At 43.1% G+C, this 72,089-nt stretch overlaps 1 protein-coding gene and 1 non-coding gene across 2 annotated transcripts; both read left to right on the forward strand.

Moving 5' to 3' along the window:
• Positions 1-25,793: 25,793 nt before the first annotated feature.
• chst12a (carbohydrate (chondroitin 4) sulfotransferase 12a) lies at positions 25,794-55,134 on the forward strand. Its single transcript, XM_080206305.1, has 2 exons — positions 25,794-25,843; positions 45,051-55,134. Exon 2 carries the CDS (start codon positions 45,082-45,084, stop codon positions 46,429-46,431), a length of 1,350 nt encoding a protein of 449 aa, XP_080062431.1. The 5' UTR covers positions 25,794-25,843; positions 45,051-45,081; the 3' UTR covers positions 46,432-55,134.
• LOC145355209 (U2 spliceosomal RNA) lies at positions 38,989-39,172 on the forward strand. Its single transcript, XR_013888939.1, has one exon. It is a non-coding gene; the product is annotated as a U2 spliceosomal RNA (small nuclear RNA).
• Positions 55,135-72,089: the final 16,955 nt, after the last annotated feature.

The following is a 72,089-nucleotide window of genomic DNA, read 5'->3' on the forward strand; positions in this document are numbered from 1 at the left end:
ATGGTCTGACATGTTCCCTTTTCTCTCATCTCTCAGTTGTTCACAAGATGCAGCAACGCAGTAGTTAACTCTGCTTCTTCACAGCACTGGGGACCCAGGTTCAATTCCAACCTCGAGTCTCTGCCTGTGCAGAGTTTGCACATTCTCCCCGTGTCTGCGTGGGTTTCCTCCAGGTGCTCCAGTTTCCTCCCAAAGTCCAAAGATGTGTGCTTTATGTTAATTGGTCATGCTAAACTGACTCTTGTGTCAGGGGATTAGCAGGGTAAATATGTGAGGTTACAGGAATAGGCCTGGATGGGATTGTGTTCGATGCAGACTCAATGGGACAAATGCACTGTAGGGATTCTATGACTCTATTCCATGTATATTTGGGAGGGACTGTTTTCAACTCTTTGCTAACCATGAAGCAGTTGAAATTAGACGAAATCAGACGAAAAGGTAAACATTTATTGACACAACACCCATAATGCAATTGCAACAAAACACTCAAGCACACAGACATATACACAGAAGGAAAGATTAATTTTAACAATGGCAATTTCACTTAGGTAATTAATGGAAGAACAAGAAAAAGTTCAAGTGTTTAAATTATTCCTTTAAGGTGGAATTGTTGCTGGCCTGGATAAGGTATTCCCTTGTGGTTTTTTTGAAGGTGAATGAAATTTGGAAGTCTCTGAGAGTGCAAAGTTGTGGCCTTTAGAAGAGCTTACTTGTTTGCAAGTTGGAACAAATCAGTCGCTCTCTCTCACTGGTTGTTAGACAGGGTTTTTACTGAAGAATGGTCCCGCTTGTGTCTTGTTTGTCTCCAGACTGACTTGACCTTGATTGGTGCTTGGAATAATAATGTGTTAGCTTTAATCATTCGACCACATGATCAATACTCCTGCTATTTACATGGATACTACAATGGGAAATGAATGGTTGCTGTTCACACTTGCTTGTGATAAACTGGTTTCTACCCAACTCTCTTTAATAGGTTTCAAGTTCACAAAGACCATAGACTCATAGAATCCCCAAAGTCCAGAAGGAGGCCATCTGGCCTATCAAGTCTGCACCAACTACAATCCCACCCAAGCCCTATTCTCATAACCTCATATATTTACACTGCTAATCCCCTAACACTAGGGTCAATTTAGTATGGCCAATCAACCTAACCCACGCATCTTTGGACTGTGGGAGGAAACCAGAGCACCCGGAGGAAACCCAGACAGACACGGGGAGAACGTGCAAACTCCACACAGACAGTGACCCGAGGCCGGAATTGAAGCTGGGTCCTTGGCATTGTGAGACAGCAGTGCTAATCACTGTGCCACCGTGCTACCCCCATGCTGGGGTTGGTATGTTGAATTTGAGTCTCTGTAAATACCTAGACAATAGGAGCTGTAAATTCATAAGTGGTTTCATATCCAGACTGCCTACTTAAGGGAACTCACAGACATTTACATTTTAATAACTTTCCAGAGATTGGAATTATTTTTCTATCCTTGCAGAAATTACAAAAGCCACCTGACCTGGTGTTCTCTACTTTGAATCATAGAACTCTACAGTGCAGAAAGAGGCCCTTCGGCCCATCGAGTCTGCACCGAACACAATCCCACCCAGGCCCTACCCCAATATCTCTACACATTATACCCACTAATCCCTCTAACCTACACATCTCTGGATACTAAGAGGCAATTTCTTAGCATGGCCAATCAACCTAACCCGCACATCTTTGGACTGTGGGAGGAAACCGGAGCACCCGGAGGAAACCCACGCAGACACGAGGAGAATGTGCAAACTCCACACAGTGACCCGAGCCAGGAATTGAACTCGGGACCCTGAAGCTGTGAAGCAGCAGTGCTAACCACTGTGCTACCGTGCCACCCATAAGTCAAGATCAATTGTACATAAGGCGTGTTGTGTTGTTCCATTTATTACAATTAAAATTGTCTATTAGCTTCACATGCTCATGGGCCTATGAGGGTCATGACAATTCTTAAAGGTAGCTTGATCCCCTCTTAAAGAGAAGCTGCAGTGAAATACTGCTGAATGCTATTGCTGCAATGTAAACTGCAGCCCCCATTTCTTTTGCCACCTTAGTGTTAAGGGGTTTCCAAAACCTTTGCCCATTGTTGCTGGCCTGGATAGGGTAATCCCTTGTGGTTTTTTTGAAGGTGAATGAGATTTCAGACAAAGGATGCAGCAACATTTTCAGTCAAAATCCAGGAGCTCACGGCAGCATCTTTGAAAATGGTCCAGAACACTTTAGTGATAAGTAAACCTTCAAAATTACCTTGCCTGAAAATTGGACATGTGGCCCATCGTATCGTACCTGTGCTGGGCCACTCTTGAGGTTGAGCACTCGTTTTTCAGCAAGTGACAAGTAAATTCATTCAATGGCTCTTTTACGAGATAGCGGTTGACCCCTATCCCTATTGTTGCTGGCCTGGATAGGGTACTCCCTTGTGGTTTTTGAAGGTGAATGAGATTTTAGACAAAGTTGTGGCCTTTAAAAGAGTTTACTTGCTTGCAAGTTGGAACAAATTAATTGCTCTCTCATCGACTGAAGAAGTAATGCCAAAGCCCCCAAAGTGGAATACCTCGCCTCATAATATGTTAAAAGTACGTCGGAAGGGGTGGACTATCCTTCAGTGATGTTTAGTGGTTAACTAACAGAAATACCTGACACTCACTTTAAAGAAGCGCTTACCAATTTATTTATTTAAGTAACAGGGAACTTTAACTAAACAAGTGACATTCCAAATAAAGTATCATACTACTGGAATGCTGTTCAAATAAATACAATGCTCATTCATTTACGAAAAAAAAAAGAATTTAGACACACAAAAAATATCCAACTAGGTTTTGTGTCTTTCAAAACCTTCTGGAGTTTCTCGGTTGATTTCTGTATCTGTAAATTCTTTTTGATTTGGTGTCTTTGGCTGGTTAGATTGTGCTTTCTCTTAAGAGACATATAAAGCTGGCAGGGTGGAGAGCTGCTCTCTCCCTCTCAACACTTGAGAGGTGGCAGTTTCTAACTCCTGCTTTTCCTTCTTGCCCTCTCTCTCTTGGTGATGACCTACCATTTTTCCTACAATAGGATTTGTCGGACTTTTTTCAACATCATCAAATTCAAATCTTATAGGATTTTGGTAGCTGAGTGCCTTCTTTAAATTCATTGAGCAAAATTCAATCATGCAAATACTTGAAGCCTGCTACCAAAGCAACCCTGTTGTCTGGCCTTGGATACAAATGTTTCAGCTTGGATTCAGTATGTGTTTTATATTTTAAACCTCCCAGCACTGAGACCAAAACCAGCTTTTAAAGGGACCATGCAATATTTTTTCCCTCTAGCATTTTTATACTCTTTCCATCCTTACAACAGCTCTGATGGTCCATCAGCTGGTATGGGTTGAGTAATGTCACAGCTGCCTTTCACATACTTCCGGTGCGTGCAGAGGGCCCTTCTCAGCATCGTCATTGCACGGGCCATGTTCCAAGCAGACCCTGGCATTGCATGCCCTAACCCAAGGGCATCTGGTCCCTCTAGTACTAAATCTAGTGGCGTTATAGATCCAGACTTTGTCTGCAGATCAATAGATATTGTACTGTATGTGTACATTTCTGAATGTAAGATTCTAACACTGTTTTAATTGCAACTGAACTCAAGAAAATGTGATCCAGACTTGAAATTTGAGCTACTATAAATTTCCAATTATTTTGCCAGCAGATTTTTGAATTAATGTCAAGGTTGATGTTACTGTTTATCCTTGTGGCTTCCATTTGGAAGACATAGCCTAGTAGGGTGATGGAATGAAATAGTAACTTTTAGAGTGGAACTGGGTAAAATACTTGAAAGAGAAAAAATATTAGAACAGTCTGGAAATGCAAATAACTGAACTGCTTTTCAAACAATCCAGCATAGCCTTAGTAGATCTCCTGTACTATACCGATTCAATGATGCACTTCTAATCTCACAGTCAGAAATGGAAGAATTCATAACGGGGAAGAAAGAAATGGCCAAAATATTCCTGCTTCTAGTTTCTACGTTCCATTTATGTTTCCTCTTAAGTTCCACATTTTGTGTTTTGCAATACAGACATGATAATTTCCGACACCCCTAGGTTGATTGGAATTGGGGCAGCGTGGTAGCACAGTGGTTAGAACTGATGGCTCACAGCTCCAGGGACCCAGGTTCGATTCCTGGCTTGGATCACTGTCTGTGTGGAGTTTGCACGTTCTCCCCATGTCTGCATGGGATTCCTCCAGATACTCTGGTTTCCTCTCACATTCTGAAAGACATGCTGGTTAGCTGCATTGACCCGAACAGATACCGGACTGTGGCGACGAGGGGAATTTCACAGTAACTTCATTGCACTGTTAATGTAAGCCTTACTTGTGACGAACAAGTTAACTTTATTTGATTGAAAGCTGTCTCAAATAAGTGTGGGGACTGAGAAATATTAAAATGGCTTCAGAGGCTCTAGCGCTTATCATATAACTAGCATGATAGGGACACAAGAAGGCAAGCAAGCCTTTTGTTTCCATTCCATGATTTAATTAGATCATGGCTGATCTGTAACCTACATCAAACCACCAACCTTTGGTCCACAATCCTTGATGGCCTTACCCCAAACAAAAATCCACTCTTTGTGAAAACTGCAATTGACTCAGCAGACTCTCAGGACAGAGTTCCAGCGTAACATTACTCTTGATGTGAAAACGTGTCCTATTTCACTGAAATGACCTGATTCTAATTTTAAGAGTGGATCCCTATGTTTTGAGTTGCAGCACTTTCTTATTGTTCATCCCTGAGGCATTTAAGGGAACCACATTGCTGTGGATTTGGAATCACACATTGGTCAGACCAGATAAGGATGATAGATTTCCTTCTCTAAAGGACATTAGTGAACCAGATGGGTTTTTATAACAATGATCATTAGACTTTTAATTTCAGATTTTTATTGAATTCAAATTTCACCATCAGCCACGATGGGATTTGAACCCTAGATCTCTGGATTACCAATCCAGCAACAATACCACGACCCCACTGCCTCGCCCAAAATCTTGAGGAAATCCAAGAGGCACATGCCTTTAAATCTCTGGGTGGAATTTTATGGCCCTATCATGTCCATCAGACTCACCATGGTCTCCTCTCCAGAATCGGATGCATTCTTGGACACACACATCTCCTCCACCAAGGATGGTCACCTCAGCACTTCACTGTACCACAAGCCCATGGATAACCTCTTGATGCTCCACTTCTCCAGCTTTCACCTATGGACGCCATCCCCTATGGACAAGCCCTCCATATACACAGGATCTGCTCAGATGAGGATCGAAACAGACATCTACGGACTCTGAAAGACACCTTCGTAAGAACAGGATATGGCGCTGAACTCATCAGTCAACCGTTCTAAAGTGCCACGCCGAAAAACCGCACCGACCCTCTCAGAAAGCAAACATGGGATACAGTGGACAGGGTACCCTTCATCTTCCAGTACTTTCCCGGAGCGGAGAAGCTACTACGTATCCTCCAGAGCCTTCAATATGTCATCAATGAAGACGGACATCTCGCCAAGGCCATCCCCACACCCCCACTTCTTGCCTTCAAATAACCGCACAACTTCAAAAAGACCATTGTCCACAGTAAACTACCCAGCCTTCAGGACAACAGTGACCACAACACCGCACAACCCTACCACAGCAACCTTTGCAAGACATGCTGGATTATTGACACAGATGCCATCATCTCACGTGAGAACACCATCCACCAGTTACATGGTTACATTCTCTTGTGACTTGGCCAACGCTGTCTATCTGATACGCTACAGGAAAGGATGTCCCAAGGCATGGTACATTGGCGAGACCGTGCAGACGCTATGACAACAACCACCGTTCGACAATCACCAGGCAGAGTGTTCTCTTCTTGTTGGGGAACACTTCAGCAATCACGGGCCTCTGATCTTCGGGTAAGCGTTCTCCAAAGCGGCCTTCACGACACACGACAACGCAGAATCGCCGAGCAAAAACTGATAGCCAAGTTCCGCACGCATGAGGACGGTCTCAACAGGATCTTGGGTTCATGTCACACTCTCTGTAACCCTCACAACTTGCCTGGTCTTGCAAAATCTCACCAACTGTCCTGGCTGGAGACAATACACATCTCTTTAACCTGTGCTTAACCCTCTCTTCACTCACATTGTCTGTACCTGTAAAGATTTGATTCCCTGTAAAGACTCACATTCCACCCATTATTTTGTAAATTGAGTCTGTGTCTATGCATGCCCTGTTTGTGGAACTCAACACTTCACTCACCTGAGGAAGGAACAAAACGCCGAAAGCTTGTCCTACAAAATAAATCTGTTGGACTTTAACTTGTCGTTGTGAGACATTTTATTGTGCTTACCCCAATCCAACACCGGCATCTCCACATCACGCTTATTGTGTTGAGCAGGGCAGGAAAATGTGGCGAGCCGCTCCAAAATCCACTGTCTTTGGGGGATTGGAAAAACCCATCAGCAAGAGGGGCCATAACATGCACCTTCTGACTGTCTTTCTTGTCCAAGAAGCCTCCAACAGTTCACCTCACCAATCTGTGATGGACAGCTCACCAAAACACTCCCTTCCCCAGCATCGGCAGACATACCTGTTGACCAAGCTTCTGAGCGGGTGACTGATCGGTGTCATCGCAGTCACACTGTAGGCTAAAACCTCCACAGAGGGTAGTGGAACTTGCTGAAGCTTTTGGGCTACCCAACTCTCACTGGGTCAGGTTAAGTAAAAAATTCAGCCCCAAGTTTCTGCAAGTTCTCCTTATAACTTAACCCTCGAAGCCTTTGCATTGTTCTGGTGAATCTGTGTTCCACCCATTCTGTGTGCATTTCATCATTCATAGAATCATAGAATCGTACAGTGCAGAAAGAGGCCCTTCAGCCCTTCGAGTGTGCACCGAACACAATCCCACCCCCGTATCCCTACATATTTTACCCACGAATCTACACATCTCAGGATTCTAAGGCCAATTTTTAGCATGGCCAATCAACCTAACCTGCAGATCTTTGGACTGTGGGAGGAAACCGGAGCCCCCGGAGGAAACCCACGCAAACACGAAAAGAATGTACAAACTCCACACAGACAGTGACCCAAGCTGGGAACCGAACCCAGGTCCCTGGAGCTGTGAAGCAGCAGTGCTGACTACTGTGCTACCGTGCCATCCTAGGTTCACACATTGAAATTAAATAAGTATCCAGATAGGTCTGACTGAGCCTCTGTGCAACATAGGCATCATTTCCCCATACTTGCATTCAAAACTGATCAGGCAGCATGATGGCACAGCAGTTAGCACTGCTGCCTCACAGCGTTAGGATCCCCGGTTCAATTCCAACCTCAGGTCATTGTCTGTGTGGAGTCTGCATGTCCTCCCCATGTCTGCTTGGGTTTCCTCTCGGTGCTCCGGTTTCCTCCGATGATCCACGGATGTGCAGGTTAGGTTGATTGACCGTGCTAAATTGACCCGAGTGTCAAGGGGATTAGTAGGGTAAATGCAGAGGTTGTGGAAATGGGGCCTGGCTGGGATTGTAGTCAGCACAGACTTGATGGGCCGAATAGCCTCCTTCTGCACTGCAGGGATTCTATGATTTGTAATTATATAATTATATTTGTGTTCGACCTTACAGGGTAAACAGAAGGCTCACCATTTCAATGTAGGATACAAAACTAAGCTGGTTATTTTGACAGAACTTTCACAATATTACTGTTTATGTCGAATTACAGATGATTGGGACTATTACAAAGCTGCGATTGTTCCCTGGAGTCATATGACATCCACAAATCATTTAAGATTTCCTCTTGTGGTTTAGATATATCATCTGAATCCCTCAATTAAATAACAACTTTATTATTCATCCTCAACAAACCATAATTCTCTGCAGAAGTATTTGTTCAGTGCCAAGATACTCGCAGTAATAATCATGTTTCCAGACTTTTTATGGTCAGAAAATAACATGCAGTTCGTGATAAATTTCTAAGCTGATTTTTTTTCATTAAACTATATTTTGATGCATGTGTGTGGGACAGACAAAAGGCAGCAAAAATGTAATTGAGACAATTACTAGGTTTTGGAAACATGGGAATGTCACAAATAAGCTCATATGGTGCTTGTTCCACCATTCAATTAGATCAAGTACTTCAATTCCATTTACCTGCTGCTGCTCTACATCACTTAATAACTTTACCCAACAACAACTTGAACTGATATTCAGGTTTGATTTAATTTATTATTGTCACATGTACACTTGAAAGTATTGTTTCTTGCATGCTATACAAAGTATACCGAGAGGGTGCAGAATGTAGTGTTACAGTCATGGCTAGGGTGGAGAGAAAGATCAGCTTGGTGCGAGGTAGGTCCATTCAAAGTCTGATGGCAGCAGGGAAGAAGCTGTTGTTCAGTCGGTTGGTAAGTGACCTCAGACTTTTGTATCTTTCTCCTGATGGAAGATGGAAGAGCGTATGTCCAGAGTGCAAGAGGTCCTTGATTATGCTTAATTACATAGCACCTGTAACATAGTAAACATTTCAAGGTGCTTCGCAGCAAGCTTTATGAAACAAAATGTGACACTGAATCACCTGAGGAGACATTTGAGCAGACAACCAAAAGCTTCACAATAGATGTAGATTTTAAGCAGCATCTTAAAGAAGTCTTAGAAACTCATAGAAGTTCCAAATTTCTGCTACCCTATGTGTGAAAAATGCCCCCTGTCATTACTACTAAATACCTAGTTTAATTACAATGTTATGCTCCCTTTTCTATGATTTCTCCATCATTATCTATCCTACAGAATGTGAAAGGGAGTGTGTCCGGGACGCGTGGGGCCCTTGATTATGTTGGCTGCTCTTCTGAGGCAGTGGGAAATGTAGATAGAGTCAATGGCTGGGAGATTGATTTGCGTGATGGACTGGGCTCTGTTCATAACCCTTTGTAGTTTTGTGCGGTCTTGGTCAGAGCAGGAACTATACCAAGCTGTGATACATCTGAAAAGGGTGCTTTCTATGGTGCATCTGTAGAAATTGGTGAAACTCACAGCAGACATGCCAAATTTGGTAATAAGATGCTCCCTTACTGTTGGATAAATGCTGTCGTTACTCAATATAAAATCAGGTATGGCATGTTAATATTGTGTTTAATTCTACGCAGATTATGACGACTAACCGAACATTCATTTGAGTCCACCGTAAAGAGGCATAGACTAAAACTATGATAGTGGGTCAGGGGTGTATGCTTGTATGTGTAATTCTGTAAAGAAATATAAAGGTATGTAAAGATTGGCTCTTGTTCCATTCTGCATCAATGACTTCAGGGTGGCACTGTGGCTCAGTGTTTAGCACTAATGCCTCAAAGTACCAGGGACCTGGGTTCAATTCTGGTCTCAGGTCACTGTCTATGTGGAGTTTACACATTCTCCCCATGTCTATATGGGTTTCCTCTAGGTGCTCCAGTTTCCTCCCACAGTCCAAAGATATGTGAGTTAGGTTGATTGGCCATGCTACATTGACCCTAGTGTCAGAAGGATTAGCATGATAAGTATGTGTGGTTGTTGGAATAGGGCCTGGATGGGATTACGGTTAGTACAGAACGGTCTCCTTGTGCACTGTAGGGATTCTAAGACGTTATGATAAGTCATGATGTAGAGATGCTGGCGTTGTCACACAAGAAGTCTCACAACACCAGGTTAGAGTCCAACCAGTTTATTTGATAGTAATCTCACAAGCTTTCAGAAATGGTGTTCCTTCATCAGGTGTGTGGGAAAAAAAAATAACTGCCTGCATGAATGAGACTTCAGAGTTTCAATTGACCCTTTTCTGTGCTTTGGAGGTTGCACAAGATGGCAGGAAAGTAAATCTTGATAGTCAAAAGGGTTCTTATGTCATGGATAATCAATCCTAAATTTTTGCAGTGAGTTTAATTTGTTTTAACAGTACAAATGAAGCCCATTGATATATTAATGTCAAGTTTGTGTTCTGGTTTTTGTGACAGGTAACTCAGTCTTTAACTTCTCACACTCCACAAATTATCCAGTAATTTGAGATCCACAAGGTATGTCGTTGTCGTTAAAAATTACTGAGCCAGTGCTTGTTATTTTCCAAGCAAATTTTGCACTCTTGTCACAGAAAATTGTCCTGGATATTCTCTTAGAAATGAGAACAGAAACTACCGGGGGCTCTGGTAAGTAAAGTGCCCAAGAGGGAGGAGGTTCATGCCCAGGCAGTACCTAGGGCACTGTAGTGGCACAGTGGTTAGCACTGCTGCCTCACAGGGCCAGGAATCCAGGTTCAATTCCCAATTTAGGTCACTGTCTGTGTGAAGTCTGCATGTTCTCTCCGTGTTTATGTGGGCTTCCTTCAGGTGCTCTGGTTTCCTCTCACAGTCCATAAGATGTGCTGATTAGGTGCATTGGTCATGCTAAATTCTCCCTCAGTGTACCCAAACTGACACCAGAGTGTGGCAGCTAGGGGATTTTCACAGTAACTTCATTGCAGTGTTAATGTAAGCTTATTGTGACACTAATGAAATAAACTTTAAAAACTTAAAGAGCACAGCCAGGCAGGACTTCCACTGTGAAGATTTGAGGTGGAGGGGGTTCCCTGGGGAGGGGTGGGTGGGGGAGGGGGGGGGGGTCCTTGGGGAAGAAATGGTCCCATGACCATGGTGGTTGGGGGTGGGGGTGGGGGAATGAACAATCAGACTGCAGAAGTCCTTTAGAAACAGTGCCTCAACCTGTTAGGAAGCATAGCATTGTGGGACCCACCTCCATGATCTTTATTCAAGAAGTTTAAAAATGCAGCTGGCAAACATCGGGTTGCCCTTCATTTCTCCTGCTGTAAATTTTGAAGAAAAATTAAAATTGTGCATAGTCTTGTAAAAATATTGTTACTCATCTCCTTATTCTTTCTGAAGATCTTCTAATCTGGTATATTTTTGATTCATTTACAGGATGTGGGCATCACTGTCTGGGTCAGGATTTCACAGGGCATTTAAGAGCCAACCACATCACTGTGGATCTGAAGTCACATCTAGGCCAGACAGGTAAGGAAGGCCAGTTTCCTTCCCTAAAGGACATTAGTGAACCAGATGGGCTTTTATGGCAATGGTTTCACAGTCACAGTAAGCTTTTAATTTCAGTTATTTATGGAATTCACATTTCATTATCTCCCACAGTGGGATTTGAACCTGGGTCCCCAGGTCTTACCCTGGGTTTCTGGATTACTAATCCAAATCAATACCACTGCAGCACTGCCTTCTCTCATGTCTGGCTTGTAGCAAGCTTTCTGTAATGCTATTACATTACACATCTTGAGCTAAATCTGTGCCAAATATCAGGTACATCATTAATTCTCATAGTACAATCTGAACTTGTGTAGTGAAGTTTAAAGTTCTCGTAATCAGTGTCTTGTGAGTCAGGAACAACAAGCTGTCCATTGTATTTAAAAATAACTCAAAATGACATTGTTATAAAGCTGTAGGAGGTTATACAAATCGTTGCACGCTTCTTAGGGTGCCGTAGTGGCACAGTTGTCAGCACCATGGACCCATGTCTGATTCCAGCCTATGATAACTGTAGAGTTTGCATGTTTTCCCTGTGTCTGTGGGTTTCCTCCAGGTACTCCTATTTCCTCTAACATTCCAAAAATGTGCAGGATTTGATGTTTCTATGGTTCTTCGTCAATTTTCGCAGTCACTTGGGCAATAGGTGAATCTGCTGGCTTCAGAAGTCAGATTGAACTTGAAATGTTAACTCTCTTTCTCTCTCCAGATATTGTGAGGCCTGCTGCTGTTTCCAGCACTTTCTGTTTGTATTTGAGATTTATATATCTTTTTGTACTTTGCTTTTAGCTCTCACCTTTTTTACACATCTTTAGCGATGAACTATACCATTATTTCGAAGCAAACACTTCATTGCACCACCATCCACCCTTACTGGTTTAAAATCCTTGGTATAGCTTTATTTCTTCTTCCAGCTGGTACTCTTGTCCCAGATTGGTTCAGATACAGCCTATCCCAGCTTCTTTCCATCCCAATATCCTATGAAAGGTAATTTACCTTTCCTACCTCAGTCCTACAGCCGCATATTCACTTCCTCGATGTGTTTGTTCCTATGGTATTTAACAAATGGCTTGGGTGATAATCCAATGATTGAGATACTCGAGACACTCCTTTTAATGCAGTTCCTAAAATGCCCTTGCTGGACCTCCCCACTGCATCTTCCGATCTCACTGGCTCCCCCAAAAATAAGTCAACCTATTAGAACTGGATGTCATTCTCCCAAAAAAATTCAAAGTGCCAAATTCGTGTAAAAACTGGAGTAAGTCCCACTGTTTTTTCTCAGTGGGATTTTCAAAATGAATTTAAAAAAGAGTGCACTGGCGTGAATATCATTAAAAGCTGTAGGCGGGGCCTATTCCAATCCAAGAGGCCAGCATCATAACGCTGAGCAGGCCACTGCACATACACCGATCTGTCATGGCGGAGATTGGCACATGCAGATTAGCCCACATTGCTGCCAGCCACGTGATCACTGGTCAGCCCCGTGATTCCCCCCATTGCTGGCTTTGCAGCACCCCCCACCGTCTGATCGCTGGCCAGCCCCGGACACGTCCGAGTCTTGGCCCCCCTCGCCTCGCTCCCCCACCGCCCCCAGCCCTGCAGTCCTGATTTCGCACCCCCACCCACTGGCAGTCCCGACCTTCCTTCCAGTCCTGGCTCCCCCCAGCCCCAACACCCCCGTGCAGGCCTCCCACTTTCCTGATGGCCAGACCCAATGGCTGGCTTCCCTTCCTCTGTCACTAACAAGCAGAGTGGCAGTGGAACTCCCCACCATTAATGGGGGCAGGGCCCCGAGGCCCAGAAAGCCCCACGCTCATTAGGCGATGCCCCTTGGCTCTGCCCAATACCCAATGCACAATGCCAAGATGGCCCCTGGGCATTGCCACTTTGCCCCTTGCACAGTGCTTGGGGGCCAGGCCCATCTATTACTACCTTAACCTCAGAGCTAATTCACCCCAAACAACATCCTATAGTGTTTTAAAAACTAGTGACAGTTATTCCACCAGGCACTTATCTCTTTCCAGTTGCTTCTGGCTTTGTGTGGAAAAACTGACCGTTCAAGCTGGCTTTCCTACAAACACAGCTTGCTGGGAGTTCAAACAGCTTCTCCTGTTGTGAGCTGTGGTCTCAAAACAGCTAACTGGCAGAGGTTGAAACTGCTCGTTTTCCTGTTTAATCTTTCCTTATCTAACCTCTTCAGAAGATAACTTAATCACCTTTATTTCGTGAGTCCACCTTTTGGAATATAATTGCATATTCAAACTTCGTCCCGTTCTTTGAACCTTGAAGCCAGGCATCTTTGAGATGTTTGTTCATGACTTCTTGTCAGGGATGTTCATTTTTCCAAGCTTCTTCAGGATTAGAATTACATTGCCTGAGGATCTGTGTATGGGTCCACAGGTGCTTCAAGTGGAGTTGAGGGATGTTGGTGAGATTTAGGTCAACGGGGAGGTGTTTGTTTTCTTTGATTCACCGAGCTTCAGAACATCATGACATCACGGCGGATTGTGGAGGAAGCGGGGTCGATGATGGTCAGCATTGAATAGCCGGGATAGAGGTAGTTGATTCATGCCGGGGGGATTTTTTTGATTTGATTTGATTTATTGTTGTCACATATAATGGGATACAATGAAAAGTATTATTTCTTGCATGCTATAGACAGAACATGCCATTCATAGAGTACATAGAGGAAAAGGAGAGGTTGGAGAATGTAAAATTACAGTCACAGTTGGGGTGAGAGCAGCATAATATATGTTAAGTCCAGTAAAACATCTGATGGCAGCACGGAAGAAGCCGTTCTGCTTTCAAAAGTGGTTTTGGGGCATAATGACATTTTAATGCTTCGGACAGCTCTGCTAGGGGACGCTCTACAGGTTTCTCTGGTTGTGTGGGGCTTCTTAACTCCCGACAGTACTGAAGAACACTGCTACTGCTAGTTCATCCGTTACCCTATTTGTCTTTAAATAAGTGTTGAAACACTCCGTGTCCAGCTCACCATATCGTTGTTGAAAGGCTCCATTGATGCTGGCATTTGGCTGCTAGTCCACAGGATAATTCACCCTGTGTTTGCATGCCCAGAATGTGCATCACTTGTTGTGATTCCTATGCAGGTGCTTGGACTGCCTTTCATAATTACATTTATGATGTTAGGTCTTTTGGCTGCATATGTGCGTGCACTTTCCATGTATTCATCTCAGTTATTTCCTTGCACATCATTAGTTCGCACAAGATGGGTATTTGATATACTCGAGTCAGAGGAGAGAAAAAATGAAGTAACATAGGTTATCACCCTCAGATACTGGGAGCCCAGAGTTCCCTCATTGGTTTGTACGATTGTTTCAGCAGCTTCATCAAACTTCAATCTTTACACCTCACCATTTTGCATTGTGATCTTGGGTACGTATGTGCCACTCCATAGCCAATTGGCATTGATGTTTGCACCCTCCCTCCCTAACTTGGCACCAGGTAGGCAACCCACCATCTGCTCTGGATTGCTTCTGAACAGCAGGAATCATTCATCGAGCAATAGGACAAACCAGCTTCCCTTCTCACCTCAGATTCCTGTTTGGGTTTAGTTGTCATGGAACAGTTCTGCTTCTTTAATCTTCAGACTTGGCTAGAGTGCAAGTGAGTGGAAGTTCTTTTGAAGCAGGTGCCCCAAACACCATCACCACACATCCAATCCACCTCCCACCTCTTTTCTTTATCAAGTGTGGGCAACTGGATTTTTCTTAATTAATTGGTGGGACATGGCCGTCACTGGTCAGTATTTATTGCCCATTCCTAGTTGCCTGAGAACAGTTAAGAGTCAACCACATTGCTGTGGCTCTGGAGTCACATGTAGGCCATACCAGGTTAGGATGACAAATTTCCTTCCCTAAAGGACATTAGTGAACCGGATGGGTTTTTTCTGACAATTGACAATGGTTTCATGGTCACTAGTAGATTCTTAATTCCAGATATTTTTCATTGAATTCAAATTTCATCATCTGCTGTGGCAGGCTTCAAACCCGGGTCCCCAGAACATTACCTGAGTACCTGGATTTAATAGTTTAATGATAATACCACTAGGCCGTTGCCTCCCTTAAGTCTTCAGATTCAGATTCTTCACATCTTCAGTTCACTAGAACCAAATCCTGGGACCTGGGCCATTTTGAGATTTAAAGCTAGTTTCCCCTGCCTCTCCTCCTCGCTCCGCGTACCTTGCCAGTTTTGATGATAACTGATGTCAGGTTGGGTGGCATTTGGGCCAAAGGGCAGCTCAACGTTACCAGTTTTGGCTACGAATGAAATACGAGTCTGTTTTCAACATCCTTCCAGTAAAGTGGAGCAAAAGGTGATAAATTGAAATAATCAATGAGAGCTTTTCCTACTTGGACGTATTGTCCTTGTGTGCTGGCTATTTCAGCAAGTCTCTTACCAGGTGTCTAATGACAATTTAATTTGGCACAGAATTTACTGCAGATATTTTGCATGCAATGGAAGGTCAAGGCTGTTGACATATCTACAGAGAAACTGAGTAGAATTTCAATACTGTACAGAATAATCAACAGGCTTTGGATAAAAGACTACACGTGCAAATGTGAAGCCTAGGTATCAGGGCGCTGTTGCAATCCATTAACAGTTACAAAAGGTTGCCATCATTATTCAAAAATGCGGTAAAAGCTCTCGGAATTATTTGGGAGGTTGTTTTTCAGGACAGAAATGAAACCGAACGTGTAAAGGATGTGCGATTCAACACAAAGTGCCTCACCTCTCCAGCCCTTCTTAACCCTTCTCCCTCAATGTCGAGTAGATCCTGCCCCGATGCCAAGCCCTTCCCAACGCCCTCCAATCACTACGATTAGTGTTAATATGCAGTTTCAATGCATTGCTGATCCTGTGACAGAATTGTTTCAGCTCCATCTCATCAACATAATGGGGCAGATTCTCCATAAATAATTTATGACTGTCTGGTTTTTGGATTGCGCACTGTGTTTTTGTATCCACCAGGTTATTTTCATTGCACTATGGCCTGGGGTCCTGTGAAGGCGATCACAATTCATTGATCATGAGGCCTTGGGGGTGGAATCAGAATTTCTAATTCTGTCTCTGGTCAGAGGCCGTGATGTTGGGACATGTTTGAGGTGTGATACTGAGACCAATGAAAGACCACAAGGTCAGTGGTAGTAACCTAAGTGGAACAGTTTGTTAACACATCTATTCTCCCGCACAAGATGGGCTAGGCAAGCTCAACCTCTGGGTGGAGCCTGAATCCCAGAACACCTGATCCATTCTCTTAAAGGGGCATTCTCCAACATGCATAACACGCCTCCCCTCTTTCTTCAACCCTCCCCTGCCAAGTAACATATACACATTTTTAACACAATTCTACAAATATACAATTCAACTATATACAAAAACATGAATATCACGCCCATTAAATGTCGACACGGACTGATTAAGCCTATCTAGAGAACAATGGTCCAAAAATGTACAGGTTAGGTTGATTGGCCGTGCTAAGAAATTGCCCTTTAGTGTCCAGGGATGCGTAGGTTAGAGGGATTAGTGAGTATAATATGTAGGGATATGGGGGTAGGGCCTGGGTGAGATTGTGTTCGGTGCAGACTCGATGGGCTGAAGGGCCTCTTTCTGCACTGTAGTGTTCTACGGTTCCTGCATGACCGTCTCGTTACCCTTGGCTCCTCTTGCGTGTTCCTCCCAACATTTCCGGAAGCTCTCAAGCTTCCTCTTCTGCCTGGCTACTGTCATCAGTAGTTTCTCCTGACAGTCTGCTCTCTGGTCAGAACTCCCTCAGTTTCAGCTCCTCTTGCAACAAATTCAGTATCAGGGAGGACTTCCTTGCTTAGGTGTGGAGAAGCCACCAGCTGATCAGTGCGTCTTGTCCAGACCTGTTTGTCCTGGTTCTGAAAAGCGTGTGTGACACTGGCCCTATCCGGGCCACCATTATTCGCAGGAATCTATTATTCCAACACTGTGTTCCTCACCAACAACATGGTTTCTCCCTTCCTGAACATCGTTATTGTTACCTCTCTTCAGGCCATCTTCCCTTCTTGGTTATTTGTTACCACTTGTTGCGTCTCCTCTGGCTGCATCAGGTCAGAAGAGGTCCTCAATCTGCGGCCAAATATCAACGATACAGGGAAAACGTGTCATTGCATGAGCAGTGCTGCAATATATGTTTTAAAATTGAGTCACTCACCTTACAAAGGACCCCTTCCCTTGGGAAAACCTCAGTGCCTGATTCAAGGTTTGGACAAACAGCTCAGCCTGGCCATTTGTCACAGGGTGATATGAAGCCAAGCTAGTCTACAAATTTGTCACAAATTGTGGCCCGTTGTCGCTCGCTATTTGATCAGGGCTTCCAAAACAACTCATCGATTTGCTCCATAGTCACCTTAGCAGATGCCAATTTCATAATTGCTACTTTTGGCCATTTTGAGTGGACATTGACCACTACCAATAGCATTTTATCTTCCATCAGGTCTGTGAACTCTACATGGATTCTGTACCATTCCCATGAGTGGAGGGGTGACAAAGGCGGTATTTTCCACACCACCGCACAGGATTCACAAGCACTTGCCTTCTCGATCAGGGAGTCAATGCATAGCCACCAAAAATAGCTCCTGGGAATCTCTTTCATCCGTACCACCCATGGGTGTCCTTGATCTAGCACCTTCTTACATCACGTGGAAGGAATGACCACTCATACCCCACAAGAGACATTTATCCGTTACGGACAATTCCCACTTTCTTGACAGATAGGGATTCAAATCAGGCTGATTCTTATGAATAATCTTCCCTCATAAAACTAAATCCATTATTTGACCTAAGACTGGGTGATTTTGAACCTGGTTCACTAATACTTTATCATCTAGATGAAAAATACATAATTTTCAAATGCCAATCGGTAACATCCGTTCCTCCAGGGAGATACAAACTCAAAAGTTCATCAACATTACCATGCTGTTCAGGTTGTCTATACCTGTGTGTTGTTGGAGTATGCTGCCAAGAGTAGTGCCCATCATTATATCTGTGCAGCTTCCATGGATAGTATTCCTATGTATGGCCCAAAGTTGCTGATCAGAGACCTGCGATCAGTTAACAGCACAAAACGCTGACCATATAGAAAATGGGAGACCTTTCTCACTCCAAATACGATCCTCAACCCCCTCCTCTCGACCTCGGCACATTGTCCTATTTTTGTCAAGGTCCTTGACAAGAAAACGACGGGCCTTTCTTCTCCATTGGATAATATGTTTCACAATACAGCACCAAATCCATAAAGCGAGATATCGCAGGCTAATTTCGATGACAACTTTGGATTGAAGTGTACCAGCAATTATGGCCTTCGTAAGGCATGTTATACTGCTCCGTAAGCATCTTCACAACCCTGGGCCCATCTCTATGTTTGGCCTTTACCCAGCAGCTGATGTAAAGGTTTCAGTATGGTGGCCAAATCTGGCACATTTGGGGTGGCTCATTCACTGGTTGAGGCTGATTCCAGCACCCCTATACTCAACAGACATCTAATTTGGCTGCTACCTTCAGTCTAATCATGCTTTCGGGCTCCTTGAATGACAGCCTGACTTAATTTGAATGTTTATCTCGAACCCCTTCATTTCCCCTAGTGTCCTTTTGAATACATCCTGATATCTCTCTCAGACATCCTGTAGCCTTGTCTTTGAATGCGCCAGTCTGTTTACCATGCTCCAGTTTAATTTTAATTTCTGCAGCCAGGAGCAGCCAAACAAGGCAGGGTAGTCACCTTGACCACAAACAACGGTAACTTTGCACAATATCCCTCAGTTGCACCTTTACCAGCAAATATCCCCTCAGTGATACCTCTTGCTCCATAAGTCCGTAAGGTGATTTTTGAAGACTTCGATGGCAGTGTTTTCAACTTGGTCTTGTTTCCTGAGTCCAGGATCAGTGATACTGCTGCTCCCCTGTATCCACTTCCATTTCCATTTTGATTACCTTCGCTTTCACCTTTGGAAGGACGCAGAATCTATTGGCTGCTCCTCTGTTGCCTGCCGCACAGTCTGTTTCGACCCTTACACGGTGGATAAATAACTACGAGTAGACGTCTTGTTAGTGCAACCAATATTTATTTAAACCCACACAATCAATAATCACCCACCCGACCAATAAGTTATCTTGTAGGAACATACTAGAATTCAAGTACAATACAGACCTTGACTTAACTTTGCGTGACAGGCAAGTAGCCAAGCAGATACTGGCCTTTATCTGTGTGTTGGTCTCGGTAGTCATCTGTGTAGTCTGGTCCTTTGGTCTGGTCTGGCATTCTGGCTCTTGTCTTTCTTCCTTCCTTCTCGGGTGTGGTGGCTCTCCTCTTGCTAGCAATGTTCACCATTGCTGTAGCTTGTTCGGGGGAGTCAGAGACAGAGAGAGACAGATTCCTGGTTGTGCAGCACCCTTTATACCCCATTTGGTTTCACGCCCCTTTTGGCCATCGCCAATCAACTGATCAGAACTTGATGACCCTGATCGATAAGAGTCCAATCAGGTGCAACCACACCGATCTCTGGGCGTGTCCCCAGCGGCCATGTCTGTAGGTGTCGGAGGCACATAGGTCACATACCTCCCTGCCAAATAAGTGTTCACGGTGCCCTTATCTCCGGTACACAATCCAGTGTGACCAGAAAGTCTCTTTAATCCTGGAGATGAAACAAGCCAGTGCGACCGTAAAGTCCCTTTCATCCTGGAGATGATCCATATCCTGTTTATTCACTCGTCAGAGTTGCAGCCTGTTTGTCTCTATCTCTAAACTGCAGCCTGTCATTTTAGTTTCTTGCCCAATTGTCCCAGAATGCTTTACAAAACGCCATTTTAGATGGCCCGTTTGGCTACACCTCCAACCGATAAAATATTCATCCAAAGTTCTGTCGCTTTGGGTTCTTCTGCCTCCTTGGCAGATCCAGTCTCTCTGGCCCCTTTGTAGCTGGCTTATTTTGTGCTTAGTTTCAGGTTCATCTCTCCCCGAATCCCCTTTTGCTCTTTTAATTGCACCTTACGCTTACACCGGTGGCATTGAGCTTTGCAAGTCCAGTATGTGGACTCCTTGTGGCCGGACTTGCCACAGCGGCAGCATTCTATGGCTGACACCACAATCTAATGCTCTTCGGCTATTTTGTGTACTTGGCTCCCGACACCCAACTATATTGCTTCATTTGCAGCCAGTTCAAGAGGTTGCTATCTCAAAAGCCACTTTAAAATCTCGACTTTTTTTTGTTAGCTGTTTCCGTTGTATTGCTTCATTGTGAAGTACACACACCAAATAATCCCTCAAGGCATCCTTCAGGAGGTTGCCAAACTCACAGTGTTCAGATTGTCTCTTCAACACAGTCACAAATTGTGCAATGGATTCACCCGCCAATTGCATTCTCTGATAAAATGGGAACTGTTCTGTTATCATAAGTGGTTTCAGGTCATAATGATTTCTTAGTGCTTCACACAGCTCTGCTAGGGAACACTCTCCAGGTCTCTCCGGTTGTCTGAGGCTTCTTAACATCATCAACATTTTACTCCCTATAGTACTCAAGACTACTACTGCTAATTCATCTTTGACCTCATTTGTCTTCAAATAAGAGTTGAAACGTTCAACATATAGCGTTCAGCTCTCCATATCTTGGTTCAAAGGCCCCATTTCCCTGAACTAGCCCACCATTTTCTGTTTCCGTTGGTGGAAGCTTTCTTGCCTTCACGTTCCATCGTCGATTTTCCCACGCTCCTGTGGGAAATCAGATCCTGTGTTAGTTGATCTGGGTTCGTAGGCATAGACAAAGCCTGAGAATCTATGCCTGAATGTTCCGCATTACGCTCCCACAGTAGAGTCTTGTGCAACAGGAACCACATTTCCTTGCTAACGTCTACGACAGCATTACCTTCTGTTATCTGAAACTGCTGCTGACTCTGAAACTTTGCTGACTCAAGTCATATCGTAAACAAACATGATCTTGGCGTCTGCGAACAACTCTTCTTGTCATGCAGCTTTATTACCCAAGATACTGGATCGCTTTTGGTTTAGGATTAATCCTGACAACCATTTCTGGTTACTACAATGTTCCTGATGTATCTAGGATCATCCACGTTCAACTGTCTATCCTTCAAATTGTAGTCAACTCTGTCCTGCTTCTCTCATTTCCTGCCCACTCTTTTCTGAGACCTGGATGAAGCAGATCCAGGTGAGACTTTATTCTTCTACCAAACAATAATTCAGCTAGACAGAACCCTGTTTTTGACTATGGCTTGGTACAATACTGGACCAAGAACCTTGAGAACCTGGTTCCCAAAGTATCACCTGCCATTCTCTTCAACCCCTCTTTCAAAGTTTGAACGGCTCACTCAGCTAACCATTTGAAGCTGGATGAAACAGCACAGTACACGCACGACGTTTACATTCTTAAGCATAAATTCTTGACAAAATTACTTGTAATCATGGTGCTGTTATGCAAAATAGGAGGAACTGGTAATCCACATGTTGCAAAAACTTGACGGAGCTTCTCCATTGTAACAGGAGCTGCAATGTTATTCATATGTGCTTCCAACCACTCGAATGTGCATCTAAGATGACAAAAAACATACGATTCATGGAAGGTCCGCAAAGTCCATGTGACATCTGGACCACGGCCGGTAAAGCTACTCCCAAGGACGAAGTGGTGCTGTCGGCACCGTCTTCTGGTTTATCTAACACGCGCGACAGGTTTTCACCCTATTCTCCAGGCCCTGATCCAAATCAGGCCACTAAACATGTGGTCTGGCCCGACTTCTCATTTGAGAGGCGCCTGGATGAGCCTCATGAATTTCATCCATGACTTGCTCGTGACAAAGGGGCAGAACGACCACCCTCAATCCCCACGGTATGCGACCATTCTGTGCACTTAACTCATGGGTGCACTTCATGTAAGGTCTCAACCCATCATCTCCTATAACAGTAGGGCATCCTTGCATCAGAAAACTCTTGAGATAGAATAGGATCTCTGCCCATCCACTGCTTTCTTTGCTTAGTATTCATTGGAGAATGTGCAAGACTCTTGAGTAAGAAAATTGGCTTGGTGGGAAACAGAACCCTCGTTGGCATATCCAGTAAAGTGAGGTGACTCAACACATCATCGCTGTTCGCACTGTTCTTCCTCGCCCTGTACACAGTACTGTATTGATAAGCTGACAATGTAAGGGCCCAATGCTGTAATCTCACTGAGGCCATGGGAGGAATACGTTTTGACTCACTGAAAAGACTCATCAACAGTTTGCGGTCAGTACACATTGTGAAGGAATGACCGTCATTGTACTGACGGAATCTTTTTACACCTAAGACGATAGCTAGACCTTCTTCGTCTCACTGTGAATACCCCTTTTCAGCCTATCAGCATCTGGGATGCAAAACCAATGGGTTTTTCTGACCCGTCCTCCATTAAATGTGAGAGTAGCAGCCCCATACTGTAGGACGAGGCATTACAAGACAGAATGAGTTCCCTGTTTTGATCAAATTAACTGATTACAGCAGCACTTTCACATCCTTGAAAGCTTTCTTTTGTGCTTACTCCCACTTTGGTTTCTTTGGGAAGGAGTATATACAGTGGCACCAACATAGTTGAAAGATCTGGCAAAAATGCTCCATAATAGTATACCAAGCCCAAAAACGATCTGAGCTCTGAAACATTCTTTCGATCTGGAGCTTCCATAATAACCCTAATCTTCATTTCCACAAGAGGTAAGCCTCGCGCCAAGATTTTATAACCTAGATACTTTTCATGCCTGGAAAATGCACTTGCTCCACTTCAGATGCAATCCCGTTTCTGAAAAACTTTTTAATGCTCGATCCAGAGGCTGAGGTGTTCGTCCTCAGTCTTCCCCATAATCAAGATGTCGACCAAGTAGACTGCTGCATGAGGAAGGCCGAGGTTGTCTGTTATTCGTTGAAAAATCCCCAGACTGGAGGATACCCCGAAAACCAAACAACTGTACTTGAGCAGACCTAAATGCGTGTTAATTGTAACATACTGCTTAGAGTCCTCCTCTAGCAAGAACCATGGAATTCCTACAGTGCAGAAAGAGGGCATTTGGCCCATTGAGTCTGCACTGACTATCTGAAAAAGCATCCCATTTAGGCCCTCCCCTCTCTCCCATCGACATAACCCTGCATATTCCACCTAACCTGCACATATTTTGATTGCAGGCAGAAACTGCAGCATCCAGAAGAAACCCATGCAGACACGAGGGGAACATACAAACTCCATACAGGCAGTCACCCGAGGTCAGAATCAAACCTGGGTTCCTGACGTTGAGGCAGCAATGCTAACCACTATACCGCCATTGTTGATAGGCATGGCTCATGTCACGTTTTGAGAACATCTTGCCTCCAGCAAGAGTTGAAAACAAATCACCCACCCTAGGTAACAAATAAGCAATAAATTTGGAAACCTGATTCATGGTGAGCTTATAGTGTCCACATAGGCACACCATTTTTAAGGACAGGAACAATTGGTGCTGCCCAGCTAGAAAACCGAATGGGCTCAACGATTCCAAGCCTTTGCAGTTGTTCCGACACCTTCTCCACTTTACTTTTCATGGCACACGGCACTGTCGTGGGCTTGAAACAGTCAGCTGTAGCCTGAGGATCCACGGATAACTTCACTGTAGTATCACGCAACATATCCAGTTCATCCCTGAAGACTTCAGGATACTTCTTAACAAGATCCTCGGTCACCCTCGAGTGCTTGATCTCATCTCGCTTGAATGGAATTTTGCAGAGCCAGTCACACCCTAATAAACTAGACCCCTTCCTTTTTACCAAAGGAGGCGTGCCCTTGTTTCTTGTCTGTTATACGTAATAGGCACTTCCAACGCCTAAAGGAATGGTATGGACTCTTTGGTGTACGTTTGAAGTTTAATCTCTTCCACATTAAGGGCTGATTCTCGGTTAGAGTCCCAAGTCAACTTGTAGGTTTCATCACTAATTATGGAGGCTCCTGTGTTCACCTCCATCTTAATTTCCTTACTATTGAGCACCAGTACAAATAGGCTCCATTCAAGCTAATTCGCATTAAACATGTAAGCTTGCTTCTCTGCCTGCTCTAAGCTACCTAGGTGACGCGTAGCTAATTAAGGCTTCTTTGAGTTTAGATTTTCTTGTTCAGCCTTTGTTTTGCTTTTTGCACCACTGCATTGCACCAACGACAAACAGCATCCATAAATTTGCAATGATTCACATAGTGTTGCACTCCACACCAAGACATTCCACGGCTTTCCCTTGCAAGTTAATTCTTCATTTGATGCAGTGCCCTTGCCTGGGTGCCAACATTAGCCTTCTGAGTAATTTAATATTATTGACAGACATTTCCACACCCTGCAGAATTTCTAGAGCCTTCTAAAAAGTCAGTGCGGCTTCACCCAACAGTCAACATTGAATGCTGTCTTCATTAATGTCACAGACTTACGCTCAGCAATTGATATCTTCCAATAATGTTCTAAACTCACAATGTTCCGAGAGCTGGTGTAATTCTGCCACAAAGTTATCTACTGACTGACCTGCCTTCTGAAAATGACTACGAAACTTGAATCTTTGAACAATCACCAAGAGCTTCAGACTATGGTAATTTTGCACAAGTGCAATCAAATCTGCAAACAGAATGTCTCCTGCCTTTTGAGGTGTGGCCAGATTTCTCAACAACTTTTAGATCTTTGCCCTGCATACTCAGCAGAATTGAGCGCTGCGTCGCCTCATCTGCTATTCATTTGCTAAAAAATGTTGCAACCACTCCACTTATTTAGCCTAGTCTATCATTAAAATTGCCGACGGCCCTAAACATTGCCATGGTGCTGTTAACTTGATATCCCATCGAATAAAACTCACAGTCCTACTAATCCTAGCCCTCGACTGCTGCTCATGACGCAGACTAGATACTTATTGTGCACAACCTCGTGTCGCCACATTGAACACGGAAAAACTTTTGTTTTATTTCTCCCACAATCCGAAAGACATGCTGGTTAGAGTGCATCCACCATGCTAAATTCCCTCTCAGTGTACCCGAACAGGTGCCGGAGTGTGGCGACTAGGGGATTTTCACAGTAACTTCATTGTACTGTAAATGTAAGCCTACTTGTGACGCAAATAAATAAATTTTTAAACTTAAACAGAATAAATTCGGTGCTAGGAAACAGCAGGGCCCATGATTTCTCCCCCTGACTTGATCCTAATTCCAGATTTGGGTTTCCACAGTTGGGCGAAAGCCACGGATTGTTCCTGAGGATGTTATCCCAGCTCAGATGTTTTCCACTCATCGTTCCAGATTTTTCCAAGCGGCGTGGTTATCGATGTCAATAAATGTGGAGCTGTTGCCGTGTATCCTCTGAACTGGGTTGCAACTATAACCTACCTATTAGCCCAGACGGAAGAGCCGGCACTGACAGCCTGTTGCACGCAACACCGCGCCTCGCGCCAACCGCATCGCGCAACCGCCTAGGTCTCCAGCCCGACGGCACTGCGCAGGCGCCTGGGCGACTCACTCCCAGCCCGACGGCACTGCGCAGGCGCCTGGTCGACTCGCTCCCAGCCCGACGGCACTGCGCAAGTCCCCGGGCGGCTCGCTCGCTCGCTCGCTCCCAGCCCGACGGCACCGCGCGTGACCTGCGCTCGCGAGAAGAGGCAGGGGCGCGGGCGCGGGCGGGGGGCCCGCGATGTGGCAGCGTTGCCTGGTAACAGCAGCTCGAGCCGGAGAGCGGCGGCGGCGGGTAAGAGACTCTTGTGAAAGGGGACCGAGCCGGCGCTGAGAGACACCCGGCCACGGTAGGGGCGAAGAATGAGTGGGAGAACCGGTGTGACTGAGAGACAGTCGCCGGGACGGGAATGAAGCCCGGGCGGGGAGCCGCGTGTGTGCGGCGAGAGAGAGAGAGCGAGTGGCTGGCGGGCGGGCAGACGGAGATGGGGAAGGAAAGGGTCCCACCCCATCCCCCCTGTGGCAGTCAGGTGAAGGGGAAATTCCTGCCGGGATAAAGAGGACATTGTCAGAGTGACTCTCCCCAGGGATGAACATAACCCATGTTGCCGTTTCCTCGCCATGTAAAAGGCGCAGGGCAGCAGACACTCTTTCCCAACTGTACGTCCTACGTTCTGTGCCCCTGCTCCAGACCAAAGCCCACCCTTGTCTCCCTGCCTGACGTTGAAACAGAGCTCTGGAAATACTCTGTAAGGACTGGCAAGCATCTGTGTGCTGAGAGGAAATATGAGTTAATGTTTCCTGACCAATGTGACTTCTACTCCAAACGTTAACCCTGTTTCTTTGTATATCTCCACCGATACTCGCCGAAAAAGCAAATAAAAACAGTAAAACTTGGGGAAAGAAGTGATACACGAACAGAAAATGCTGGTAAATCCTCGCAGGTCTCTTCTCCTCCTCCCCCCCCCCCCCCCTGTGGAGAGAGAATAAAGCCAACGTTTTGAGTCCGTAATCCACAGTTGAAACATTGGCTCTATTCTCTCTCCACCGATGCGATCAGACCTGCTGAAATGATCCAGCATTTTTCTGTTTCTGGTTCCAGAATCCGCAGTAATTTGCCTTTATCTTTGCAGACCTTTAAAACACTTCTTCATTTTTACTGTTTTAATTCCCCTGCTGGCGGGTCTACTTAGTTTTTTTTCCCATCAGCAATTTTTTTTCTCTTTCTTACCCCTCTTTCAACATTACCCCGCCCACCCGAAGGAGACCAGGACTGCCCATAGTACTCTAGGAGTGGTCTCGCTAATGCCTTGTACGATTGCAGCAGGACTTTCCAACTTTCGTACTCCATCCCTCTTGCAATGAAGGCCAGCATTCTATTTGCTGTATTAATTAGTCACTATTTGTATGTTGATTTATTTCAGTTTATGTACAAGGACACTCGGATCCCTCTGTATTGCAGCATTTTGTAGTCTCTCTCCATTTAAATAATATCCTTTTCGATTCTTCACACTGAATTGGCTTATCTCACATTTTCCCGTACTGTACTCATTCTGCCATGTTTTTGCTCACTCTTTTGCCAATCTTTCTGTTGAGTACATCCGCCGGGAATAAATCTTGCCAGCCTCCTCTCCGTTCCATTGATTCATAACAGGGCTGACCCTGTGTTTTTTTTTTCTGGCCGATAATATTGCTGCTGCTCTCTGCATCTGCTTCCAGAATGTTTTTCATCCATGAACAAAAACTTCTCCAACCAAGGCTTCTGCCCTGCCTCAGCACAGAAATAGCCTTTATTAAAATCATGGAATTCTGTGTGACTGTCTTTTACTATCCTACATCACTTAACGAACCTCTCTGCAGCCTTTGTCATGGTTGACTACACTCTTTCTGTACCTGTTCAGCTGAGTGAGGCTACCTCACCTTGCTCCATTCCTATCTACCCAGACATAGCTGGAGCATCTCTTTACTGTCCCACACAATTATCTCTAGAATCTCGCAGGATTCTTGTCCCCTCCTATTTCTCACCTACAAGCTGTCGCTTGTCAACACATCTGAAAATGGATTCCAAGTACATTCCTAATTCACACCAAAAGACCCGTTCTTTCATTTCTCTCATTCTCCTGCTTCTATTCAAATCCCTCTTGAGAGTCTCCTTTTTATCTCTCTGGTCTCCTGCAGGAATTCTACACTCCCCCAATTTCCCTTCCTTTACCGCCTTCAATTGTCCAGACCTTGAGCTCTGGAATCCCCTTGCCAGCGATGCAAGAGATTGAAAGGACGGAAATTGAGGTGCTATTCTTCAGAAGGGCAGTGATTATTATTAGTGTTATTCAACCATATAAGCTTAGTGGTAGACTGATTCACCTGTAAACCTTATTTCCAGGAGTACAAAATTCAAACCCCGGGGAATCATGTTAAACTTGTGTGGAGTCTTGGCCAAGCCCCACACGGTTGTGGTTGGCGCAATGTAAAAAAAGTACAAAAATGATTTGCAAGGATAGATCAGGACTGAGATTGCAACTACTGAGAGATTGCACAGATTGGGACATTTTTCTTCAAAAAACAAATACTTAAAGAACCTTCTGATATCTTGATATTTATGAATGGATTGGACTGCAGACATGTGGAAACCATGTTGCTACTTCTGGGATAATCTAAAACTAGAGACCATGAATACAAAATAATCACTCCTAAACCCAAGAGGCTAAATTTCTTTGTTCAGAGTGGTTAAAACATGGAAAAAGTCACTACCACAGGAAGTGGTTTGGGGCTGGTAGTTTCGATGCTTTCAAAAGGAAATGAGCAGAGCCCATGAGAGAATTGAACAGAAGTATATGCTGAAAGGACAAAACAAGCTGCTGAAAAGCTGAGGAAAAACTAGATTGAATGGGAGAAGATTTGTATGGTGTAGAAATATTCAGTACAGGCTCGTTGGACTGAATGACCTTTACAGTCAATAGCTGGATTTCGGGTAGTGATAACTGCTCCCCATTAACATAAATGTTGCCACAGTCCCAGAGGCTGCTCTCCCTTTTGAGAGCTGATTGGCGATTTAACCTGAGGCTCGCTGCCCCTTGCCTGAGGTGCAAAGTTAAGAAGGCAGGACCTTCATGAATAATCACAGTTGGCATGGGAGTTGAACACTGTTGACATTGCTTCCATCAAAAACTTGCCATCCGATCAACTGAGCTAACTGACCTCTAACCATTGATATAGTGTAAATCAGGTAGCAGTGTTGCAATCAGAGACACCCTGTTCCTCAAAGTGCATTATAACAGTCAGTGGACATGGCGTTGAAATCAGTACAACAATAAGGCTACTTTCTCATTATAAAGGGCGGTGAACTTTAGGATTAATGCATTCAGGAGTAAGTCAATTTGGAATATGATGATTACTTACAAATCTCTGGCTCTGAAACTTTATAAGTGAAGATTCTTGTTCCTTCAGACTTTGTGCGTATATTTAGTAAAAACAATATTATTTTAATGCTTTCTATTCATCACAACTATCTTTTGCAGTTTTATTTAGTTTCCTGTAAATAATTTAAATCTAGTACACTTTATGCTTTCTACATTCCAGTTTAGAATTTGTGCATCTGTTTGCTTGAAGAGCCTTGCTGTTCCTTACCCTTCACCACATACACTTCACAAGTGTGTTGTAGAGGCTGCCCTGTTAGATCAGTTGCTGGATTAAAGGTGGCCTCTGCTCATTAGCTCATAGAAGCTTTGTGAGAAGCCATCATCGTAGTGAACAGCAAGCATTGCTTTGTTTTTGCAGTTAACCTCAAAACCCAGGTGTATGTAATTCTATATTAGAAAAGTCGTTTATAAAGAGAAAACATTAGCCCAAAATGCTATTCGTTAAAGAAACAGGCACAGATGTGTTACACTTGCTTTTAGTGGTTGTAGAAAAATGATCATTGATCTATTTTCTATTTATACTACACATTTAATTTTTTTAATTTTGTAAGAATAAAATATTACTGGAAGTACTTTTGATTTTCCCAACGCAACATTTGAGCGATACTAGATTTTAACATATCTGTAATGGTCAGAGATGTTCATATCGTTAAAGCTATCTCCTTGCAGCTTTCACCCGTCCTAAAACCAGCTCTGTTACGAAGTTCCTTGGAATTGGTCCCATGGAAAAAGAATGTATACAATGGGTGCAGTCCAACAATTCAAACAGTAGAGCCATGGTATTAAAAGCAAGTTATATTCCATGTGGTATTGTAGATTTATGATGGAATCATTTCTTTAATGGTTTCACATTACAAGCTCTTTTTATTACAGGGCATTTGCCAAAAACCAAACTTTCAGGTACTTGAATATTGAGCTTGAGTGTTCATATAAAGCTTTGGGACATTTTCACTTTGACTAGTGAACAGGTTAACAGTGCAATGAGGTTAAAGTTTTATTTTGTTGAAGATTGTATTTTACCTTTAACCTCTGAACATATTTTTGCCTTTTACAGTTTATTTACTTGAAGATTACATCACACATTCCTCCAATGTAGGCTTTAAATATCTAGTCGTGAGTTAGGTAGAGGGATTAATCTATGCCCGGACGGCTGTGTACAGTTTTATTTTCCAAACACAAGGAAGACTCTTCTTGTCTTGGAGAGAGAGAGAGGGAGACTAATTTGACTCCTAGGACGAGGGGGCTTTGCTGTGAGGAGAGATTGAATAAAATGAGTCTAAATCCTCTAGTGTTTACAGTACAGAAGGGAAGTGTTTGGTCTGTTGTTTCTGTGTATATCTTTTAAACTCTAAAACTAATTCCATTCTCCTGCATCATATTCAGTGCTATGTTCACCTCAGTTTCTCTTTAAAGGAGGTATGTCGAACTCGTTTATACTGCAGGTCCGATCTGAAATCCCTTGGTACTCGCTTTGGCAACATTCAGAAAGTTACTTGGGCAAGGCTGCTGCAGTATGGTCCTTGCCGTTTTTGGTAGCTCTCCCTGCCTGTCTGAAACCAGATTAATTTAAATATACAAAAAAGGGACTGTTCTTCTGGCAGCTGTAACTTTATTTGTCTAGCATCAAAGTTCTGCAGACAGAAATTGAGTGCTCAGATAATCTACTTTGCTGCTGGCACAATGGTTTGTATTGCTGCCTCACAGTGCCTGGGACCCGGATTCAGTTCCGGTCTTGGGTGACTGTGTGGACTTCACAGTTCCTCCCTGTGTCTGTGTGGGTTTCCTGCAGGTGTTCCGGTTTCCTCCCACATTCCAAAGATGTGCATGTTAGGTGGATTGGCCATGGTAAAATTTCCCCTCAGTGTCCAAAGATGCATAGGTGAGGGATTAGCTATGGTAAATGTGTGGGGTTTCGGGAATAGAGCAGCAGGGGAAGGCAGTGGACCTTGCTAAGGTGTTCTATTGGAGAGTTGGTGCAGGTTTGAGAGTCTAATGGCCACCTTTTGCATTGCAGGGATTCTGTGGTTCTATGGTTCTGGAGCGTTTGGGAGATAAATGTGGGGCCTGGTGGCTGGAGGAATAGTTTTTCAGTGGTGTGGTGCGAATGTCACCAGACTAGCACGGTCCTCTGGATTACTAATGTTCTGGAGTAACATGCATTCAAATCCCACCAAGGATGTCGGTGGAATTTTAAGTTGAATAAATTTGAAAAAACAAATGGAGTTGAAAGTTAGTCTAATGGAAGAAACTTATCTCTGTTGGAAAAACCCATCTGTCTCACTAATCATAGAATCATAATGTTTTTTGGGGAAGGAAATCTGCTGTCTTTACCTGGTCTGGTCGACATGTGACTCCAGATTCACAGCAACGTGGTTGACTCCTAACTGACCTCTGAAGTGGCCTGGCAAACCGTGCAATTCAAGGACAATTTGAGAGGTGCAATAAATGCTGGCCTCTTTTTTTTAAAGAGGCCATGAGATTTTTAGCCATTTGAGTAGGTAGATGGAGCCTTGGTTTAGCATTTCATCTGAAAGCATCTCTGGCACTGCAATACAATATCCAGGGTAGATTATCTAGCTATTAAATTGGGAACCAAATTAATGACCTTCAGCCCTGGAGTAAACTACTGCCGTTGACCTAAAACTGAACGGAGCGTTTAGTTAATGCTATGTGATCTTATCAAAAATATACACGTTCAAGCTGCTCGGTCTTGTAGCACATATATATTTGTCTTCTGTCATAAAGGAGTATCATTAAGTGACTTATAATTTAGAAAAGAACTAAAATCCTCCTTACAATTGACTCTAGTTTTAAAGGAAAGAGTAGTTAAAAGTTGCAGGTTTTTGTGTTTAGTGTGTTGTTCCTTTTCATTTAAGTGATGAGATTCCCTAACGTTGAAGTCTGCATAAACATAATCTCCACCGTAGACTTATTAGCTAATGCAGTCTCACTTGTTTTTGGTATTGAGCAAAGCTGCCTTTTGGGTTTCTAGTCAATTTTTTTTCAGGAAACTTTTGTAGGCAGTGCACCGACTGACCTCACAGTTGCATCTGCTCATTTTACCCACCCTGTTACGCTGGTGCTTCAGTTAAGTGTTAAAAGATGTGTGGGACATATTTAATTGTACATGCTGGATATCTTGTATTGCAGCATACATGTGTTATATGCAGCTGTTTTGTTAGGAGACAGCTCAGCTCTTTTTATTGGCTCTCGCAATGTGGGTGACAGCAGATCTGCACTATTTCTTACCCCTAGTTCTGCCAAAATTGCTAAACCTCTTTAAAGTCATTAAGTTAAACCACCATAGTGTGGTATGACTGGAGTCACACGCAGGCTGGATAAGGTATGGGGTGGTTGATTTTATTCCTTAGTGAATATTGATGAACTATTTGCGTTTGAAGCCTTCCATTGTTTGCTGGAGCAGAGAGAGAGCTAAGATTTTACCTGTTAAAAACCTGTTTAAAATAAGTTTGAAGCACTTTGTTCTTTGTAGAACTGTTTGAAGCATTTATTTATTGTATTTACTGCTTTAAGAATTCTGAGGGAGTGGTTAGAGGGAGTTGTGGGCCAGATAGCTTTAACTCAGCGCCAGGTTTAAAAGGAGGCCTGGTGTGGGCAGCGGAGTGAGTGGGAAGCAGAGTGAGCTATTAGGGCTTAATATCAAAAAGGGCTTGAGGGGAAAAAGGCCAGGTGAGTTCGTTTGAAAAAACAAGGGAAAAAAAATTTTTCTTTTCAAAACTGCGACAGTGAATAATGGAGGGGCATGTGATGTGTGGTTTCTGTATGATGTGGGAACTGGTGGACCCCAGGGTCCATCCCAGTGACCATGTCTGTAGTAAGTGCAGGTTGCTGGAGGAGCTCCAACTCAAGGTAGATGAGCTGGCCTCTGAGCTACAGACACTGAGGCTCATCGGGGGAGAGAGGGAGCCATTGTCAATGGGGTGCAAGTGACATCCATCCCCCCTACACTGGCTAACTCTAAGGGTCAGGGACAAGAGGGGGCTGCTGGGAGGAGGAAGGGGGGGTGAGGAGAGGAGGCCTCAGCCTCTCAAGCTGCATAACAGGTTTGAGGTTCTTGCTTCCAGTCTGGACGAGAACGAGGGAGGTGAGGTCGGTGAGCAAACTGCACACGGTACAGTGATGCAGCAGGACATAGGCAAAGAGAAGGGGAAAAGGAACGTAGTAGTGATTGGGGATAGTGGGGTGAAGGGTATTGCCACTGTCCTTTGTCACAATGACAAAGTGCACAGAAGGGTGTGTTGTCTGCCTGGTGCTCGGGTACAGGATGTCGCAGCTGGGCTGCAGAGGAACCTGGAGTGGGAGGGTGAGAATCCGGTCGTTGTGGTACATGTGGGTGCCGACGACGTAAGCAAAATGCGAACTGAGGATCTGGGGAGGGAGTATGAAAAGCTGGGAATGAAATTAAAAAGTAGAACCGACAAGGTGGTCGTCTCTGGGCTACTGCCTGAACCGAATGCAGACGGGCGTAGGGTTGACAGGATTAAGGAAGTGAATGGGTGGCTCAGGGACTGGTGTGGGAGGAATGGGTTTGAATTTATGGGGCATTGGCACCAGTATTGGGGTAGGTGGGACCTGTTCGGGCGGGATGGGGTCGGTCTGAACTGTGCTGGGACCAGAGTGCTGGCGAATCGAGTAAAGAGGACTGTAGACAGGGCTTTAAACTAATTGGGGGGGGGAGGGTGCGAGGGTAGGTGACGTTACGAGGTCTAAAGTTAAGGATAGGGTACAGGTAAGGGAAGAGGCCGAGGATGTCCCAATAATAGAGGGAGTAGGGGGCGTGAGTATGGTTGGTGGCGTTACGGCAAATAGAGTCCAGGTGAAGGCTGGGATGAAAGCGCTTTATCTGAATGCACAAAGCATTCGGAATAAAGTGGATGAGCTGGTGGCGCAGATCAACAGAAATGGATACGATCTGGTGGCCATTACAGAGACGTGGCTGCAAGGTGACGGGGACTGGGAGCTGAATGTACAGGGCTATCAAGTGTTTAGGAAGGATAGGCAGGAGGGAAAAGGGGAGTGCGTAGCTCTGCTGATTAAGGATAGCATCAAGGTGGTAGCAAGGGATGATATTGGAGCCAAGGAGCAGAACGTGGAATCGTTGTGGGTGGAGATTAGGAACAGCAAAGGGAGGAAGACGCTGGTGGGTGTCGTCTATAGGCCCCCAAATAATGATCTGGAAGTGGGGCGGGCTGTTAACGCGCAAATAAGTGCGGCGTGCAGGAATGGGACGGCCGTAGTTATGGGGGATTTCAATCTGCATATTGATTGGTCGATCCATGTTGGACACGGTGGGCTCGAGGAGGAGTTCTTGGAATGCTGCCGGGATAGTTTCCTGGAACAGTGTGTGTTGGAGCCGACGAGGGAGCGAGCTATCTTGGATCTGGTGCTATGTAATGAGGCGGGTAGAATTAGGGACCTTGTGGTGAAGGATCCTCTTGGGGAGAGTGATCATTGTATGGTGGAGTTTGTGGTGCAGGTGGAGGAGGAGAAAGTGGGTTCCCGGACACGCGTCCTTTGTTTGAATAGAGGCGAGTACGGTAGGATGAGAGAAGAATTGGCGAATGTGGACTGGGGGAGCGCGTTGGAGGGAGGGTCTGCTGAGGAGCAGTGGAGGATCTTTAAGGAGATCTTTCTTGGTGCTCAGCGGAAATTTATTCCGCTGGTCAAAAAGGACCGTAGGAGGAGAGGTAATAACCCGTGGATAACGAAGGAGGTGAAGAAAAGTGTTAAATTAAAAGCGGAGGAATTTAGAGTAGCTAAGAGTAGTGGGCGAGAAGAGGATTGGGAGAGGTTTAAATATATAAAAAGGCTGGCTAGGGTGAACGTTGGTCCTTTAGAGGATGAGAAAGGGGACCTAGTGGTAGGGGATGGGGATATGGCTAAGGTATTGAGTAACTTTTTTGCGTCTGTCTTCACGGAGGAGGACGTGAATAATTTGCCGGGTGTTAGCGATGGAAAGGTGGTAGGACTGGAGGGTCTTAATGACATTACTGTTACTAGAGAGGCGGTGCTCGACAGACTGGAGGGGCTGATTGTGGACAAGTCCCCAGGACCGGATGGATTGCATCCGAGGGTGCTGAAAGAAATGGCGGAGGTGATAGTGGATGCCTTGGTGGTTATTTTCCAGACGTCGCTGGATTCCGGGGAAGTGCCGGAAGATTGGAAAACGGCTAATGTTACGCCGTTGTTTAAGAAGGGTGCCAGGCAAAAGGCGGGGAATTATAGGCCGGTTAGTTGAACGTCTGTGGTAGGTAAAATGTTAGAATCCGTCATTAAGGAGGAAATTGCGAGGCATCTTGAAGGGAATTGCTTGATAGAGCAGACGCAGCACGGTTTCATTCAAGGGAAGTCGTGTCTGACAAATTTACTGGAGTTCTATGAGGATGTGTCAAGGGCGGTGGATAGAGGAGAGCCGGTGGATGTGGTCTTTCTGGATTTTCAGAAGGCGTTTGACGAAGTACCTCACAAGAGGTTATTGCAGAAGGTTGAGGGACATGGAGTTGGGGGTAGAGTGTTAGCATGGGTAGAGGATTGGTTGTCAAATAGGAGGCAGAGAGTGGGGGTCAACGGGTGCTATTCGGATTGGCGGATGGTGACTAGTGGAGTGCCCCAGGGGTCGGTGCTGGGGCCTCAGCTTTTTACCATTTATATAGATGATCTGGAGGAAGGAACCGAGTGTAGGGTGTCGAAATTTGCTGATGACACCAAGATTGGGGGAACGGCAAATTGTGCGGAGGGTGTGGAGAGTCTGCAGAAGGATCTAGATAGGCTGGGCGAATGGGCCAGGAAATGGCAAATGGCATTTAATGTTGGCAAGTGTGAGGTGGTCCACTTTGGTAGGAAGAATGGTAGGAAGGACTATTACTTACGTGGCGAAAAACTGCAGCAGGCGACGGTGCAGAGGGACCTCGGGGTCCTTGTGCACGAGTCGCAAAAACCTAGCTTGCAGGTGCAGCAGGTGGTCAGGAAGGCGAATGGGACGCTGGCCTTCATAGCGAGGGGGATTGAATATAAAAGTAGGGAGGTCTTGCTGCAGCTGTATAGGGCATTGGTGAGGCCGCAGCTGGAGTACTGTGTGCAGTTTTGGGTGCCGCACCTGCGCAAAGATATTTTGGCCTCGGAGGGAGTGCAGAGGAGGTTTACTAGGCTGATACCGGAGTTGAGGGGGTTGAGCTATGAGGAGAGGCTGAATAAACTAGGCTTGTACTCGTTAGAATTTAGAAGAATGAGGGGAGATCTCATTGAGACGTATAAGATGATGAATGGGATGGATAGGATAGAGGTGGAGAGACTGTTCCCGCTCAAAAAAGACAGTAGGACTAGGGGGCACAGCCTCAAGATAAAGGGGGGGCAGTTTAGAACGGAGTTGAGGAGGAACTTCTTCACTCAAAGGGTGGTGAATCTCTGGAATTCTCTGCCCGTTGAAGTGGTGGAGGCTGCCTCGCTAAATATTTTTAAGACGCGGGTTGATGTGTTTTTTGATAAGAGAGGGGATTAAGGGTTATGGGGAGAGGGCGGGAAAGTGGAACTGAGCCATGACAGATCAGCCGTGATCTTATTGAATGGCGGGGCAGGCTCGAAGGGCTAGATGGCCTACTCCTGCTCCTATTTCTTATGTTCTTATGACATTTGAGTAATTTTCGTGGTTAATCTGTTCACTTTTGCAAACTGCTTTTGCAGACTTGAGCTCGTGGTCTGTAGGTACTCTAACACCATAACTTCTGCACCGAGGTATCTGCTCAGGTTATTTTGCAGACTGCGGTTGCGTAAACCACTGGGATATTGCTTGTAAGTATTATGTAGAGAAAATGTTTCCCTAGAGTTAATTTCTCTTTATTTGTTAGCTCACTACACCTTTTGAGTCATTGGAATAAAAATGGGAAACTGTATGTACAAGGGGGAGAAGACAAAGCAATAAAATATCATTAGAACAAAATAATAGATGACAATGTGAGAGTTGAAACTGGATCATAACAAAAATAAGAGATTTTGTAAGTTTTTACTTGTATTGGCAAGGTCTACAAAGTAGATATTGCAGTTGTCTTACTGGCCATTTGCTTCTGTTTTGCGTTCATCAAAGTATTGGATATTGGTGCAAGTGAATAGATTGCATTTCTTTTCCTTTTTGTCACCATTTTGTCAGCATTGTTGTTGGCTGCCCTCGATTCAAGGAAGCCATCAGCTCACGGTCACGGGCTTCTGCAGTTGGTCTTCATGTAACTGAACAGGCTGATTCTTGATCCACTGATCTTTGGGCATATGGGGCTTCAGTGGGATCTGCAGTGCAGAATTTGCTTTTTCTTCTCTGCCACTACTCTACCAAATCATTAAGAGGTGTGACTCAGCATGATATAACTTGGTGGGCAAATTGTCCTCAGTTTGAATGATTGATAACAAGCTTCTTCTGGTCATGAATGGCAGTGTTGTCATGCTTCATGAAGAGCTTCAGTGTGTCTTTGAAACATTTTCTTTGTCCTCCGTAGAACGTTGGCTGTTTAGAGTTGAGAAAATAGGACTGGCAGGGGAGTTGCTTTTCAGCCACCTGGACACTGTCCAGTTCAATAAAGTTGATTTTATACTGGAATACTTGTGGAATTAACTTCACATTTTCTAGGTTGCACCAAGTTAACACAGTACCGACTGAAGCTTCCTATAATTAGCCTAAATAATCATTTTCACCATAGTTTCAGAATACTGTAACAGTATGAATCTGTTTGCATCTAAAACCAGCTTTCCTCATGTCTTTACAAAGTGGAATTGCCAATTTGTGTTGAATTGTTCGCAGTTTTGATGTGGCTTTGATCACTGGGAATTAGACTGGGACCAACCAAACCTAAAATGCATTTCAGTTTCTATCCTCATGGGCAGCAAGGAGGGGGAAAATCTCTGCAAAATGTAGTTCCTTACCAAAGAAATATGTGGGATATTTTTAAGACCAGTGTCCACAAAATGTGCCCATAATTTTCTTTCAATCTCTTCTCAAATATCCACCCAGCTGTCTTAAATTTACCAACCCAGTGTATTCCATTTATTTATTATGAGTGCAATTCTGTTCCACACAATTTTGAAATCCATACATAGAAGCTGTACTATATTGGCTTTATTGATAAATGAGCTTCTTTTTGGCATCATAATCTGCGCAAATTAATTATTCAAATTTAGGCAGAAGTGAACAAGATTCCACCTTGGGTTGCATTCATGTCCCCGTCCTCCCCTGGCCTGCCCTGGTGAAAGAATTGAGAGCCAGGAGGTGCCTTTTCGAAATAAGGAGTGTCCCGTTTTAAGATAGAAATGAGGAGGAATTTCTCCTCTTGAGGGTGTTAATCTTTTTCCCACTGGATATTGTAGGCTAAATTATTGAATATATTCAAGACTGAGTTAAACAAATTTTTGATCAACAGGGGAGATAGGAAAATGGAGTTGCGATTACAATTAGATTAGCCATTATCTTAGTGACTAGAAGAGTTGGCTGAATGGCCTTGTTGCCAGATTAAGCTGATCAGAGACCTGAATGCAAATTGCCTCATCAGTTTTTATGTCCTTTCTTTGTACTTTTTCTTTGATTTTGGTCCAATTCAGAGTCTCAAGTTGGGACATCCCTGATCTCAGCTGACAAGACAGGGCTCTCACCTCACGTCTTGGGCTTGATCTACATGATCCAAGCCGATTGGAGTAGACATAGCTCCTCCTCCAAGGCTTGATCTCATTTGCATCTTAGCCAAAAGACTGAGATGCCTCTTAAAAATTGCTTCAAATGAATCTTAAATGTAATCTAATGACTTCAATCAAGTGCAGCATGATAATACTACACTTATCTTCCTCCATTTCGTTATCAGGGCTGGCGATCCAGCTACCCCGAGAACAATACTGTCACTCTTGGCGGTAAACCAAGCAAGACTCGTGTCATTTGGGATAAAGCGCAAAGAAACAGTGGCCTGGTGCGTGCCAAGTTCAGCAGTAACTGTCACTTATCAGCACAGAGTGTTGATACACTTGATCCATCGCTTCTTGGCCTTTTGGCTAAGATCAAGTGTGGTATCGACATGCTGTGCTTGGTTGAAGTCATTAGGTGACATTTTTAGCTTCATTTGAAGCGATTTTTTTTTTTAAGCGGCATTTCGGCCTTTTGGCTAAGATGCAAATGAGATGAAGCCTTGGAGGAGCTCTGCCTACTCCAATCAGCTTGGATCGTGTAGATCAAGCCCAAGACAGGTGGTGAGAGCCCTGTCGTGTCAGCTTGGATCGGGAATGTCTCAACTTGTTGAGACTCTGAACTGGACTTGATTTGATTGAATTGGAACAAAAACAAAATAAAACCTACCCACTAAAGCTGTTGGGCACAAGATTCATGTGATGCTGTATCCATCAAGGATTTAAATCACAGATGTACGTAAATTGACAATAAATGACAAAATGAATAAAAAGGCTGAGAACTTTTCACGAAGTTGAATCTGGACTTTGGTAAGGTGTGTTCTCTTGATAATGCATTACTTTGTGAATTAAAAATAAGGACACTTCAGTGTGCCATTAGTGAATTATGATCACGCCGTGTACTTTCACTGAGCTTGAATTTAAAATGATTCTATAAATGAAATGTTGCCATTTGGACTTTCCCAATGTGCAATCGTTACAGTGCTAGTGTGTAACATGCTCGTTTTTCACAGTGTAATTATTCAATGTGATCAAAGAAGGATTTGCACTTGTCAAAGCCCCCCATTCCGCTTGCACCATTTGCTGAGATAGCAAATGAGGCTAATTTTAAAATGCTTGCGTGCGCCAAATCATTATAACCATTCCACGTGCTCATTTCTCTAGTTGCTCCCATTTCTTTTTAAAATTTTGCTAGACAGCTGGAGTAAAAGGTATATTTTGCCAAAGGACAAGCACATTCAAGAGATGGGTCTTTCTCATGAATGATGACCATTATTCATTGCTCCCACATGTCATATCCTGTATTTATGATGTGGGAATGTTAGAATGCCATATGTGGCTGCCAACTAACCAATCCCTTACTTTATTTGCATTTATTTTTACCCTTGGCCAAAAGTTGATGCAAGCTAAAAATCTTCATCCCGCTGATTAACGTATCTCAAAAAAAAATCCAGTTTGTAGTAATTTTCAACCCAAAAAGACAGATTCAAAATTTACCATTTTTTTCCAGATTATGCACTTAAAACAAATGATCCAAATTGTCCATTGTTTATACTGTCAAAATCGGGACTTGAGTTGGGGGATGTGCATTAGGATCTGCACATGAGCTGAAATTGCTGGGGAAGTTTAAATTCCAATAGGCAGATTCCGCTGACCAGGACTGTCAGCAAGATCAGATAACTGGGCGAGGTAGATAGCTTACCCAGGAAACGTTGCAATAGTTAACACCTAGTCTCTTGGTGATTAGCCAGCATAACTGAATTGAGCCTCCTCCCACGCCATCATCCCCAGACCAAACTGCTCCTCGATCGTTCTACCCCTCCCCTCCCCAACTGGATTACTTCCTCACTCGCCTACCTCCTAACTCACCCATTGAAAGACTTGTGGTCTTATTTTTAAAATAATTACCTGAATACAGCACCTAATGTTATAAAAATATGCACTTCGTCCATCTATTGTCATCAGTCTTTCACAGGGATTGCTGCCGAGTCTTATCGATGCTGACGTCCTGACTGAAAGTTGGGACACAGAAATTTTTGCGGGTGTAGTATTAACACCGTCCAGAAGATCCAGGCAGTTATTTTGAAAGCCTTAAAACAAATTCTAATTGTCACGAGCGTCCCTTATCTTTTAAGAGATTTATAGTGTAGTATAAAGAGTTAATGGCGACATGCTAGCAATGATGTTGATGTACTGCGGAGCCAGTCAATCGTGGATTAGATGCTGAAGACTCAAACCCATGACACACGAGTGTTGTTATGTCATCTTTACACTGCATATAGAAGTTTACAGCACGGCGTGCTATTTGCCCCATTGTGTTTTTGCTAGAGTAATCTCACATGAATCTGCTGTTAATTATCATAGATTCCCCACAGTGCAGAAGGAGGCATTTGGCCCATGAAGTCTGCATCATGTCTAGGTCCTATTCCTTATCCACTATTTACCTCGCTAATCCCCATAACCTCCACACCAAGGGACAATTTAGAATAACCAGTCTACCTAATCTGCATTCTTTGGACTGTGGGGGAAATTGGAGCACCTGGAGGAAACTCACGCAGACACAGGGAGAACATGAAAACTCCATGCAGACGGTCACCCGAGGCTGGAATCGAACCCGGGTCCCTGAAGCTGACAGGCAACAGTGCTAACCACTGTGCCACCCTGCTGCTCCATAATTTCCGTCCTGAATAATGCCTGATTCTATATTCTATAGATAAGATCTTGCAGCTCTGAAACTGTGCCAGTCACAGTATTTAATTTATACGAGATTACAAAGTCACTCAGCGTAGCACTTTTGAAGAAAGGTGAAATGGATATTTTGAAAATAATTCCGGGGGCAGCGGTATCTATGAGGTGATGTAATGCCCAAATTTTTTTTTTGCATTGAGCGCATATTTCTTCCACCTAGTCCATCTGAATATGATTTGAAGTATTTGGCTCACTTGAGTGTGACACATTTGTTAATAAAACACCTACCATGTTTGGCAATGGAATGTGTCTATGCTTGCTGACAACAGTCTGCCAATTCCATTGCTTCAGCTGAAGTCCAGTATAAACTGTTTAAGTAGGACCTTAGTACTTTTCTCATACGAGTTCACATTAATGATTATCAAAAATGTATTCCTTAATTGATTGCTATGTAATTTCAATGATAAGTACTGATTTTATCTTACGTGCTAGATATTTATTATTTATAAAATAATATCTACCTTGTCTCTCTTTTGATAAATACTAGTTCTTAAATAAGCTCAGCTAAATCTCACTTGTTTGCCAACCTTGTCAGCCATAGATCAAAAGTTTTTTTGCTTTTGGTGATGAGTGCTTTTTACCAATTTGTGAGTAATAGCTTTTGCTGCACAATCAGAGTGGCAAAATGCAGTCATGTTGCCGGTTCAATGACTAAACAGCTAGGATAGAGAATGTTTTCTGACTCAGTGCCAGCAGCTTGCCACATGTGGAACTTTGTCTTTCGGATCTCTTCGTACAACGGCCTTAACCTGTAATTAAGCTTTGCGACATCTACAATGGTTTCTTTTAGCTTTGGCCAACCTTGCTTAATAATATAGCCAATCAGATACTGAAGTACTACGTGGCATGCATTTTCTTTCAGAAAAAACTGTGTTTAGACATGTTCAGCTCAGCGCTACAGCCGTAACAATAGCAGCTTGCAATTTTGTGTTTCACAAGTAAACAATGAAAATTTCTTAACACTTCAGCATGTACAGGTAAAAGAATGTGGATACAAAGTGCGACAGAACAGAGGTGGAGGGAGCTTTGTTGGAAACAAAGAATAATGTTCCTTTCTAGAGAACCTTTTAAATTCGAGATTGATGTAGCCAAGCAAAGGAACATAGGGGAGTTGGGAGTGGGGATATGCAGGTAACCACTGAGGCCATCAAACGACCACTTAAGGTCTTTTAGCAGATTGATGTGGGGGATGCAGTGCTCCAGGCAGAACCTGAGGCCCTTTTCACCTCCTTGGTTTCCATTCCACAATGGAGGCCTGACCGCTAAGACCATCTTTTTAATTTACATTGGAAAATATTGGCTAGCAGGCACCTCCGTCTTGTGCGCTCTCTCGTATGCTTGAAAAGGCACGCAGACTCACCAAATAGAGGCAGATTGCAAAATGTTGCAGTACAGAGGGAACTGGGGATCTGAATATATGAATCTCAAGTCAGCAAGTCATTTAGAAATGGAATATTGGTCTTTATTTCAAGGTTGGTGGAGTATAAATGTAAGGGTGTATTGTTACCAGTGTACAGGATGTTGAAACCACACCTAGACTACTGTGTAAAGTTTTGGTCTCCTTATTTAAGAAGGGATTGGAGGCACTTCAGAGAAGGTTCGCTAGGCTAATTCCTGGAAATGACAAAAGGTTGAACAGATTGGGCGAATATTCATTCAGAGTTTAGAATCTAAATTTAAATCTAATTTAGAAGTGATCTAACTGAAGGAGCAGTGTGCTGAGGGGGCTTTACAGGGCAAATGCTTAGAGGATGTTTCCTTCGGGGAATCTGGAATTAGAGACCACAGTTTCAGTGTAAGGGGATTTGGGTGAGGAAGAATTTCTTCTGGGGGTCATTTAATATTTGATATTTTCTAACCCAGGGAGCAGTGGAAAGTGGGTCATTGATTATATTCAAGGCTAATTTAGACAGGATATTTATCTATTGGGGAGTGAAGAGTTAAAGGGAGTAGACAGGAAAGGGGAGCTGAGGCTACAGGAGCAGATCAGCCAAAATATTGAAAGGTAGAGCAGGCTTGAAGGGTTGAATCAGAACACATTTCCCCAACTTAAAATTCTGCCTACAGAGTCTTTGGAGCTTGACAAAGACGGGGGAATATTGGGGTGTGGGGAAAGAGCTGGATAAAGTAATTTATGATTTGCAGACAATTGAAGGAGGGAAGATATTGGAGCACTGAGCCTCAGTGATAAAAATGTGCATTCAGCTCAGTACTTTAATTGGAGTAGTTTTCTTATCTCACCTTGACCTGCGATAAGAGAAAAACACAAAGGAAACGTGAAAGAAAAGACAAAACTAAATAAAAGACAGATAACCCGAAAAGCATTAGATTTTCATTTGAGGGTTAAAAAAAGACTTGTAACAAAAGTCTGTATGTACTAAAGTGGAGCAACATATTTCAGAAAAAAAAAGTGTCTTTCTTAGCTAGACATTAACCAGAGTTTACTGTATGCTACAGTCTAATTGTCTCCTTCATTTTAATGGATAGTAAATTGCAAAATGAATGGGGCATAAGCAAAAAAACTCTAGTTTTAAATTGTTAAACCTGCAGCCAGAAGGAATATCAGTCCAAGCGTTTGTTCTTGTGAATGCAACATTCCTACTTGGAAAAACGTCCGTCAAAAACGGAGTGGGAATTTTGACTTGGACCAGCTGCCACTCCTGAAAGATTAGGTATTACAGTCGGGTGAGAAATTAATCTATTACCAGTTCTTTATCTATTATTATACATTGTCCTTCATTACTCTCGTGCCTCTTTCAAAATGATACTACTTTTCCTCATCTATTCCTTGTGCCTGGAGATTGCTCACCTTTAGCAATTTCTACCTCTCAATCTCCTGTTGCCCTATAACGACAGCTGATTATTTACCTAGTTTACTTCCCTCAGTCACATCCCTGATGTTGCTGTCAGCACTCCACTCACGTGCAAAGTCCTTTGACCTTGAGACCTCTGAGCTTCCCATCTCGAGACTCATCAGTGCTGTATTTGTCATCTCCCGTTCATAATCACTTCCTCGTCAGTTGCCCTCAAAACATAACTCTTCATTTTGCTGTACGCTTCAGTTGAGTGGTTTACCAGTTTACGAGGGCTATTAAGAGTCGTCAACGGCATGGAATGAAATCACGTGTATGTCTGACCGAGTAAGGATAGTAGGATGAATCCCTTCAAGTTGTAAGCATGTTGGATTTTTACAGCAGCTTCATAGTCACTTTTGCTAGTTTTGTTTCTTTATCTTCCAGATTGTTTTAAAAACTGAATTTAAATTCTCAAATTGCCAACGAAGTTTGAATTTGATTTAAACTGTTTTCAGATTATTATTCCATACCTCTGGATTAAATAGACACAATGCCATTGTAAGCAGCTAGCAGTACACAAAGTTGAAACTAGCTGTTTTGCTTCTTCCATATTGTTAATATTTGATAAAATCCTACAACTTTATTAGACAGTTCTAATGAAGTAATATTTGGATAAACTTTTACCCACCAACAAAAGTTTAGAAATGATCGTAAGTTTTCGGTATTTCTGATCTTAAATGATTCTACCTGAAACAGATCAAAAACACCATTTTTCAATAATTATAAAATGGTTTAATAATGTCACTAGTATTATTGCATTGAGCAAGTTACAAATGAACGATTCTGAAATCTTTCTCTGTTGCTCCAGAGTCCGCTTGCTCCGAGATGATTCGTCGTAGATGAGCAACCGGCAGAGGCCCGGTGACGGAGGCAGGGCCAGTATGCATTTACTCAAAATGAGTAAGTCTCGGATCTTCCAGATCGGTGGCATCATGGCCTCTGTATTTATGATTCTACTGATAATATTTTATTGGGATGACGTTGGAACAGCACATTTCTACTTGCACACAGCAATCACGAGAATTCAGGTCACACGCCTTCCACCAATGATGGACCTGAACCACGACCGGCTAAATTCCAAAACGTCAGCGGAAGAAAGAACGCCCAGTTCCGAAGCTGATATTATTCAGGATGATCTTGACTTAACGTATGCGGAAAACTCAAAGGGATATCCAAAGGGAGGAAACGCCCTTGACACGGAACAAACTTTCGATGCGATATCTGTACCGAGCCTTGAGGAAAAGCTCCCAGGCTTTGACTTGGGAATCGATTATGTAAAAACCAAGACTGACTTTGAATGGGTACAGAATGAGAGGAAACAGAAAATTAGAGATGCTTGCACAGACTCCAGTATCACATTCTCAGGGAAAAATAGGAATTTTGAAGATATTCCGAACAAGGAATTGGACCATCTAATCGTGGATGACCGGCATGGGATTATTTACTGTTACGTTCCAAAAGTAGCCTGCACGAACTGGAAGCGAATCATGATTCTATTAAGCGGAAGTCTTTTAAACCAAGGCACTCCGTACCACGATCCACTTGAAATCCCCAGGGATCTTGTACATAACTCCACCAGCCATTTCACCTTCAACAAGTTCTGGAAGCGTTATGGCAAATTCTCAAAACACCTCATGAAGGTCAAACTGAAAAAGTACACCAAATTTCTCTTTGTACGTGATCCTTTTGTAAGACTAATTTCGGCATTCCGCAGCAAGTTTGGAATTAAAAATGAGGATTTTTATAGTCGCTTTGCCATCCCCATGCTTCAGTTGTATGCAAATTATTCTGACCCGCCATCATCTGTCAACGAGGCTTTCTTTGCAGGAATCAAGCCCACCTTTGTTAACTTTATTCAGTATTTGTTGGACCCGAGGACTGAGGAAGATATGCCTTTTAACGAACACTGGCGACAGGTATATCGGCTTTGCCACCCATGTCAAATAAATTATGACTTTATTGGAAAACTTGAAAGTTTGGACGAGGATGCTAGTTATTTACTGAAGTTGCTGAACGTGGAAAAATTTGTTCAGTTTCCACCCAGTTTGCGAAATCGGACAGTTAGTAGCTGGGAAGAGGACTGGTTTTCAAAAATTCCAGTAGCTTGGAGGAGAAAGCTGTATGAACTTTACCAACCTGACTTTGTCGTCTTTGGTTATCCCAAACCGACAAGTTTATTATTTGGCTGATCTCAAAGGTGCACTAAAAGCCTTAAAGAAAATGGGTCCGCCTCACGTGCGACTCTGGTAGATTTCCATCTTGCCAGAAAAATGTTGGAAGTGTTGTGAAAAATGTCAAAATTTTGAAACGTGTTGATCAGGTTACAGTATGTAAAATTCTTCCTCGCATCCTAACAGTTTTATTTTGGCCAGTAAAACAAAGCCAGGTTGCTTTGTCAATGGGTAAACTTGATAACCGGCTGAAAATCTAATGTGATAACCCAGTCTCGTGAGTTTTATATTCCATCTACGCTAAACTGATAGACGGTATTCCACCACCTATGGGATTTGTCAATGAGATGTTCCTTATTCTGATGCAATTGGTATTTTGAATGAATGTTGATCATTGATAGCAAGATGAAAAATCAGAAGCAATTTTACTTACGCTGTTTGAAGTTAAAAGAACTACGTAGTACTGATTATTAGAATCCATATCAGGCTTAATGCTGGGAAAAAGGGATTGGCTTTTGAATGCCTGCTAACTGCTGTGATATTGATTTTTAACTATAATTTCCTCCTTTTTAATACTTCCTGGCTTTAGGTCCAGACTTGGATTTATCTATTTGCTTGATGTACCTTGTTTCTCTTTGTAATCTTTCTTCAACTTTGAAGGTATCCTGTATAACAGGTCTTTACCCATCAATTGGATTTCTCGTTCTTTAAAAAAAAATGTAGCCTAGCCTAATTACTGTGCACACCTTCTGATTCTCATAATTCAATTTGGTATTGCAATTTCCAAGTAATCCCTCACGGGAAAATGATAAATTCTTACTTGAATTAAATACCGGTTGAGCAGTCTGCTGGAGTGCAATATTGAGTATAATTGCAAATGTAGCTCTATTATTACAGGCAAGTTTTAACTTTGATTTAATTTTATTTCTACCAAGCAAATGGGCAATTGGCATACGGGCAATGCCACTTGCAAAGATTATGCTTGGAGAAGTGTCAAAGCAAAGTCATGTGCCTTGTCTTTCCCCATTGCAGGAAATATGTTTTGCACATAATCCAGAATGTGCCAAATTTCAGTTGGTAAGTTGAGCTACTGACCCTAGTCAATTAAGCCACATGGAAATGTTATAATATTGACTAATGGTAAATATACAGATTATATATTTTATACATTTATGGGGTAAAGCAATAGATTCTGGTTGAATTACAGATATCTTGTTTATAATTTTAGGGATGTTTGCACATTTTGTTGTCGTATAGCCGAAGAGATATTAGTTGTAAAGGGAAGACTGAATGATTGTTTTCTGTACCAAATAATCAGCTTTTTTGTCAAAAAAAAACTTTGTTCTTTCAAGACAGGTTCTAATGTTTGCCTTTTTGGAAATCTGATATTTTCGATCTGTTTCACTCATTACCAAATTATAACTGTTTTAATTTTAATGGGGACTGACTGGTTCTTTGGCACAGACTGAAGAAAACTGGAAATGTTCATCCATAGGAAGCTTGTTGCTGATGTTAAAGTATCCACTGCCATTAAATCAGTGGAACTCTTCCAGAACGTACATATTAAAATTCAGGCTTTCTGCAACACTCCTTATTTTGCTTTACTGCTAAAAGGCAGGTTCTATAAGTAAAACTTTTCGCATGATTTCTAACTACATATGCAACATGTTAGTGTGTTGCACTAATATCTAATTTTTTGAATTAAACAAAATGTCTTGTGCCCAGTGAAATGTAGTCACAGTTGTTTTGGAGGCAAAATAGCACACTACAGTGTCTCTCAACCAGCAGCAGGTCAACGAACGATCAATTAATCTGCTTACTCGTACTAACAAATCCCTATCCCGAAGGACGTTAGCTTGACAATGTAACATTCCCTCAGATTATATATTGATGCCCTAATTTGGGGTACGAGACCATCACTGAATTAAAACAGAAGGTGAAAGCTAAATCAAACTTGTACTTCAAGCACTGGAGACCTCGATGGCTTTTCACCACATGCCCTCCTTGCCCTGAAAGGTAGGAATCTCATTGTCAGAATGTTGAATAAAACCAGTAACCTAATATACCTGGGATTGAAAGAATTACAATTGAGTATAGCCAGTTAAATTTCACATAAAACAACCCATTTGACTTGGTTCTCAAGCATTTATAGAAAAATTCGAGTGCATTTCCCTCAGCCTGATTTACAAGACTTTTAAATAAGTGAGAGATTTTTTTCAACTTTCTGAAGTGATATTTGTACACTGATGAGGTGACACACTCTACCTATTCCATCTGAACGTAATATTTTTTGAAAATCACTGAAGAAAATCTGGTTTCTAAATTTAAACATTGAGTGCTGCAGTGCCTTTGTACAAAAAGAAGGTTTTACTCAATCCTGTTTGTAAATTTGTACTCTTTGATGCCAGTCAGCAAAATAAAACCAGCCCTCTGTCTGACTGGAATTCACAATTAAATGATCCATTGATTTGCTTTTAAAAGAACCAGTAATTTCAATTTGAACTATTGGGACAAACCTAAATATTCCATAGAACCATAGAAAACCATGTTCACCCAGAGACTGCACATTTTGTATCTGCCTACGTCCCAGAGAAGCGAGAAACTTTAGGATGTAATTGATTCATGGTGTCAAATACTGAAAATCTTTTTCTGTCAGATGGCCTCCTATAGAAAAACAAACGTGTCCACATTTCCTTTCTTACCTACCAGACTGGAGAACCATTTTATGAATACGGCACAAGCTAACTAAAGGCCTTTGTAAATTAACAATATATTGGTCGGACACTTAATATTCAGATTTTATAGTTTGCGGCAAGGTGACCCCTGCTTCTACCACAGAATGCAATCTGCTGCCAAATTCCAGTTGGGCCATGTAAGGATATCCATATTAATGGGTATTTGTGATGAAATATATAGAACACGATACCTAAAAAATTATTTTCTTTTGGGGGAAAAAGTGAAATACTTTGTACAGAAATTAACCCCATTCCTCCTTCCCTTTATAACCATTATTTCAAACTGTTCAATATTTTTCTCAAGGTATTCCTTAAATTGAAAATATCCACTCATTGATCACTGATTCTATTAACTGACAATGGTGATAGTGATTATGTGAGAGAATCTCCTCCAAATGCATTTTGCCCCAAACAAGCAATTAAAGGGGCTCCAAACCTACAATTAAATATGCTGGAAACGTCGAAGACAGATGGGCACGTGTGCCTTATTTTCCGGTGGGGGTGGGGGGGTGTGAGTGCAGCAAACATTTTTTTTCTGCCGTTTGTTCTCGTTGTGCCTCTCCAACTTAGACTTAGCTTCAGTCTTTTCCAAAAAGAACTTGACAGGGTTAACAAATAAAGGGACAGTGACTGTACGGTTCCAATGTTAGCAAGGGACAGAAATGGAGTAGTGGAGCAGTTGTTTATTAGACTGCTTGTGTACACTGTTCTTTTAATGGATATTAATCCCCTATGTACTCGCTTGGTAGTACAGAGAATCGCTGAAAGAAGCGACGTTTTGGTCGAAGCTTTTTGCCTTGCTTGCATCAGGACAGACACGATGCTAAATTTCAATTTATACTTGGTGAGAAAAAGGTGCCGGTTGGCTGGCAAGTGGACTGTGATTGTTTGCCATAGAGAATGTACCAGCAAAGCATTATTTCCCAAGTTTTTGTTTCGATTCAAAAATGGCAAGTTGACTGTAGCTGAGGCATTGTCACGGGGGGTACACGAGGGAACAATCCTCCTTGCTTTTGCTTTTAATCGGAAAAGGCATTGTCCAGGCATTGCAATGCCTTTTCCAATTGACCAGAAGCAAATTAAGGTTTTTTTTGGTAATGCAACAAGTTATGATTTTGAATAAACTGCAAGGTGGTGAGGGCAGATTCATTTGTAATAGTTGAAAAGGAATTGGTTAAGTCCTTGAAGAGGAAACATTTTCAGTGCTATTGCAGGGAGTAGGACTTTCAAAGAGCAATCGCTGGCACAATGAGCCAAAAGGCTCCTTAGATTTCACTATCTATGCAAGTTTCAGATCTTTTCTTTCAGGAAACAATTACAAGTTTGTTTTCATTCTAAGATCATGTAAGCCGTCTTGTGTGATCTTTTCTTGGGCTTTCTGCCTATTTGAATCATTTCCACAACTTCTTATTTTTGGGGGGTGTGTAATTTGAGTCTACTTATTTTTCTAGATTGCAATAGAATATTTAAGATTTTAAAACCCTATTTTCAACAGTTTTTAATTATCCAGGGGGTTATGATAAAATGCATATAGCCCAACGTGGTCCAAAACATAGGTCAGTTTGTCTACTGCACAATATCTCACCACCGTGAAAAAGAAGTGTAAGAAACCTGGCAGACAGTTTTAGAAGGCAAAATCTAAAAGCAAAATCTTGCTGTTTCTGGAATCTGAAACAAAAATAGAAAATGCTGGAAAATCTCATCAGGTCTGACAGCATCTGTGGAAAGGGAATCGAGCCAATGTTTCAAGTCTGGATGACCCTTTGTCAGAGCTCTGAAGGGTTATCCAGACCCAGACTCGAAACGTCGACTCTGTACTCTCTCCACAGATGCTGTCAGACCTGCTCAGATTTTCCAACATTTTCTGTTCTTGTTTCAAACTACAAAGTAACGTCGTCTTCTGCATATTTAATCAGTGATCAAACCTGCTTATATTTAGGGGTGTCCTTTTTTTTATGACAAGTGAGCAAAGTTATTGTTGACTGTGTTCTGGTAAACAGAAGGAACGTTTTATCAAAGGTTTGGTAAATTGAATGTTTTCGGGAAAATGTCCAGATAATTGGTATTTAATGTAAGTGCGATTTTGTGATGTGTTAATGCCATTCCATGCAACCGTACAAAAGTAAAAATCTGAGTTCAGTGTTAAGTTGCACATACATGGTATTACATTTCACACGACGAAGTATTGATTCTAATTGATACGTGCACATTAGGGTAAATATTTTGTAATTGGTTCCGAGGCCCAATTTTTTTTCACTGTTTTTATTAATGAATGAAGTGTTTGAGAATTTGTGTACTTTGGGCGTGAGCAGGCACATCCTTGCTGCCAGCTTAGCGTACCTGCTTTGCATGCACAGTCGTGCTGCTTTCATCGGTGTTCCTGCTTGAGAACATCTAAAGGAGGGACGTGTTTTCTGCAAATTGAAATGCATTTAAACTTGTTCATATCGTGAAGTTGTTATTGTGGGACTTCCCTTCATTGTTCTCAAGATGTGTACCATACGCTATTTATTAATTTCCAATCTCCAAAGTAATGTGGTCACATTGAGGTGAGTGACTGCAAATGTACTGAACAAAATAGCTAAAGTGGAGCTTTGAAACAAGAAAATGGGTTATGTTTAGCCTGTAGCTGCTTAAACTGGTATTTATAACTTTTTTGTCGATCAAATAGAGTAGATGAGGGATTGACAATTACGTCTTTCGGCTTTTACTCAAGATGCCAGAACTGCTGAAAAGTCTTTTGTTTCAAGGGCTTTCCATTTATAATAAAGAAAGTGAAGAACTTGCTTTTCTTGAATGTGTAGGAAAAGTTTTTTTTTGGGGGGAGGGGAATAAGGCTTGTTTCTTTTGTAGTAACTTGTGCAATAAAACTCCTCAGGCTTAATTAAATAAAAACCAGCTTCTTTGTGTTTGGCTGAGGTTGGCTGCATCCTGCTAAGGTGTGAGGTGGTGGGCATGGTGAAACTACAACATTAAATCTAACTGGACATTTTTAGAGCTTCTGTTACAAGTTGCACTGTTTTAAATCAGATAATCTGACATGAACATTATTCAAAGAAGATCCTCGTTCTTTCACTAAAAAACAATTCTATTGGCTATCTATTTCTATTAAGAACATTGTTCTTTTGACATGATCAACATTAGTTGATCATTTAATCACTGATAGTTAACAAACTCTTGGGATATTGTGAGTGCATCCATCCAATGCCACATGGACGGAACTATACCAAAATCCTGTTCTGATTATTACAAATTACTAAAAGTACGAACCAATGTGCAAAAGTTTTTTTTCAACTTGTTTGAAACCCTATCATTTCTTTTAGGTAACTGAAGTGTGGAGAACATTTCAGAGTTAAAATTTTTATTTCTCTACCCCTTCCTATCATATTTATGAATGAGAAGAACATCCCTGTTGTGCCTATAGAAAGATTCTTGTAAAAGGTTACAGCTATTTTTCAAATTTAAAAGTAGAAAATTAATTAAATTGACGCAAGGAAGAAACAACTTGCGTTTATGTTTATGGGCAGCACAGTGGTTAGCACTGCTACCTCTCAGCACCAGGGATTCAGGTTCAGTTCCGGCCTTGGGTCACCGTCTGTGCGGACTTTACACATTCTTCCTGTGTCAGCGTGAGTTTCCTTCAGGTGCTCCAGTTTCCTCCCTCAGTCCAAAGACGTGCTGGTTAGGATTGGCCATGTTAAATTGACCCTTAGTATCAGGGGGACTAGGTAGGGTAAATGCATGGGATTACAGGGATAGGGCCTGGGTGGTTTTATTGGTGCAGACTCCGTGGGCTGAATGGCCTCCTTCTGCACTGTAGGGATTCTATGATAATAGCACCTTTTCACATTTAAACTTGTAGATGTCCCCAAGTGCTTATCAAAGACATTTGAACGCCCATCACTCTTGTAATTAACATGGTTGCCAAATTATATACAGCAAGCTCTCACCAAACATTAGTGGCAAAACAACCCAAAATAATCAAGTTTGTCGTATTGGTCAGGTGGATAAACGTAGGCCAGGATACCAGGAGAAAGTTCTGTGAGAACTTGCCAATTCTTTGAATACGTTATTTGTTTGTATCCGTTTCTGAGTGCAAACAGGGCCTCGGTAAACATCCCAACTGTCGAAGGAGGTTTCAAGCGACACCGTGCGAGTTGCATGGTATTTGACGACCTTATTAAAAACAGGTGGATTGTCGGTTTTAAAAAAAACCTTTAGTTGCAGGGTGTATTTTGTGAGTGGCACTATGCAAGAGGTATTTCTAAAACAGAAGAATGAGATCAAATCAATTCTGATATCTGTAATAATCATTTCTAATACAACAGCTGTACTTAAGTCATTAATGTCAAACATCACAAAGTTCTCCACAGGCAAAATGCATCAGTAGGAAAAATACCTCGTTCAAAATGTTGAGATTTTTAAAGTCCTTTAAAAGTCCTTCAAAGATGAGAAGATAAGTAGCAAGGGGATGGAGTTTTGGAGACTAGGGCTGATATCCCCAAAAGTTCTGTCACCGAGGTTGGGATGAAAAAAGGAATGTAAAGGAAGCTTTGTTTGTGATATAGGGTTAGAGGAGGTTGCAGAGCTAAGATTGCCAAGCCCATGGGGAGATTGTAAACAGTGATGAGTCCTCCTATCACAGTAGCAAAGGAGGCAGAAGGAGGCTATTCTGCCAGTCGGTCTTTTTTGCACTTTGTTAGTGTAATTAACCTGGCACTAGTTGCTAGCTTCCACCTCTCCCACATAGATATCCTTATGCTTTATTGACCCGTCTTGCAACCCACCCTGCCACCTTGAATGATTTGTACACATATCCGTTCCTGCTCTTGCACCTTTTTTGAATTGTGCCCTTTTTATTTTCATAGGATCCCTACAGCGCAGAGGAGCCATTTGGCCCATCGAGGCTGCACTGACAACAATCCCACCCAGGCCCTAGCCCCCTACCGCACTTATTTTATCGGGGTACTAGTCACCACAGTCAGCTAGACAACTAATGTGAGGATTAGATTAAAGCAACAACTTTCCCATTCCTGTGAGGCAGACTCGTGGGGGCCACCTCTTTACTCCGTTTCAGGTAAATAATCGTCAAGGACCTGCCCTTCCAGGATCTGCCTACATTAGGGGGATATGATGGCATGATGCTAATGTCACTGGGCTCGTGATCCAAAGGCCCACGCTCGTGCTCTGGGGGAATGGATTCAAATCCCACCATGGCAGCTGGAATTGTAATCTAAAATATAAAGCTAGTTTCAGTAATGGGATCCATGAAATTATTCTTGTAAAACCCCATCTGGTTCACTGATGTTCTTTGGAGAAGGAAATCTGACACCTTACTTGTCTGGCTGACGTGTGACTCCAGATCTACAGAAATAAGGTTGACTCTCAAATTGTCCAGCAAGCTACTCGGTTCTGGGGCAATTAGGGTTGGGCAACAAATACTGGCCTTACCAGCAACACCCACATCCCATGAAATACTAAAAAATGCATTAAGCGAAGCAGGATACTTAATTGTGATCCCTGCATACTATAAAGCTTCCTTCAGTCTGAGTAATGCCATTCACCATTATTCTGTTCTCTGTCACAGCCAATTCTGTATCTATGCTGCTGCTGTCCCTTTCATTCCCTGAGCGCTAACTTTGCTTACATGTCTGTTGTTTGTAACTTTATCAGGATACCACACTATCAACAGCTTTGCCCCCTGTCTATCCTCCCTGATTTTAATCGAAAACTTCAAACAAGTTAGTTGAACACATTTTGCCCTGAATGAATACATGCTGGTTTTCCTTAAGTCGTCACTTTGTCCCAAATAATTTTCTTAATTCCCTGCCACAAGAGATCCGAGCTTGGCTTTGTACCTTCTTTTAAACAAGGATATAACATTGGCAATTCTCCAGTCTTCTGGCACTACCTCTGTATCTAAGGAGAATTGAGAATGAATGATGAATGCCTCTGTAATTTCCACTCTTTGCTTACTATCTGTGGATGAGACTCTTCCCGCTCAAAAAAGACAGTAGGACTAGGGGGCACAGCCTTAAGATAAAGGGGGGGCGGTTTAGAACGGAGTTGAGGAGGAACTTCTTCACTCAAAGGGTGGTGAATCTCTGGAATTCTCTGCCCGTTGAAGTGGTGGAGGCTGCCTCGCTAAATATTTTTAAGACGCGGGTTGATGGGTTTTTGATAAGAGAGGGGATTAAGGGTTATGGGGAGAGGGCGGGAAAGTGGAACTGAGCCACGACAGATCAGCCATGATCTTATTGAATGGCGGGGCGGGCTCGAAGGGCTAGATGGCCTACTCCTGCTCCTATTTCTTATGTTCTTATGTAAAACTGTGAATTTATCAAATTTAAATGCAGCCATCCGACCCTAACACTTCCCAGTTTAGACCATCAAGTGTCTTAATTGTCCTCTTGTTACTCAAATGAGTAACGTCTTCCTTGGTAAAAATAAATGGCAAATACCTCAGCCGTACCCCCCCTCCCCTCAATGCTTAAATCCCCTGTTAGCTTCCTCAAGGCCCCACTACCTTCACCACTCTCTTTTACTATTTGTATACACACAAGACTTTTGGATTCCCTTCTATGTTAGATGCCAGTCTCTTCTACTTTGCTTATTGTCTTTTTTTCCCAATTGCTGTCTCAGCCTTCTATATTCAGGCTGATTTTCAGTAGCATTATCCACCTGACATTGCATCTTTTTCTGTTTCATCTTACTCTCTGCCTCTTTTGCCAGTGAGCTCTGGATTTGTTTGCCCACCTTGCTTCATTGGAATGTGACTCCCTCCTCTTCAAAGCTGGTCTATTGTTCAGTCACAGTTTTGCTTCTTGAGTTCAATTTATCTATTTTCACTCCATTGAATCTGCCCTCCCCTAATTTATTCTTACACTGGATTGTTCGTCCTTTTTAACCCTCAACCTAAACTTCATAATGCAGTAATTACTGTCCTGTAAATGTTCCCCTACTGATACTTGATTCACTTGACCCATCCCGGTCCCATCAACCAGATTCAGCAATGCCTCCTTTCTTGTTCAACTGGAGGCATACTAAAAACATAAGAAATAGGAGCAGGAGTAGGCCATCTAACCCTTTGAGCCTGCCCCGCCATTCAGTAAGATGGCTGATCTGAAGTGGATCCACTTTCCCGCTTTCTCCTCATAACCCTTAATTCCCTTGTCTATCAAAAACCTATCTACCCGTGACTTAAATATATTTAGCGAGGTAGCCTCCACCACTTCAACGGGCAGAGAATTCCAGAGATTCACCACCCTTTGAGTGAAGAAGTTCCTCCTCGATTCTGATCTGAACTGCATACCCCCCCCCCCCACCCCCTCCTTACCTTGAGGCTGTGCCCTCTAGTCCTGCTGTCCTTTCTAAGCGGGAAGAATCTCTCTACCTCTATCCTGTCCATCCCTTTCATTATCTTGAACGTCTCTATAAGAATCCCCCCTCATCCTTCTAAACTCCGAGTACAGACCCAGTCTATTTAGTCTGTCTTCGTAGTCCAACCCCCTACTTTTAAAAAGTCTCTTGAATACACTCTCGAAACTATTTTCCCTATCTGCCCTTTTGCACTATTACTATCCCTGCCTATTTTGGGATAATTACAGTCTTCCATGACAATTACGATGGCACAGTGGTTATCGATCTTCCCTCACAGCACCTGGGACCCAGGTTCAATTCCGGCCTTGGGTCACTGTCTGTGCAGTTTGCACGTTCTCCCTGCGTCTCCATGGGTTTCCACCGGGTGCTCCGTTTCCCTCCCACAGTCCAAAAATATGCGGGTTAGCTTGATTGGCCGTGCTAAATTGACTCTAGTGGCAAGGGATTAGCAGGATAAATATGTGGGGTTACGGGAATAGGACCCGTGTGGGATTACGATTGGTGTAAACTCAGTGGGCCAAACGGCCGCCTCCTGCACAGTAGGGATTCTATGATTATTAATCTACTCCAGAATTCCTGAACTGCTCTAATTTCCTTGCAAATTGTTCCTCTATATCTTTCCCACTAATCAGTAGCCTTTTGGATATACTAATTTTTTTAAAATTTGGTTTAGTATTAGAAGTAAAGAGAGTAGGAGAGAGAAAATGGAGGAGGCCAGCGAAGAAGAGGCTGATGGAAATAGGCCATGGATCAACTGATAGCTTTGACACCTTTTGAAGATTGTGGGTTCAAGTCTCACCCATAGCTTTGAACACACGAATCGAAACTCCTCATGCAGTCCTGGAAGTGCTGCAGTGTTGGAGTGCCATCTCTCAGATGAGTTGTTAAACTGATGACCTTTCTGAACCCACAGGTAAAAGAACATACTTTGAAAAAAATAGTTATCCTTTGTCAATATTTATACCTCAAATAACATCACAAACTGATTATCTGGCCATTATGACATGGTTGTTTGAATTTGCTGTGTGTGCAATTTGGTTGCCCATTTTTCTGCATTGGAATAGTGATTAGACTTTAACAGTGTGTCATTGGCTATGAAGTATTTCAAGAGATCCTGAGGTCATGAAAGACACCATATAGATGCAAGTTTTTTTACATGTAGGTATGATTGTTGATACCTACGTACAGCTTTTTGCTGTATTTTTTTAAATCTGTCTTTTCTGTTTGGAGACCACAATGAGCCACAATTATGGGAGCATGTTATGAGCAACATGCAAATTACGCTTCTCGACTGATGAGAGAAAAAAATTTTAAGCAAATGATAGTTAACGGTTGCACTAAAAGTCAATGACACGAGGACCTGCTGAGGAGTCTGATAACCTGTAAATATGACTTGATTCTGCCTTAAGACCATTGATTCTGTTTATTTGCATATTTTAACTTGCCCCTAGTTCCAAGCGTGAACGTTCTATCTGCCTCTCTACCGCAGCTACATTCATGGCCTGGTGTCCCTGGAGAAGGAGCATGTGGTATCCACGGGCGCAGTTGACGCCTTCTGTGCCCGTTGGGCACCGCAGGGGCTGGGGTGCGTTATTGACCCTAATAATCACACTTTAATTTGACGTTTAAGTTTCCTTTTGTACTTTGATTTTGTTCAGGTTGTTCCCCTTCCTTTTGGGGAGCTGCCCCTTTTTACTTTGTCCTGATTTAACTTGAGTTTGTTTATTTGGTTTGACCTTTAAAAGAGGCCAAGTGCGAATGTTAGAAAAGGGTAGTAACCCCATTTCTTCCTTAACCTGACTTTGTCAAAGCAGTGCATCAGATACATAGGGACATGCTGTTCGAGGGATTGTAACCCAGAATTATTTTGCCTACTTTCATTTACAAACATGTGCTCCATATTGCTATCACCGCAGTCTGTATTCTAAATACAGTTCAAGTTTCATGCAGGTCTGTTGGGTCATTGCGTTCTTTTAATCTGCACGCTGGTTCAAAATAGACTCGTGGCATTCATACACTTGTTCTTTGTTTTATTATTTATATGTAAATTAATATTTAACCGACTAATATGTTTATTTCACAAATCGAAGTAGCAAAAAATGCGTTTGTTAACGGAATGGGACTGAATGATCGTAAAATGGCTGACATCTTGTTTTCTTATCACATTTATGTCTCTCATGAGATCTGTGAGTTTTATGCCAGCGTTATCATTAACAAAATAAAGTTACACTTTCACACTCCTGACCGGACATTCTTGTTTCATAAGGAGTCTCCTAAATGATGAAAATGCTGCCGTGACGTGACTAAATTCTAATCCAAAGCCTAAAACCAGGAATGTACTATAGTCGCATAACACATGCACTCCCAACTCAAGCCCTGTGTGCCATCCCAGAAAACCAACATTTCAGAGAAGGGCCAGTTACCTCGATTTCAAGTTAATCTTTTGTGATCATGTCAGTCCTGGCTAAGATTTTTAAAAATTAGAAATTCTAAAATAATTGATTAGACAGTTGGATGGCTGTAATGGTATCAAGTAGCTCGCATTACTTGTTGCATACTATGTGGTATGATTGAATATTAACTTAATGCCGTGGTCAACTTAATGGAGCTAAGGATGGCACAGTGGTTAACGCTGCTGCCTCAGCGCCAGAGACCCAGGTTCAATTCCAGCCTTGGGAGACTGGAGTTTGCACGTTCTTCCCCCATGTCTGTGTGAGTTTCCTCTGGGTGCTCTGGTTTCCTCCCACAGTTCAAAAGATGTGCAGGATTGGTTGATTGACCATTCTAAATTGCCCTTTGGTGTCAGGGAGATTAGCAGTAAATACATTGGGATACTCAGATCAGGCCTGGATGGGATTGTTGCCCGTGCAAATTCAATGGGCTAAATGGCTGTCTTCTGCACTGTAAGGATACTATGATTAAATTGCTGACGTTGAAGTTTGCCAGGAATGTGGTTTTGTTAGCAATAGAATGGCAGCTCTGAATTTTTCCAAGGAGTAGTAGCAGCAGCATGTGAATCATTAAAATAAGAGCTACCATTTTGATGCCCTTTTAAATTCTGCTGTCTACTTTTCTTGCCTGATAAAAACCTATTGGCATAACTGTCACCTTTTGCATAGAACTGAGGGGTGATGTGTCCAGGTTCAGTAACTTCAATGAATGCATCATAAACCATCTTGCATTCTCCAACTCTCCAGTGTAATAATGTACTGACGAATCACACCCATAAAACCCGAATCTGGTTTATTAAGAAATAATTAGAAGAAGCAATGTAAACAATGAAGCTAACAATTGTTTTGTTTAATTACAGAACCAATATCAAAAGTATCAAAATTTTGTTATAACTTAATCCTATGGTTGCCAATTCTGTTGGACACATTCTTGGACCAAGGTGTCAGGATGTCTCACTGTCCTAGCCAACCAAAGGGCCTTCTATCACAATCCCCATATTCTATAACAAATGTTTTTTTAACGCTCTTGCATTTTTTTCACTCTCAGCAGCGTCCAAGAGATTAATCTTTCATTCCTGGTGGCAACCCTAAAACCTCTGTGAGATGAAGCTCATCTGTGAATTTAATGGTTTACATAACAATTGTACCAATGGCAGCTCTCTCAACTGTCCAGCGAGTGGAGATCAACTCGAGTGACTTAACGGCATGTACGCTATTCCAATGCATTGAAGGTAAAATTGAGATGAGGAAATGTCAACGTGTATTTCACCATTGAATATGGATATCTCTCACAGGAGGGTCCACAAGTAGAAGGCTGCATCAGCTGAAGCTGACTTCCAGACACTGCTCATAAGCCTGAAACGTTTACACTGTCTGTCTCCATTTCCTGTTTTTATTTCACACTTCCAACAACCGCAATGTTTTCATTTTGTATTACTGCTACTTGGCTTCCCCATTTCAAATGACATTCTTGGAAACAAGGGGTGGAATTTTCCCGTCCCACCCGCAATGGAAATCGTAGGGAGCGCGGACGGACCACGCAAAGGTGCACTAACCTTGGGCAGAAATATCTGGCCCTGGGTTGAGTGCAGCTGGAAAATCCTGTCCAAGGTCTTTGTGGGGGAGAGAGGGTCATGTGATGTGCATGGGAATGGCAGCGTTTTTTGCCTGCTGTGGTGCTACTCATTTTTTTAAACCCCTTTTATCCTGATGTACGGCCCATAACAAGTTGATCCTTGTGTGTGTGTATATATAATCTGTGCACTGATTGTGAAATATCCTGGTTAGCCAGATTAATCCTTGTTCGTGTGATGCGGTCAGAGCTGACTTAGGTGGGGCCTGGTTTGCCATGGCGGCATCGTTGGTGAGCAGGCCAATGCCCAGGTGGTGCTGTCGGTGTCAAGATGAAGACCACTCCTTTCATGAGAATGCGGAAGATGCATTCTGCTCCCCGGCGCACGTTAGCAATGCTCACCAGCATGAACTGAGAGATACCGTACAAAGAATGAACAGCGCAGAAATGATGGTCGAGGGGAAGGTTTCCTCAGTGAAGGGCCACCTTGGATCCTTGGAAATCTTGCTTCATGGTTTGTCAAACGTCCTACTTAGGTCAAGAGGACGTGGTGTCCTTTTTTGGTCTCCAGTCCTGGTCTCCTTTTCTGAGGAAGGATGTTCTTGCTCTTGAGGGAGTGCAGTGAAGGTTGACCAAGCTGATTCCAGGGATGGTAGGACTGATGTATGAGGAAATAATTGACTACGTTAGGATTGTTTTCACTGGAGTTCTGATGATAAGGACTGAACAGGGTGAACGTAGGGAGGATGTTCCCAATTGTGGGGGAGTGCAGAACCAGGGGTCACAGTCTGAGGATTCAGGGTAGACCATTTAGGATGGAGATGAGGAGATATTTCTTTACCCAGAGAGTGGCCAGCCTGTGACATTCATTACCTTAGGAAGTAGTTGATGCCAAAACATTGAATGTATTCAAGAGATGGCTAGATATAGCACTTGGACCAATGGGATCAAAGGTTATGGGGGGAAAGCACGATTAGACGATTGAGTTAGTTGATCAGTCATGCCGTGATGAACGGTGGAGCAGGCTCAAAGGTCCTCCTGCTCCTATCTTCTACGGCCAGACAAGGACTGCCCGCGAGGTAGTCCGCCTAGGAGGAGGAGCTGTAGTGAAACTCCTGACTGATTTTGAGAACTGCCTGCGGTCGCAGTCACGGTTTGAGAGCTGGGTGTCCTGAGTCTTGCTGTTCCTTGTTGGTCTGCCTGTTGCTTTGGCCTTTCCTGTCTCCACGGCTGGCTTGTGGTTCTGCAGTTCATCGTTGATCCTAGACTTTGTTCCCTTGTGATTTGCTCCTGGGAGAATTTAGTATCACCAATGCACCAAGGACCAATCGGATTGTGGAAGGAAAAAGGAGTACCCAGAGGAAATCCACACAGACACGGGGAGAGCGTGCAGACTCCACACAGACAGTGACCCAAGCTGGGAATCAAACTTGAGTCCCTGGCACTGGTGAGGCAGCAGTGCTAACTGTGTGGCTAAGTAACTTTGTATTATTCTATGCTGGTCGTCTTCATATATAAATGTGAAATGATTGTACTGTGCTGAATCCTGAGCATTTGTTGCCTATTGTACTGAATATAAAGTTGAAAGTTCGCAATAAAAATATTTTTAAAAGATGAGATCTTGAATTTATATAACACTTTTAGTGTAGTAAAATGCCTCAAGGCCATTATTCCATCAACGCCCTGGGACACTATAGAGTTTACTCAACTTTTCATATGTCCCCACCCAACTCGCTCTGCTTTAACAATTCAAACTTTCTCAGAAACTTGTGTACGACTTTGACTTCTCCCTTTTGCTCTCGTCCTGTGACTCATTCTGTTGCGACGTTATCAGTTCTAGCAATCGACTGTATCCTATCAGCACCCGATCAAATTAACAGCTCAACGTTTTCCATTTTGTATGGATGCGATCCCCTTCCTGCACACCCACCCACTTCTCTCGATCGTTGTTCCTTTTCATAAGCTGTTTATCCATACTGTGCCAGTGATATTCCATTATTGAAGAAAGGGGGGAAACAGGCCTCTTAGATTAACATCTGTTGTAGGAAAGTTACCAACATTTGTCATTGGGGGCTTGTGTGATTAAGCACTTGGGTAAGCATCAACTGATCAGAGAGAACCAGCGTGGATTTGTAAAGACTAAGTCTTTAAGAATCTCGTTGAATTTTTTGAGATAACATACGGTAAATAAGGGATTGTCTTTGGGTGTTATGTGGGTAGCCAAAATGCATTTAATAATGCTCCACACAAAAGACTTTTGGGAAAAATGAGAGCACTTGGAGCTAGAGGCAACCTGTTGATACAGTAGCAATTAATTAAGGGGCAAACCTTCCATACCATTTACTTCTACCATCTGAAGGGCAAAGACAGTAGAGGCATTGAAATGTTACCACCAAGTTCCCCTCCAGATCAGGGACCTTCCTGATCTGGAAATATTTGATTCATTATTGTCACATGCATTGGGATTCAGTGAAAAGTATTGTCTCTTGTGTGCTATACAGACAAAGTATACTCTTCATAGAGTCCATGGGGAGAAGGAAAGGAGCAGATGCAGAATGTAATGATACAGTCATTTCTAGGGTGAGAGCAAGGTCAACTTAATACAAGATAGATCCATTCAAAAGTCTGATGGCAGCAAGCAAGAAGCTCTTCTTGAGTAGGTTGGTACATGACTTCAGACTTGTGTATCTTTTTCCCAATGGAAGAAGGCAGAACTGAGTACGTCCGGGGTGCGTGGGGTCCTTGATTAAGCCGGCTGCTTTGCCAAGGGAGCGGGAAATGTAGACAGAGTCAATGAACGGGAGGCTGGTTTGCGCAATGGACTGGGCTATGTTCACTACCCTTTGTAGTTTCTTGCAGTCTTGGTCAGAGCAGGAGCCACACCAAGCTGTGATATATCCAGAGAGGATGCTTTCCATGGTGCATCAATATAACAATTATGATCGTTACTTGTCACTTAACAGCTCAAGCTAGGTTTTGTTGCTTGTGGAAGCATATGTCTTTATTATCTGAAGATAAATAGTACTGAATACATGGCAGTCACCAGCACACATCAAGATTTTGACTTTATGGGGAAGGAAAGGCCATTAATGCAGCAGCCTGAAGATGGCTGCGCCTTATCCACTTCCATGACGTCCTTAGGCTGAGATGATTAGCCTATTATTAAGAGTTACAGAATCATGGTGGACAGATGGAGCTCAGATTAAAAAAAAATTCCCCCATGCACAAATCTGATTGATTGCTGTTGCAGGCTCACAGGATGAACAGATTACAATGTTCGTAAGTGTAACATCCCTTCCATACAGCTGTTGCCTCAATGATTCCAGCAAGTTCTACGCATTAGGCCATTTATTTGTAAACAGAACAGAACTTGTGATGCTCAAGGGGGAATTCTCAGAATACCACAGCAAAAGGTTGACCGCAACAAGTAATATTTATCCTGTTGAGGAAACTATCTCACAGTAGATGATCTTTACTGCAGCCATGCCTAATATATTCACGGGCAGCAAAATGCAGCACGGTATACTTTCCCAATGTTTCCTGAACAGTTCAGATGCAAGATGTTACTGATTTTTAATATCAAAATTGGTCATTGTAATTAATGAAGTTCAATATCGTGCATTTGTTATTATTGGCATCATGCCAAGTTAGTAACTTATTTGGGCTAGCTCTTAACAGATGGCCAATGTCAGGGGACGTAATCTGTTTTATTTCATCTTTGACATTTCTTAAAATTTGGCTTACTAAAGTTCTTTTTAAAAAGTAACTTGCAGAAAAGCAGACCGGCACCCCAGCAATTGCCCTCATGAAACTGGGAGGGATCATTCACTTCCTAAATAAGCAATAATTTGGAACTCTAGACTTTGCTTTTCATTCATAGGACACAGCTGGCCAGGCCAGCATTTATTGCCCATCCCTAATTGCCCCTTGACAAGGTGGTGGTGAGCTGCTGTCTTGCAGTCGCTGCGGTGTTGGGGAGGAAATTGTAGGGTTTTGACCCTGTAACGAGCAGTTTATTTACATTAATAAACCATGAGGCGAGAGCGGATATATTCTTAAAGATACATGTATACCAGTGAAATTCCCAAACTTTGTCGTTGTTGCATCCTGACAAGATGTTGTCAATGAGTGAGAGTGGGAATGCTGTGCAAAATTCCTACTAATCACTGCCACAAGAGCTGAAGCTCTGAGGAATTCTCAGAATCAATTACTGCAGATACAAGACGTTTCTTTGTGACTTATTCCCATTCCAGCCCCATAACTTCAACAGAAATGTGACGACACAATTCTAATCGATATATATTGACATGTTGGGATGGGAAGTCTGCAATTCCAGTAGTAATTCCTAAGATGAGGGTGGTGGCATAGTGGTTAGCGCTGCAGCCTCACAGCGCCAGGGAGCCGGGTTCATTTCTGGACCTGGATTCAATTGCGACCGCGGGTGACTGTGTGGAGTTTGCACGATCTCCCCATGTTTGCGTGGGTTTCCTCCAGGTGCTCCGGTTTCCTCCCACTGTCCAAAGATGCGCTGGTAAGATTCATCAGTCATGCTAAATTCCGCTTAGTGTCAGGGGAACCAGCAGGATTAATATACGTGGTTACAGGGATGTGGCTTGGGTGGGATTGTCGTTGGTACAGGCTTGATGGGCCGAATGGCCTCTTCCTGCACTGTAGGGATTCTACAATTCTATGAGTGGCAGTGCCCCACTAGGCAGACAGGGTTGTCGGGGTGGAAGTTGAGAGTTCAAGCTATGGAGGATTGTGAGTGTGAACTCAATAAAGTTTTTTTTCTCCTGGGATTGAATCGTTAATGCCGTGAAATTCTCTAACGATTGTGGGGGGTTAGAAAACCAAGTTTGGGATTTTCCTAATCTACCTGTGTTGGGATGGTCCAATTCCTGCCTACATCCCCCTGCAGCAGGTCCAGCAGGGTGGAAAATCCTGACTCCAGTGCAATCATAAGAAATAGGAGCAGGAGTAGGCCATCTAGGCCTTCGAGCCTGCCCCGCCATTCAATAAGATCATGGATGATCTGAAGTGGATCAGTTCCACTTTCCCACTTTCTCCCCATAACCCTGAATTCCGTTGTCTATCAGAAATCTATCTACCCGTGACTTAAAGATATTCAATGAGGTAGCCTCCACCACTTCAACGGGCAGAGAATTCCAGAGACTCACCACCCTTTGAGTGAAGATGTTCCTCCTCAGCTCCGTTCTAAACTGTAACCCTGCCCCCACCCCCCCCCACCCCTAATTTTGAGGCTGTGCCCTCTAGTTCTGTTTTCCTTTCTAAGCGGAAAGAATCTCTCCACCTCTACCCTATCTAGCCCCTTCATTATCTATTCCATCCCTGGATAATCTTGCATCATTCTGGTTTGATATTGAGTGCAAATTCATTGCAGTGTTGAAACTGTTTTGCAAAGTCTCCTGAGCTCTATTCTCTGGTCAATTGTAACTCCATGTAGTCTTTAATGTTTGGAAAGAAAGTTGTCTTCTGAACACTTCCATTTTTAACTTCTGAGAAAGAGCCCCTCCACTGAACTTATTTCCACACACAAGAGTTCTTAACTAACTGTATAGGTCATGTTCTAGCCAGACGGAAGTTTGCAGTGAAGAAAGACTTCTAGCCAACTGGAACCCAAACTATTTTAACTGAATTCACAATGCTATCTGTGAGAATTACTGGGAGCATTGACATGACTTGCATCCAATCTCAATCTCAGTTTTCATCTGTGGAAGTCAATTCATCTCACACAAACCTGAGTATGTCCTCACTTGATGTCTATGTGTGTAGACACACTCTTCCTTCAGAGTTTAATAGATGGAAGTTAAAATCCCTACTTTGCAGGAGGAGGCCATTCAGCCCATTGAGTCTGCACTGACTACAATCCTACCCAGGCCTTATCACCATAACACCATGTATTTACCCTACTAATCCTCCTGAAACTAAGGGGCAAGTTAGCATAGCCAATCCATCTAACTCTTACATCTTTGGGCTATGGGAGGAAATTGGAGCACCCGGAGGAAACCCACGCAGACACGGGGAAAATGTGCAGCCTCCATACAGACAGTGACCCAAGGCCGGAATCAAATCCGGGTCCCTGGCACTGTGAGGCAGCAGTGCTAACCACTGTGCCACCGTGCCACCTGAAGTTAGGAATAGAAACCTCTTATTTTTCTCCTTTTTTAACCAAGGGATCTAGAAACTAAACCCTCGCAATTGCTGAAGCTAGAAATCGAAGTGGCAATTTCCTGATCTGCACAGGTTAGTATCACATCCAAGTTCTATCTTTCGCCTTCAATGAGAATGGAGCACTTTTTCCTCTCTATAGGAAGTGGGCCTCGGTCACCGGTTTTGTGAAGGTTAAGACGAGGGGCAGCATAGCTCTCCACAATCTCAGCTACAGATTCAGTGATTTCTTCATGGAGGAGACTAAGGCACAATTGACCATCAGATGGTTAACCATAGAAACTTCTGTTAAGCTGCTTGCAGAAGGAACTTGTTGGGGGGGTTTGTTCAGTATGTCTCACCAGGAGGCTCAGAGGTTTGTAAGGTTGGACGCTAGTGTTTATTGGTAACACATTACTATTTTATACAAGTACAACATATAGACCAGGCTGAGCTAACTCCATGCTTATGTCTGCATTGGTCTCTGAAAACTCTTAGACTGGCCCAGGTCCCATTTCATATGGCCTTTTACATCACACTATAGGTAGTCCTGTTCTCACATCCCACGTTTACACGCAAACTCTTACACAAATCTTACATTAACACATGCTACGTCAAAGACCAAAATACCACATCTCTCCAATCTTTACCCAACATATTTAAAGAAATATCTTTATTTACATGATACCCCTTCTCTTTCTGCACACCTTCCCCCCACCCCACCGCCCCACGTCGCCATGCCAGACTGCTTCTAGGGTCACGTCTCCAACCAGAAGTGACATTCCTCCCGAGCCATGGAGTTGCGTGTCTGCCATTCTTAGCCAGAGGCTCTTCAGTCACTGTTCCTTATCCAAGAGGACCATTACACTGTCTCCTGTGTCAATTTGGTCAGAGATGAGATTTGGGCCTCCTTTTTTGGGGGAGGAGTGCGGAGGGGTGGCCCGTGTGTTTCATGGAATTGAAGGATAGTAGGTATTTCACGGAGGGGCCAGGGTGCGTGGAAACCACGGTTGAGAAGGTGGTGGATGATTAGTTGCGAGGAGCCCCCTTAAGTCAGGGTGTGGGTCGGGGTAGCACTGTGTGCGGATCGGCCAAGGCATTTAAAATAGCTACTCAGAAAACGTAAGTAGTTTCCTTCTAACTTTTTCTGAGTAACTATGAGTGCAAACCTGGCAGAACCATCCAAAGTTAGTGATTTGAATCACTTGGTCGGATGCTTCCCAGCATAATGCCATTGTCCAGGGGATGTTAGCATCTCTGGACAGCTGTGGCACAAACCTTTACCTGGATTCCTTAGTACATCTTTTCAGCATCCCCCAAAATCTGACTCTGGGGAAACAGGAAGTTCTGGGCAGTGGGAGGAAAAGAAAGTAAAGAGGGTAACAATTATTCGAGATGTGATCAATGTGAAAAAAAGCTTTAAAAAGTAGTCAAAAGCTTGGTAACAGATCCATCAAGAGGAGTTTTTAAACCCAGAAGACAGGAAATTAATCACGTGTAAGGAAATGTTCAAAGACTAGAACAAATAATTGATTGTGGTGATTTAATTTGATCCAAAAGCTTGATCTTTTTACCCCATCTCTCTGACTTAGAAGAGGCAACTTAAAATGCAAGTGTCGAATTAATGAGGTCTTAGCGGATCACTGAGCTCCAAGTGCTTCACTTTGAATTAATAACAAGATTAAGTGAGAGTATGAATGGGTGTCAGACTCTATTAGAGCACCATTGTGCGCTTCTACAGAGATATTCATTCATGATCCACATACTGAGTTATTGATCTGCGCTACATTGCTGTGGGGAAGTGTCATTATTTTCCCACAGTGAAGGAGGGGAAATCAAACGTTAACCCCGAGGTCTCGGACCTATTTAATTGGAGCATTGCCAGGTGCCTGGGAGGGTGACTGTCGTCTGTGTGACCGGGGATGATTTATGTTACAGAGAAACTCAAACGGATGACTAAGCTCGTGGGTCTTTTTGCACCTTTGACCCTAGAATTATTTTCTTGCCCTTGATCTTCAGCTCGCTGGCTATGCACTGATAGCAGTTCAGAGATCAGATCGTCAGCTTGACCCCAGGCTTTTGTTCGTGTCAATTTTTACTTAGCTATTGGATGCACGAGATTGGGCTGAAAGTAACCTGTCCTCTGACATTTCACCCTCTTCTGCGTGGAAGTGACAGAATTCCACTCATCTCTGTGATCTGACCAAAAGTGAACATTCATCAGAGGAGGAATGGCCTCTCTCCATGGCAGCTGCTCCTATATTTGGCTTGGGGAGGAGCGGGGCAGACCATAGAATCCTATAGTGCAGAAGAAGGCCATTCAGCCCATTGAGTCTGCACCAACCAAATCCCACTCAGACCCTTTCCCATAACGCCATGCATTTACCCTAGCTAGTTACCTGTGACACTGAGGGGCAACTTAGCATAGCCAATCCACCCAACCCGCACATTTTTGGACTTGATAACATCCCTTTTGCTGGAAGGAACGGTGGTGTTCAACTACAGCTTTCCAAAGTCCACCAAAATTGTAAGTTACTTTCACATTGTCTCTGCATGAAGCATTCGACCTGTCCCAGCGGGTATTTCACTGTCACTGGGTCAAAACCTGGAACTCCTTCCCTCGTGGCACTGTCAGTGTACCTGCACCACTGGCTTTACAGCAGTTCAAGAAGGCAGCTCACCGCCCTCTTTTTGAGGGCAATTAGGGATGGACAACAGATGCTGGGCCAGCCAACGATGTCTACATCCCACGAATAAAAAGAAAGAAAAGGCAGATGTAAAAAAAAACCCACAACGCTATTCAAGGAAGAGCAGGGCAGTCCATCCATTGCCCTAGCCAATACTTATAACTCAACCGACAACACAAAAGTATCTGATTATTACCTCTGGCCGCATTGTTTTCTAAGTCAGCGATGTCTGCACTTCAGCGTTAATTAATTAATTAGCTTTAATGTGCTTTTGGATGTTTCAAGTTTGGAAAAAGTGGGATATAAGTTCATAAGAATCAGGAGCAGAATTAGGCCATTCGGCCCATCGAGTCTGCTCCGCCAGTCATTCACGGCTGATATGTTCCTCATCCCCATTTTCCTGCCTTCTCCCCATAACCCTTCAACCCATTACCAATTAAAAATCTATCTAACTCCTCCTTAAATTTACTCACTGTCCCAGTATCTACTGCACTTTGGGGTAGCAAATTCCACAGATTCACAACCCTTTGGGAGAAGCAGCTTCTCCTTATCTCTGTTTTAAATTTGTTACCCCCTTATCCTATGACCCCTCGTCCTATATGATAGTGAGCCTTTCCTTTCTCTTCAACGAGAGAGTGATGTCCTCCTTCCTCCAAACTCTGAAATGATACGGGCGGCACGGTAGCACAGTGGTTAGCACTGCTGCTTCACACAGCCCGGGTTCTATTCCCGGCTTGGGTCACTCTCAGTGTGGAGTTTGCACATTCTCCCCATGTCTGTGTGGGTTTCCTCCCACATTCCGAAAGATGTGCAGGTTAGCTGCATTGACCTGAACAGGCGCCAACTGTGGCGATTAGGGGAAATTTCACAATAACTTCATTGCAGTGTTAGCCTTACTTGTGACACTGATAAATAAACTTTAACTTTAACTTTAAAATGATAATAGTACACAGAAAACAACAAGAAGATCCAATTGAAATGGTTTGATTCAATCAGGGAATTGTCTGATAATGAGATTCCAGTATGGATAAGAACGGTGGACAGCTGTTGGAATTGGTAAATGGGATCTCTTGCCACACAATCTTACATTGTGTGACTAGGATTTCAATGCAACAATTTATTACAAACGGTTGTGAACGTAGCCCAGCCCATCCCCAAACCAACCTCCCATCCATTGACTCTGTCTGTACTTTCCACTGCCTCGGAAAAACAGCCACATAATCAAGGACCTCAGACATAATTTCTTCCACCTTATTTCATCAGCAAAAAAAATGCAAGAGGGAAATTTTTGTGCCCACCATGGAAAATGGGGGGGCGGACCATGCAAAGCTCCATTGACCTCGGGTGGGATTTTCCAGTTATGGGGCGAGTGAGGACGGAAAATCCCATCCACAAAAGCCTGAGGTCACGCACCAACTGATTTAAAAACAGCTTCTTCCCTGTTGCCATCAGACTTTTGAATGGACCTATCACACATTAAGCTGATCTTTCTCTACACCCTAGCTGTGACTGCACCCTGTCCTTTCCTTCTCCCCTATGTCTTCTATGAATGGTATGCTTTGTCTGTATAGCGTGCAAGAAATGACACTTATCCCAATACATGTGACAATAATAAATCAAATCAAAAATAAAGAATGACAGCATCAGATTTTTCAGATTAAATTTAATTCATTAGCAGCATTGATCCTCGTAGAAGTGTTGCGAGATCACGACCAGAATTATAACAGCTTGTGTTTTAACCAAGAGTACAAGTCACTTGTCAAAACGAATCAGCCAAAAGGAAGTGACCTTTAATGTGGAGCAATGCTTCTGAAAATGCAAGCAAGCGCATAAAGGTAAAAGGCAGAGAAATGAGAGGAAATAGTATTGTTTAGCCTGCCTTCTAATTCTTGATGGATTTCCTTAACGCAAAGGAAGAGATGGTCATTTCCCCTCCTGCCAAGCCTTTGTGTTTATAATCCTTTTCCAAATACCTGCCCTGTCCTCAGCCTGTTCGTACATCACTCAAGTGGTCTTTCTGTGGATGCAAGTCTGAGAAATGATCTCTGGAACAGCACTGAATGTTTTCATGTGATTCTGTTGTCACTGGCTGTTCACATACGTTTTCAGCAAATGTCTCTGGAGAATGATTGAGAGTAAGACTGATTTTCACAGCATCATAGAATCCCTACAGTGCAGATGGAGGCCATTCAGTCCATCGAGTCTGCACCAATCCCCAACAAAGCATCTTACCCAGGTCCTATTCCTGTAACCTTACGTATTTACCCCACTAATCCCCCTGACCTACGCATCTTTGGATACTTATGGGAAATGTCGCACGGCCGTTCCACCTAACCTGCACATCCTTGGACTGTAGAAGGTAACTGGAACACCCAGAGAGAAACCAGCAGACATAGGAAGAGAAAAGCTCAAATTAAAGTGCGGATTGCAAAATATATATTTTAAAAAATCAGTTGCCTATTTTAAAAAGAAGCCCTAAACAACTGTAAACGTGCCGTGTTTAAGAAATAAGCAAACTCCACACTGAAAAGGCTAGAATTGAACCAGTGTTTCTGGCACAGTGAGGTAGCAGTGCTAATCACTGCGCCACCCGTCCTTCAATTCCCCAGCCCAGGAATACTAACTAATTCAGTAACAAAGTCAGGAACCTGCCAATTCCGTGTCTCGGATGGATGGTACACAA

The sequence above is a fragment of the Carcharhinus amblyrhynchos genome, chromosome 18, assembly GCF_965287045.1.
Source record: "Carcharhinus amblyrhynchos chromosome 18, sCarAmb.v2.hapA, whole genome shotgun sequence".
Classification (NCBI taxonomy): domain Eukaryota; kingdom Metazoa; phylum Chordata; class Chondrichthyes; order Carcharhiniformes; family Carcharhinidae; genus Carcharhinus; species Carcharhinus amblyrhynchos.

What these genes read in the sequence shown, in the direction of transcription:
- chst12a (XM_080206305.1), top strand. Translation starts at nt 45,082, where the DNA reads ATGAGCAACCGGCAGAGGCCCGGTGACGGAGGCAGGGCCAGTATGCAT.